This window comes from Parasteatoda tepidariorum, chromosome 2, assembly GCF_982258835.1.
Source record: "Parasteatoda tepidariorum strain Cologne lab strain chromosome 2, Ptep-v5.0, whole genome shotgun sequence".
Taxonomy (NCBI): Eukaryota; Metazoa; Arthropoda; class Arachnida; order Araneae; family Theridiidae; genus Parasteatoda; species Parasteatoda tepidariorum.
In genome coordinates, this window is record NC_141756.1 from 108,232,420 (window position 1) to 108,304,508 (window position 72,089).

Below are 72,089 nucleotides of genomic sequence, written 5' to 3' on the forward strand. Positions count from 1 at the left end.
ATCTATCTAAAGAATCTTAACTAGGTAACAATTAACTATTTAAACTAGAATAAATGTCACTTGACTTTAAAAAAATCAAAAACACCTTATAGGTGCAACGCGACTACCCATGTCGGAAACAAGTCCGCGTCTAACAGAAGGTTAATTTGATTGTCCATGTTTCTTTGTATCTGAGTCTTCCTTATCAAATGTGTTTGTGAAATTCTTTTTGTTGCGTGTGGCCAGTTCTAAATTTATCTTAATGACTAAACATCTACCCGATGTTTTCATAAACAAAATTGTTTCACAATAAATTAACTACCTGCTAGAATTACATTTTTAAAAATTCAAAAACACAAAATTGGTATCAAATAATACAAAAGAAATGGACAAAAAGTAACAAACTTGTTCATGCTGCATCCCAAATAATGGAAAACCCTGAAAAAAGAAAATATTTTTCGTTATAATAAAAGAAGTTCGAGATATAAATTTTAAAGTAATTAATTGATTATAAACGATCTTTTTAAATAATAGTATGTGACTTTTCATTATGTTTATTTAAACATTTCTTGAGAAGAGGAGAGATCAAAACAAAAATTTTTTCCTCAATGCATAACTGTTTATTATTCAAGCTAGACTAAATCCACAGGACCGTAAAATGACAACAAAAAAATTTGAAACAAGCGGACACTTCCTAACAATTCTCAACCGGTGACCACTTTTAAACTTTTTAATTATTTGTATAGTTGTATTTTAATTATTTACATTTTAATGTTTTACTATAAAAACTTATTACTATTTTAATTTACCTATATATTACTATTTTTAGCTTTTAAAAACTACCATTCCAGTTTACAGGAAACCTTTATAAAAACTAATACATTTTCGCCCTGTGGCAGAAACACGGCGACACAGCGACATTGTCGCAGAAAGCGACTGAGTTCTTGCAGAAAGATTTTTTTTATTTGGGAAATAAAAATTTTTGGTTTGCCACAAACAAAAGTCCCCAAAAAAGATTCTGCAGAAACAAAAACTGTTTTACCAAAAAAAAAAAAAAAAAAAAAAAAAACATTTTCTACAGAAACAAAAACTTTCTGCAGAAGCAATAATGGTTCTGCAAAATTTTTTTCTTACAGAATTGTTTTAAATATTTTTGTAAATTTGTAAATTTTTTGGAAAAACAGAACATATATTAACTTTGTAAATGAGTGGTTGTTTATTAACACAAAAAAAAATCTCAAAGTAAAACATCAAAAGCTGAAATAAAAATTTAGCATGACATGTGACATTCATAATAGGAGCAGTTATAGCTTCATAATGTTAAAATATTTAACATTTTATCATGTTTATGTTCATCATAAATATACCTAATAATATAAAATTTTGATACTTTATAATAAAAAATTACTCAAATATGGAGAAAAAAATTCCTTGTGTTTTTGCTATGCAGATTATGCACAATATATTAAGAGGAAACATAACAACTACTGTTCTCTTGCGTCAGTCATATTGAGCTAACTATACTAATTTTAATAGAGGGAAAAGTTTGAAAGAAAAAAGGAGCCGCTGAACATATTTAAATGATGCTATAGTAAATGAAATAGTTTAGTATAACTGAAATATCATCCTTAAATATCCCATAGATTACGCTTTGAGTGGTCACCATTTTTTAAAAGACCAAAATAAGAAACAATATTTCCTGTATTTAAGTATTCCAGTAAATCCAGTATTCCAGTAAATGTAATACTTAGAATAATAAAATATTAGAAAATATAATTGCTTTTTTAAAATATTTTGTTTTTATAAAAATGTAATAAAGAAGCGACCAAGTAAAGAAAATATTAACTGGTTTCAAATAAAATTGTAAACTAATTTTAAAACATAAAGAAATTCAGTATCAATGAAATTAAAAACTTACCTCATTCATGAAACCAAGCAGTACATCTTTTTGTTGAGACGAATGAACAATAAAAAAGACTTTACGCTTTGGTGTTAAGCGCTTCCTGATAGACACAAGAGCTCTTACAACTCTAAGAATGAATCTTGGCTCTTTTGAGTTTACAGACTTTTCTATGAAAACCAGGTGTTCCTTTATATCTAAAACAAAAGGAGATATTTATTTAAAAATTAATTATCAAACTTTTGACCTGCTCTAAATTTCTGAAATCGTATAGGTATATAAGAATAATGTATTCATATGTATGTCTATTAAACTTCTATATCAATTTATTATTGTTTATTGTGAAAAAAATATTAAATTTTTAAAATACTTGTTTTAACTTACATTACATTAATCACATGTAGACATTATATAGAAATACATTTAACTTTATAAACAAATATTGCATAGAAAGACATCATAAATAAATGTTGCAGCTGAATTAATCACTTATTAAGAATAGATTCTAATCTTATCCATTGAACATTCAATTGATTTTGATATTTAATGAACTAACAATAAATATTTTTATTGTGTATTTTGTAAATTTGAATAACAAAATTTGTTAAATTAAGTAAACAATGAAAACTGAGAAGTTAAAAATGTTGAAAGAAAAAATATTAAGTGGTAATTATATGAAGGATTATTACGTATCAAAATATAGTGCAATAAAAATATTAACTGACAAAGGAAAAATTCAGTTTATTTTAAAAATAGAAATTTTAACTGTTTTAAAACATGCTAAATATTTTAACCCAAAGTTAACCTTACAAAGTTAACCCTGCATTATTAATATAAAATAATTTTCATACATCTTAATCACACACAAAAAAAGATAGAAATAATATACCCCTTTAACTAAAAGATTTTTGTGGTTAAGAGAAATAGTGTAGCTTAAAGAATATTGAGTTAAAAATAGAATATGATACTCATTGCAGTTGTGACATTGAATTAATGAATTGAATTGAATGTAGGGTTTAGTAGCGCAAGGTCCAGATGAGGACATGCTGCGCCAAACAATACGGTAAATTCATTTAAAAACCTAGGTGCATACAAAATTTAATTGTATCACAATTATAATTGATAAAATAGTACTAGTGGGTGATTAAGACAAGATAATCTAATTAAAATCAGATAAAAGGTATGAATAAAACCAGATAAAAAGTATGAATACAGTATAAAAAGCATGAAGTGAGTAAAATGTACAAAGGTGGTAAGATATTTACAAGAGTGTATAAAACAGTAGATGTGTTAAGACTTTTATATGCTGTTAAAAATGCCAACGACACGTAAAAATGCAAAAATGTTAGGATGGTGAATGTCATCCAACAAATCTTGAATGCATAAAATGGAACTACCAAATAACTTTAAACGATGTTGATTAAAACATGGACACGTTATTAAAATATGATGAATTGTGAGAGGAACGTTACAGGTACTGGAGGAGGTTCTCCGAACAGCATATGAAGATGTGTTAACCGGGTGTGAGCGATTCGCAGTCGAGTGAGTTTAATGTCTGAACTGCGCAGGTGCAGAACAGGCAAATGGTCCAAATTGGTTTTGTAGCTTATTGAGAGTTTGGAGATCCCACCTTTGCTGCCATAACGATGTTATAAATTTTCAAACATGCAGTTTAACATCCATAAAAGGCACAGATAATGGAACAGTGGCAGAACCTGCACATTGAATTAATAAGTTTTACAGTTGTATTTGAATTAAAAAGTTAGCCACTACATTGATTGTTAAGAAAATAAAATATTTATAACTATTTTTGATAAAATGTGTTGAAATTTAAATAAGTGGTTCAATTGAAATTTTAAAATTTAAGAAATATATAATGCCTCTGATGGCATCACCATATAGTATATATAAGGCCGTGATAGCCTGGTTGGAAGGGCGTTGGGCCCATGCCCTAAAGGTCAAGAGTTCCACTCCACCCCCCCCCCCCTGTACGAAAGGGTGACAGGCTCTGGTTTAGGTCAAAATTACAACCTGCGGATGAATGGTGTATGAATGTGTCCTCCCTGTAAAACGGGTTAGGACATATCTGCATGGCAGAATTCTTAGCCCCAGATGGCACAACTGGAAAACAAGAAGCATGTACCTTTCGCCTTAAAAGTGGCTTGTCAGTATTGGAAATTGGCATATGACAACAACAGTATATATAATAGACAAGTAATTCATTATTGATAGTTTAGATTTTTACAATTATGCACTTATAAATTAAATAACTCCTGCCTAATATTAAAAGTTGTCTGTTTAAACTCATACCTACTCAGAAGTTAATAAAATAAATTTAAAAAAACCTCATAAAATAGTCATGTTAGAGTCAAAACACTATTAGTAATAATGAAATTATGCAAACAGAAATACAAAAAAATATTGTTTCATATAGACAAAAGGTCATAAGTTTTTAAATATTTGACAATAAACTACTCCAAGTGTTTTCAAATTGATATATTAAAATTAACAGTTTAAAAAAACTAAAGAAAAAAATTATTTTACCAGCCAGTGATAAAGCTTCGAGATCAACTTTGGGAGCCTTTTCTTTCTCAGCTGCATTATCTGCATCCTCTGAAGTCATTTCAAAGTCAACGTCTTGAATTGCCATTGAAAAATAAAAAGTAACCATATAGTCATTACATTATAGTAATACAACATTTGATGTCTTGTACCTGAAACATAAATGGATAAGAATTTTTATTTCTTAAAATTGAAAAACTAAAAAAAAAAAAAACGACAAAATACTTAAAATTTATTTAAACTTTTTCATACATGGTTAACATAATAAATTTAAAAGATTCAACTTATATCAAACCTGCAACCTCACAAATAAAATATTAATTGCAGCAATAGAAACCTATCATAAAGTACTATGCTTATAAAAATCAGTGAGATCTCTATAGATGTTATGTTTACCTGTACTTAGGTATTTTTAAACGCTGATAGGACTTTAAATTAAAAAAAAAACAGAAAGTGGTTGAAAAGAACCACGATATTATTGAAAATTAGGAATGCACCAGATGATGAATTTAACCAAGCATTTATAATTTAATATTACCATCTAGTTTTTATATTGATAAACAATTAGGATCCTTAAATATTTAATTCTTATAAATTTTAAACTAACCAACAACTTGAATGATGAAATACTGGGAATATTTCCATATCAGGATCTGGAGCGCCAACTGCAATGGCCAAGGTGCCAAATAGATTTTAAACTTGCAAATTAAAAAAAAAAACAACGTTGTTTGCTTGGGGGTGGCTTAGAGTTATACCTTTCGAGTTGGTCCCTTTCTATCATGTTCTCATTTAGTATCTCGCGGGTAGCTCACCGGAAACTGCCAAGACTTAGCGATTGATTATTCTCCGATAGATTACAATACGGAAATCTAATCACTAATCACTGAAATTTAAACCAGTATGCAAGTTTTCTTATGCAATAAGTCAACTTTGAAGAAAGCTATGGAATCCCTCAAAGTTAAGAACTCCAATTCCAGGGTTGCCACAGAAAAAAAATGAACAAAATAGTTGCTTTTAGAAGCCTAGAGCATGAAAATCGTTGCCAAAAACTATGAGAATAGTTGCCTAAATAAGAACCAAAATAAGACTAAAATTTTATTAAATGACATAATTGTCATACACCATGATCCATTTTGTCAAGTTGGTGGTAAATAAGATCAGTTTTTTTATAAACGTTAGTGTTCTAGCACTAAATTTTTACATAAAAAAAACACTTATTCTAAGAAGTTTTCCCTTTTACCATAATTGATTTAGCATATATATATTGTGAAAAGTGATTACTCAAATTAAAAACTCATGCATTGTAATATCGTATTAAAAATTGGGTTTTTTAAAATCGTGCAGAATTTTGTAGCAAAAACAGTTGAAAAGGCGATCGAGAAACGAAATAGACTTACGATTAGAATCTGTGCAAATTGAACGCATTAAAAAGTGATGACTCAAATTTGCAATTGAAAATTTCTCATTTTTTAATTATTTAATTTTTTTAAATTTTATTACTTTTACTTTACATTTTTTATTTTTTAAGAAAAGAAATTCAGTATGTTCAGAAGATTTCGCAGGGTTGCAGGTTTTCAACCCAATTTATGCTAAAAAAAACATTGCTAGGAGTACAGAAAAATCTCCTAATAGTCTCCTTTTTCCTGAAAATAGTTGCTTTTTTAGCCTTTTCAGGCACAAAAAGTTGCCATAGTCACCTCATGCTGAAAATAGTTGCATTTTAGTCGCCTGTGGCAACACTGAAGAATTCAAAAATTTTAAGAATTTTCAACAAAAATCTGTTTATTGTAAACCAACCACATGCCTTGAAAAAGTTAGTTTTAAAAGCTTTCATCCACAAAATAACTCAAAATTCTCATAATAATTGTTGCATCTTAATAATAATTGCATCTTAAAAAATTATTAAAATATTACAATTAATAAATTTTTATAAAACTTCAATATAGGGAAGAAATATGAACAATTTTGTACGAAAAAAATTAATAAAAAAGAATACGACATTCAAAAAGTCCTAAAAATTTCAATATTTTTAGGCTATTAACTTCTTCTTACAGATTTTTAGCAAACATTTTCATTTTCCATGTGCAATCCCTGATTTTTGTGAGTTAATATGAAATTCAAATAAATTTTAGTATCCATTAATAATTTTAAAATATTAACTGCAACTATATATATTTTTAAAATCTTTAAATAAATTTTTTCAGTAATAAAATTGATCGATTACTTTATCCACAGTGCTAAATATATTAGATGCAAACTCATGATAATAAGCCAACATATATTATCACCCTATACATATCCTCAAGTTTGGGTATTTATTTTATAACAAAAGAAGTTCACAACTTGTGCTTGCTTACTAGACATAATAATGATAAATAATTAAAGGCGAGAGCTAAATGCTATTTACACTTCTAAATCTAAAAAAGATTAAATATGTTTATGTTGTAAGCAGAATACTATACCATAAGTTTTCTATTTTCATAAACTAACTACATATAAAAAATGAATGCTATGCAATCTTTTATAATTTTACATCATATATATCAGGGGTTTCCAACTTGCATGAGGCCGGGGGCCACAATTAAAAACACAAATCAAATGGCGGGCCGCAACTTTATCAAAATTTTTTGTAGGACGCTTTTATGTTTGAAGGAACATTAAATATTACTGTCAGAGTTTTACCAAGTTGTACAAAACAAAAGTATTGAATTACAAATTAAAATAAGAAGTAGATTTTTAAAAATATTTCATTGTTATTAATAATATTTTAAAAAAACATTAAATAAATAATAAAAATTCGGACTACAATAACCTAATGTGCACCGATGTATTAAACAATTAATGTGCAACAGATATCTAAATGTTAAGGTATTAAACTTACATAGTAGCACACAAAATATTCAATGAGAAAATTGAGGTTTGTCTGCTGCAACCACCAGAGAATAGATATTTACATTTTAAATTTAAAATTTACAAATGTGTGTGAAAATATTTTCGTCCAAAATGAGTGGTTTCAAAAAGTTAAATTGGAGAATTTCTTCGAGAAAATTTCTGATACGCACATACTAAGTTATGTTCACAAAATACAAAAAAAATACAAAAAAATGAAATAAAAAAGAGCAACATAAACGATTATTTTTGTACTTGAATGAATATTTTCCTGGGTGCAAAACCTGAAAAAAAAATTTCTTTGAACCCTTGGTATGTTAAATTTCACAGAAACGAAAAAATTAGGTTTTTATTAGCGAGAAAAGTATTTTCAACCCATATAGATTTTTTACAAAAATTGTCCGCAAAAAAATGACAACTGATATATTTTAGTTCGCGGGCCACAAAAAAAAAAAGCCTTGCAGGCCGGATGCGGCCCCCCAGTTAGAAACCCCTGATATATATAATCAACTTAAAGGAAAAATGTTGTATCTACTATATTGTCTTACTATAGATAAGAATCTAATGGTTTTCAATTGACCGCGTAATTTTATTTGCAGAAAAATCACGAGGTAGGATCCACACACAGTTTTTCCTCATCATTTCCATATTGTTTTGGTAGTCATCAGCATAAAATTAATTAAAGTTATAAAGGTTTGTTTTTCTATAAATAATTTTTTAACCCTTATCTAAAGTTATTTTCCAAGTAGTATTATTATTACGCTTTTAACTCAAGAGTTTAAAACTAAAAGAATTTTTATTATTATTATTATTATTCTAATGTAAGTCTGCATTAAAATTTTAAGATAAAATTATCTAGAAAAGTGGTCTAATCTTATTAACTGTTTTGCAATTATTATTTTTGTACAAATGACATTATTATACTGTCTTAAATTACATTAAAGAGATCTGTTAAATAATTTATCAGCTTCGTGTACAATGAGATACAAGCAAAAATAGTATTAAATATATCTGCCCGTTCAGTAAGAGAAAATATTTAATTGCGGTGAATTGTGAACTCACATAATAATTGTGAACTTACATAATATTGTAAATGTTATTTTAAATAATGATTACTTAGAAAAAATTACTTCTGTTTACCAATAGATCTAAATATTTATTATACTAATATTTGGATGTGGGAAGTGGTGGTACAAGCGTAAGCAATCAGAATTCCTTTTAGTACATAAGATGTTGTTCTGGCCGACAACATATCTATCATAATCTCGAAACCTGCGATTTCCATCTTGGGTGTCTCTCTTTCTGATCTTAATTGGCTTTAGCCATCAACCTTTCTACCTTGCACATTTTAAACATTTTAGCTACTGCTTTTACAATTACCATACTTTTTGCTTCCCTTTTGAGATTTAACTTTTAACTTTATCTTTTCATGGTTTTTATCTGAGATATTTAAGGTTTTTGATCATGTGTTCTTATCTTAATTATCCTAGCAAGTTTACATACTTGCATTTTTTTACGATTGGTTTTAATGTGCACCATTTTATAAATTTTTGGGTTTTAAATTAATAAGGGTCTTCGGACTTTTTAGTAGTTTCAATAATTTCATGAGGGCCAGTTGGCCTTGGCGATCCCTTTTGATCGGAGTTATTTTATTAACTAGTTTTAAATTGTATAACTAAGTCTTGGATTTTTATATCTCGAGTGGTTTTATTCATTTTAAATTCATGAGGGTTCTCTGACCTTATGATTTATGCAATGACATTGACTTCAGTTGTTCTGTGATCTTATTTCCATTATTATTATATTGATAAATTTTTTTATTTTTAAATGTTTATATACTCAGAGAATTGTCATGGCTTGAAATATCCACAGCTATATAGACACTGAACATAACTAATTTTTGATGTAACTTTTTTGTATAACCTTTCGAAGCTTGATATTACTCCTTCATGCCCCTTAATAGGCAAATCTTTACCTTAGTACAAAGATGTTCGGTTCTTAAAAACCTACATATGCAGGACTACCAACTACTACAGTTTTTGTAAAAACTTTTATAGGGTAGTCATCATCATCATCAATGGTTCTACAGCCCAGGGTAGGCCTTGGCCTTCAAGAAGTATTTTCCAGGCTAAACTTTTTCCTGCTAGTGTTTTCCAGTTTTTAGTTTTCATGATCATCTATCCGTCTTAAATTCAGCCTGCCTCTTTTTTGTCTGCCAACTGGTCTGGCATTGAAAATTCTTTTTGTGGCACGGTCTTCGTCCATTCTGATAGAGTGACCTTTCAACTTTATTCTATCTCGTTTAATAAAGTTAATAATGTCAGGTTCCTTATATGAGTGATAAAGCTCTAAATTTGATCTTCTAAGCCATACTTATAGGGTAGTACACAATTAAAAACTAAAGCTTTTGGTAATTTTGCCAACATTTTAAAAAAGCCTCACCACGAGGAAGCCACAACAAAGCAAGGATTTTTGTAAACTTTTGAATCATTTACATGCAGTCGGTGAGGAAAAAAGAAACTTTAAATTCAATTTTGCAAAACTAAGAATGATAAATCAAAAGATTGACTTAGCTACCACTAGAAGAAATTTTCTCAAAAAGCGTAAAAAGTTAGCAACCCTTATTTTGACCCCAACCCAGCATTACGATTTTGGGAAAGTATGTTTCGAAATTATCCATATTTAGAGATAATTCATAAATATTTAGAAACTACACGTATTTAGAAAAACCATATCTTGTACGGATGAGGTTATGTTGGGTACCTTCGAGAGACAGATCTGGAGTATTTTTAGAAGAATTTTTAAAAAATGGTGTGCGGTTTAGAAGAACAAATTTAGAGCTTTATCACTCATATAATGAACCTGACATTATTAACTTTATTAAACGACAAAGAATTAAATGGGCAGGCCAGGTTATCAGAATGAATGAAGATCATACCACAAAATGAGTTTTCAATGCAAGACCAGTTGACACACGAAAAAGAGACAGGCCGAATTTGATTTGGATAGTTGGCCTAGAAAAAGACACTTTGGTCTTAAAAACTAAAACTTGAAAACACCAGCAAGAAAAAGGTTAGCCTGCAAAAAACTTCTTGAGAAGGCTAAGGCCCACCCAGGGCTGTCCAGACATTGATGATGATGTTTAGAAATTTTTGCTTAACAAAATTTTTTAATTGGGAAAAACTGGTTTTTTGAAAGGAAAAAATAAGAATGTAAAACTAGTCCTTGCAAATACTGAGTTGATCAATGACTGCAATGTTTCCATCACCTAAGTTTACAGTGAAGATTTGTAACTTAGCAATGCTGAATATTTAAGAAATATTTTACCTCTAAAATTTCAATCAAGTTTTTAACCCTTTCGACCCAAAAGGAATATAAACGTCTCAAAGATCAAAATTTATTCTCTAATGGATAAACAGATCCCAATTTTGCATGGGTTTTTATGTTTTCAGGTTTCTTTAGACATTAGCGAATAAAAATATGACTAAAGGAATTTGGTAACACTCTAATTTTCATAATGGCTAACTTCTGTTTGTGAGCATGTCAGTCAATTTTGTTTTAATATGTGTATTTTCTGAATTTTGAGGTAACAACTTTTTTGAATACAACTATATTTTGGAGAAAAAAATTGTTTCTTCGTATTAAGTATAGATTTTGTCTAAAGTAAGAAATCCCCTAGCCATTTATCTGAACCCATGAGGGTGACTATGGTAACGAGGTATAACTATTTCATGTAGGGGTATGGGGTCATTGTTTACAGGGGTCTGTCTGGGTTTTTCTGAGAGGTACTTATTTTGTGAAAATTTAGACATAATTCGTAAAAAATGAAAAATTATATTAAAAAATCAACACAAAAGTATAGATTTATCGTTTCTTACGGGATACAAAAATAAAATTTTAAGAAAAAGTATTTTGTGAAATTTTTCCTAAAGTTGAATTTGTGAAGGTACCGCTAAAAGGGTACTAAATTTGGCCTGGACAGACCCCTGGTTTAGGACAGATTTTGAAAGGGATATAGAAAGAGGGAGGGGGGGGAGAAAGGTAATCTTTTTTTTTTTGGTCAACTGTGTTAGCCCTTGAGTGAAGAGAAGCTACCCATCCTGAAATGTGCTATTCTTACTTCCATAGCAGCAGACAGCCTCAGACTTTGTGGCGGGGGAAGTTCTAATCGTAGACAAACTGCAATAATTGTACCTATTTAGTATCAGATGGAGAAATTCTGACACATTTTGTTTTGTGGGAAATATTGTGCCAATCATAATTACCATTGGGACAATACATCCCATTAGTGATACAAACATTATAAGACAAAATCTTAGGTTTTGTTTTGATTATTTCAAAACAGCAACTTCTCATTTCTACAACATCTGGTAAGACTATTCTAACTTCTGGTAAGAATAAATAATTTTATGCAGTTATATTATTTTCATTTTTCATTCCCATACAATATAGGTATTTTTACAATATTCAAGACAATTGAGATATATTGTCGCAGGAGATTTCCGGGAAAACTCTAGACCAGGGATGGCGAACCAATGGCACGCGTGCCATTTATGGCACGCGACAGAATATTTTGGGCACTCCACCGATCACAATTGTTGTTGCACTATGAATTGTTATTACACAAATGTTATGACACTATGAAGCATATGCAACAATTAAATTAAAATTCACAAAAAACAAACAAAATAATAGACAATTATTAATGAAAAAATTAAAAATTAATGCTAAAAAAACAATTAATAACCGTAGAAAACAAACTAACAGTAAATAACTAGCAAAAAAAGTCAACAGTCCTGCTTAAACTAACATCTTACAACCTAATATAAGTTATTGGTCATCTAATCTGCAACAACAGAAGTCACACTGATGTTACTTTAAGTTGAATTACGTGCATAACTGAGACATTGCAAAATGTTTTTTTTTCTTTTTTCTATGTAAAAAAAGAGTTTTGAGTTGATACTATTTAGTATTATTATTTTCCCAATAATCACGAAGTCAGAATTATTTGACGGCACGTCTATGACCTTTAAGCAATTTTTTAGAAAAAATGGCACGTTGGTGTATAAAGGTTCGCCACCCCTGCTCTAGACTCACAGTACACTTATTTTAATATGTCAACATTAACATAAACTGATTCTAATACTTAAATTTCAATGCAGCAAAAATCGGGTGGAAAGGGTTAAGCACATAAAATTTGCTCATTGCTTACATCTCCTTAAAAAATATTTGAAAAAAAAATACACCGGTTTACTCAGCAGTTACCACCCTCAACGTAAAGAAAGGTAATTTCTGGAGAAAGAAAGACATATATTAATACACATAGAAAATAACATACTTTTGTAACATCATGCGATCCCCAAGCTACTGTAGTAACTTCAGAATAATGTCCCGGCATTTTGGATAACCAGGTAGATTAACCTATTAAATAACAATAAATACTTCTATTATTGATGATATATGATTAAGAAAATATGATTAAGAGGAAATGATACATGATTATGAAAATAAATTAAAAAGTAAGAATTCTGCTAAAACACAAATTGCAATTTTTCTTAAATATAACTTTTCTTACTTTATAGACTTTTTTTAAAACAATTATATTAGGAGAAGATTTTATTCGATTCCCACTATGAGTTCACACTCTCCCTATTATTATCTTCTTCAAAATTTCAATCGTTAACAAAATACTTTTTATTTATCCACTCAAGTTCAAATACATTAATTTTAAACTTGTAGTGAATGACAATTAATGTTAATACAGTTTTTTTTTTCAAATATTAATTAATTAATTAAATAGGGATGAGCAAAAAACGAAATGGATATTTCTGATGGGTTAAGCGTTAATCATTGATTTAAATTTTACAATAAGCAATTCAGTTTTTCGCATATTTTAATAATAACATCAGTAATAATTTGTAACTTATAGCTCTACTATTGATAAACACAAATAGAGAAAAATTGAAATCAATACCTTGGTTCAACTACAGTTACAAACATTAGGCCTTAAACCAGGGGGGGGGGACAAGTTTCTTCCAGTGGAAAAAAACTGTGCCATAAGAAACAGGTATCTTCTAACTCAAATAGAATAAATGGAAGAAGAAGAAAAAAATGTTTTTAAAAATTCCTCATCAGTTTTTAATTGCAATTTAGCTTAAATAATACTAGTAATTTCCATTCTATTTAATAGATCTTTTTTCAAAATAAGTGAAAATTTAAACTGAATTAAACTTATTAAAATTAAACTTAACCAATTTCTTAAAAAATTAAAACTACAAATAACATGCTAATTTTTAATAATCAAATACTGTTAAGTATGAATACTTAAAAACTACTCTTTAATAAATGTTGATTTTAAATCTCTATATAAAACAGAAATAAATAAATTGTTTCTTATTTAAGTATTTATGAAAAAATTGTTTGTTTTTTGATACTATATTATATTTAAATTCTATTGTATTAGATAAATTATATTACTATTTAATTAATTCTGTTCTACTACAGTTAATTCCTGGAATATTAATTTTAAGATTGAAATATATCTATGATACTTATTACAGAACAATTCTATTAGTTTTTTTTCATTTCATCCAGTTACTTACAGTCCTGGAAGAAGCAACCGATAAGATTTGTGTCGAGCTCTAAGTTTGACTTTTCTGAACTTATAACTCCAGTTAAATCTCCCCATAGTATTAAAATAATTACATATTCTATTTTACAACATAACATTTAAAGTATATTTAAACAAATATCAAGTGTTAATAGAGTGCAAAACAATTATTAAGAAAGAGCTAAGTCATGTATACACATGTTTGCACATAAGCATCTCAAGACAATAAAATAAGGGTAATAATGTTTTACGTCAAGTATTTAAGAACATATTATTCACATACATACACTAACATAATGCGGCTAATCAGTAATACGTAATAGAAATAAAAATAAATGAAAACTTGACTTTCCAAATTACTTAACATAACATTCTGAACGTTTAGATGAAATTTCAATTTTTAAGCACATGATTGAAATCCAACTGCATGTATTAAAAACAAATTATCTCTAATAATAAAATCTAACACCTCTGAAAGCGAAGCATTTTTAGTCTTTGAATAAAAATTAATTTTATCAAATTATTGTTTATATATTTTGCGGAGTTAATTTTATTGGAGTTAACTTTTAAATGTATAAAAAATTAAAAATAAATGCAGCATATTTTTAAAAGTAAACATTTTAATATATTCTACATAAATTTATTCAATATTATGTAACTAAAGAGTTTCATTATATAAAAATAAAATAAATAAATAAAGACTTTATTTTTTGTTGATTAAATACATTAACATTAAGTAAAAAAAAAAACTAATTTTAAAAAGTATTTAAATAATTTACATAGCTGCCAACATGGATAGGAAAAACTCCAGTAGATTTCACGAAATAATATAAATTTCATGATAATTGTCGCAAAGTGTACTAAATATTTTACGCATAGGAAATTTTAGGAATTTTATAGTCATCAAAATAGAAAAACTGCCATATTTTCCAGTTATGATTAAAATTAAATGAACTTGAAATTATATGTATAATGTTAACTCATAATTTTGAACAGTAAAGAGGCATTTAATTCATCAAAGATAGTTAAAAGATTATTTAATTAATTTAAAAAGCAAATTCGGAATGAAAATAAACTTAACATTTTGGAAAAATTTTAAACTAATATTTATAAATGAGGCTCGCTTCATTATGTATTAGTAACACTTATTTAAATATTCAAGCAGGCAATAATCTGCATAAAATTTTTATTTCAGGTGAGATTTTTTAAGGAAATTTACCCAATTTTAGGGAATTTTCTAAAATATACAAAAATCAGGATTTTTATGAAACCAGTTGACCAGGAGAAACTGACAAAATCCAGTAGTCAACCGGAAAAACCAGTAGAGTTCGTAGTTATCAATCTAATGTTTTAAGAAGCATATCTTAAATTTAAATAAATAAATGAATAAGAAAAAGTGGAAATAATGCTTATTAATAAGAACTATTTCATATAATTACATTGCTGATAAGGAAAAAAAATAATCGCATCAATGAATTAAGTTTTCGTAATGCCATATAATGGATTGAAAAAGATTTGCTTTAAAATGAGTGATCATTATTAATTGCAAAAGCTCCATGGACATTCATGGCTGATTGTGAATTTCCCTGAAAACTCTCTGTACAATAGTTTTCCCTTTGAACACCCAGAACTAAGTTATTTTTTTCCACCTGTCTTGACGTTTTGCTTAAACTTAAAGAAATGTGGGAGATAAGTTAAAATGAAATAAAACTTACTTTCCAAACATAAGCTTTATTGCTGCTGGAACCACAAGCTAAGTATTGATCCTCAGCACTTAATGCTAACTTTATGTAATAGGTATTACATTTGAATCCATCATAAACAGTTTCTGTTAAAATACAAATGAAATTAGCTATATTTACTAACTAAAAAAATTTTTAAGAAAGGAGTTGTTAAAACTCCAGCGAAAAATTACAATTACGGAAATAATAAGTTTACATTTGGTTATTGTACAGTGAGCAGTAGTTTTACCTATTTGCAATCAGATACAATTAAATTTTATAGAACATAGTACTTCGGGAGAAATCCTTCATAAGTAACTCTTTTTCACTTACTGAAATTATTTAAAATTTTGTATAGAAAAATAGTGTTCATGTGAACTTAGAATAAAGCATGAAATTTCAAAAGCTGGAGAAAAAAATTTCAAAGCATCAAAATGTAAACAAATTGCAACATGATTATTTAGGATTTATTATTTGCAGGTCCGGAAGTCCAAAATATAAAAATTATGGGAAATTTATGAATGCTGATTCTCTAATGGAAGTAATTTCTAATACCAACAAGGATTCATAGATATTCAATCGGTTACACAGAGTGCATAGCCAAATCTTTCAACAAAAAATAAGCCCCTTTTAAGCACCCAAAAAATATTTTTAAGCACTATATACATTAACAAAATACAAAATAATTTTTAAAGACTTTAGATGATTATGAGAAAATAACTAGTTTCTGACAAAGAACTCTTTTTCTTGATTATTATTAGCATTATAATATGGACAAGAGATTTTTCGGTTCGGAGGGTGAAAATCTGAAATTGAGAATGTCTTGCAAAATGCAGTAGAGTTGCAAATGAGAAGGCAATAATCTTACCGAACCCACATGCGGATTCGAAATGATTATTAAAATCTAAGTTTGCTTTTTATTCTAATCGACATTAATTTCAAAAAGTTTGGGATCTTTTAATTGAATAGATTTGAATTTCTATGTAACAATCTGCCTATCCTTAAGAAATAAAAACATTAACGTAACAATCTACAACTTTGAAAAATATTTACATTGCAGCACAAGTTATAAATAGTTACCAAATATTTAAGTATCTCGTTAGGATCAAATCATGCATTCTTATTTAGTACTCAGGAATAAAAATGTAAAATATTTGTGAAAAAACTTGAGGTTTTCACCAAAACCCCAATAAATCTCAGGTTTTTGATGCAAAATCTAGATGGGATGGGATTTTTCAAACCTTGTTTATTACAGATCTGTTTAATTTTTAGTACAATCATGAGTTTAAAAAAATTTTACTGCTTCTTATTAATTTACAGTTACTAATTACACATTGAAATATTATGCAAATTTATTTAATTCTTCCAAGAATTTTGGAAATAGTTTTCGTTATGGATACTAGTTCAAAATTTTTTCTGATACTTCGATTCTTAGGGTTTTACTTTGTTCCTATGAGCAAATACATTACCAGTAGAACTGAATTTTTTGAATTCAGTCAATTTTGAAGGTCAGTTTGAGTTTTCCACTTCAGTACCTTAGAACTCCTCCCCCCCCCCCCAAAGAAAAAGCACTATCTCTTCCATGTGCAGTATTCACCTTGTCCACACTCTATTCTTTTCTTTTAGAATGTCACTCTTCTCATAGAGTATCATTCTAGGCAAAAGGCAGTATATATTAATGAAAGAACCAATGCATTAATAAAAGGACATACTTTCTTCTCCTTGCCCGTAGCCCTCTCACACACATCCCTTCTTGTCTCTCTAAAATGCTTTACTCTCGGTGCATGGTCTAATTCTAGGTGATAAAAGAATGACTATTTGTTTTAAAACAATGAACTGAAAAAATGTTCTTATCAACTATAGTGATGCTGAAAAATTAAGCACCTTTAAAAACCTTCTACCAAAATTAAGTACTATTAAGGGCCCTTATTTTCCAAAATAAAAGTTAAGCAGTTTTTAAGGACTTTTAAGGAACCCTGATCATTATTTTATATTTCTTCCAAAGAACCCACAATTTTTAAACATTTAAAAAAACTACCAATATGACAGGATTTTTATCACTTGGAAGAAAAATCAATAACATCAATAAATAATCCTTAACACGTTTCTATCAGCCTTAATTAGGTAGTGATGAAGAGGCTTTTCATATGTTAATAATAGATTTCACATGCCTTTCTTTTTTAAAATATGTAGATTTTTTTTTATTTGGAAATCTTGCAGCATTTTAATTAACAGTAGGTGCTGATTAAAGATGGATGGAAATTAACTGAACCGCTAATAGCATGCTTGTTACTATTAGCTGTTGAACTTTTTGACAATATATATATTTGTAAGAACAAATATAAATATATACAGGGTGTTTCACAACTTCTGGGCAAAAATTTAGGGAATAAAAAACATCTAAACAAGTAATTTTTACCACGCAATGAATAGGTGGAAAGAAAGCAGTGAAACACTAAGAGGTATCCATTACTGTTACAGAAGAAGCAAATGAATAGAGGAGATAATTAATTGGACGAAAATTAAATGATGTGCGCCACCAACAACGTCACAGGTGTAACATCCACATTATGCTTGCTTTTTGTCAATGTATTGGATGGTGAAAAATGCTTATTTAGATGTTTTCTATCACATTTGCCAGTGAGTTTGCCTTTAAAATATTTGAAAGTGAGTTTCAAAATATTCTGCATTCTGTCAAAATATATGTATATCAGATAAAACTTTTGAAAAGAACACAGAAACTAAAAGGGAAAAATGCATAATTATGTTTAACAGGGGAAAAGTCTAATATACTTACATCATATAAATAACATATGATTCTGAAGTTTAAAAATAAATATTAATATTTTGTGACAAATTTTAAATTATTTGTCTGTTTTTGTACCAAAGGGCAATTTTCTGATGTCTTCAAACTCACTTTAAAATAAATTTTTAGATGAAACTACTATCAGAAATGTTCAATAATTTTTTGATATCCTATTTTTAAAAATAATCAAAAATTGTAATAGAGTTTAATAAGCTATAAAAAATAATTAATCCAAAAGTAATAAGTATACGAAGTAAATTCTCACTCGATTAAACTAAATTTTTTAAAAAAACTGGCAAATTTTCTGGTTTGCACAAAATACAAATCTTCAGGTTCGGTGCAACAAAAACCTGAACTCATTTGTACAAAGTTTGCAAAGAGAATACAGCAATAAATAATCAAGTCTTACTTCTGCACATGTTGGATGGATTCCTATTGTTGCATCAAAGTCAGCTTTTGTAGCACCTAACTTCATGCCTAGCGCAAATCCCTGAGTGACTTCTCCAGCATTTGGTCCCAAGTAATGAAATCCTATTACTTTTTCCTAAAAATACAATTGCATATATAACAATGTGGAATATACATAGCTGCTAACATAAACAAAAAAAAAGACAATACTTTTTATAATATGGAAATTTTACGACAATTAATGCACAATTTATCAAACATTTCATTAACAAAAATTTCTAGTGACTAATAGAGAAAATAAAATACAAAATTGTATTACACTAACTACTAGAAATTTAATGCTTCAGGGTCTGGAAGTGTTTCAGGTTTACTTCCCACCAGGTATAATTATAATAATAATGCAGTAATTTTAACTGTAAATATGACAACACGCAGTATTATTGCCTTATATGCAACATTGTACCCAGTAAGTAGAAGTTTCACGCCATGTTTACTGCATTCTTGCATTCACAATTTCAAGTTGTAGAATACATTGAACTCAATTTTGATACTTGTTAAACATATTCTTGAATAATAAATAGGTTAAAAACCCACAGAACAAGATGTAAATATTCTTGAATTAATTTTAAAATAAAAATGGTCTAAAATTATAGAAAGGTTTCAAACTAATTATAATAAGTTTAAAAGTATCTTATTAACTATCCGTCTGAATTTTTTGTTATTTAAAAAGCTAGAAGATTTCAGGTTTCATCGCGATTCAAAATAAAAGTCAAAACAACATTTTTAGAAAACTCAGGACAGTTACTGATGCAATACATACTAAAATTTTTTTAAGGGGAAATGGAGAGCGGAAAAAAGTAGTGTAATCCCCCGATTTGAAAGTTTGCTTATGAGGCATATTTCTTTAATTCCCAACAACATAAAAAAGGGGGGGAAATAACAGTCAACACCTTCAAATAAAAAATTAAAATAAGAAAAGGTTTATCAAAAATGACTTTAAAAAATGGTGCGATATCACGAATGCTAACATTTGGTAACAAATCTCAGATCTTTCTTGTAAACTCTATTTTGAATCTTGTAAATCCAATTCAATGTGAAGATAGATCAAAATAAATTAAGAAGAAAACTGATAATTATAGTTATCTTTATGAAACAATAAATTGAAGAAGACTGCCAACTGCTGTGATTTTGGCATTATTGATAATAGTTAATGAATATTCACGAAATAACATGAACATTCACACAAAAAACTTGAAATAAAATGTTTGTGCCAGTGAGAGCTTGATAGTTTGGTGTATAAGCAAACATCCTATTTTTTTATTACGAGATAGAAAATTTCTGGTACATTAGCTTAAGGTAAGCTGAATAAACCAAATATGTATATTTTTAAATTAAGAAAAATATGCATATAAATAATCGATTATTATATTATTAAGCACTTAAAAAATTATTAAAAGGAATTATTCCAGTCAAAAAAATTTCACATTGTTCTGTTACATTTGCCTTCAAATAAAGAGGTATAACGCTATTGAATCTGATACAGTCTAGAGACTTTAAATTAATAGCTGTATAGTATTCTTTAAATGTTTTCATTGTGTAGTATACTTCGGAATAGTCTTGAATAAATTATCTTAACTTTTCTTATTCTTAATTTTTAAACTATTTTATGGAGTAGTAGACATTTAAATCCAAAGCTTTCAGAATTTTTAGTAATTTTGCCAACATTTTAAGTTTAAACATTAAAGTGGCATAGCAGATGAACTTTTAAATTATTTATAAGTAGTGGTGTGTAAAATAAGTTCAAGTGAATAAAAAATAATACATTAGAACTTAAACTTAGCTACCACTATAAGAAATTTGCATTAAAATAAATTGTAAAAGCCTAGAGAGTTGGCAGTTCTGTAGAAGCAATAAAACTAGTAAAAAAAAGTGCATGTTTTTAAAAAGATTTTCTTAGAAACTTTTTAAATTTCAAGAATTTTCTTCTAAAATAAAGACTGTGAGTACTTTTTATAGAAAATTGATATAAAAAGGCAATGTTAGTGGAGTTAGCAACTCTAATAATAATAAAAATTTTAAAAAAATAAATAAAGACTTACATTATCAGTTTTAAGGCATATTAGTTTCGCATAACAAACACTTCCTTCTCTACAGTCCACTCGAGAGGGGTCAGGTTAGAATGGTAGACCTGTGTAAAATAAATAAATATTTGATAATCGTGAAGTTGGAACTATAATAGAAAACTCTATCTTATGGACAGAAAAGGAGCAACCCTGCCAATAAATAATAAATAAATAAAGTTGTAGAGAATAAAACATAGAATAAAAAAGTATCCCTGCAAATGCTGGTTTAAAAAATAGCTAATGGCAAAGCATGTACCTCAATATTTTCTTTTCCATAAGTGTCTATTGCTTTTTCTTCAGAAAATCCAATACATCCACACTCTAAAGGAGTCGCTATATTATTGTAATCACACTAAAATATAAATGCAAAAAGTTAAGAAACTATAATTAGGAAGAAAAACATCTAAACCATACAAAAAAAATTAATGCTTTTTTTTTTTAAAGATGAGATTGAGAGATAATGTTAAAATTTTATCATTGAATTGAGATGATCACATTAATTTTAATACTGTTTTAATAAATTTTATATTAAAATTAAACAAAAATAATAAATTTTTAAATGTTACCTTAACCTTTTGCCAAATAATACATTAGATAGGATCCCGATCAAATATATGTAGAACAGATCATAAAAATTTTGTAATAAATAATACTTATACAAGAAGATCATACTTTAATAAATTTAAAACATTATGGACACGCGGCTGTTACACTTTGATTTTGAATTGAAAGTAAAATCTATCAAAATTCAAAGAAAAATTACAAAAAAATTATGTTTATGTAGTAAAATAACATACATCTGTCTAAATTGAGTTTTATTATCTAGGTAGAAAAAAAGACAGACAAAGAAATTCTTTGCGTGGCTGTTAAGATCTATCATCTATGTTGACCACTATAAATTAAATAAAATTTGGAAGGGAACATTATGAATATCATTGCTATTTTAAACCATTATAATTTGACTGTGTGGTAAATAATGATTAATTTCTCATTCTATTGGTAGTCTACCAATATTGGTCTGAGTAATATTTGGCCTAACTCAGCTATAACTATTTCTATATAATTTCAAGAAACCAAAATAAATTGAAAAACCATCTGTAAAGAAAATATTTTAACATAGTCATAAGTCATGCACGATTGTCATTCAAAAATAATCATAAAGTATTTCTTATAATTATACATTTAATTAATATTACATTTAACCATCTTCTCAACAAATACAACCCATGAAATTTTTCTCAGTTTAAATATATTAGAGTAAATTTATTCTCTTACATCTTTCTACAACTGCTTTATAGATTTACATAAAAATTTAAACATTGAAATTTAAGGATAAAAGGTTTGCAGCTATGTACAAACAACTCTATTTTATAAAATAGTCATTATTAAATTACTACCACCTACACATCTTGTATTCTGAAACTTTAAAGTAAAAATTTTTAAACTGAGAGAGAGCCTTGGTAAGAATCAAAAGTTATCACTAGCAAAAGCACAGACCCCTCATCCATTCTTGATTTAATAATTCATCGTGCCTAAATTTACGTTTTTCTTTTCATAATTTTCCATCAGGAGGATGTGCACTGTTTTGAGTTCATCCCGTTTTCATTATTAAAACAGGGTATATGGCCAATTTTTTCATCAAAAAATATCTTCTAAAAACTAAAAATATTTTTAAGTACTGAAAAAAATATAAAAAATTATATATACGTAACAATAAGAGATAAATAACCAAAAGTTTCAAACAACTCTATTTTTGATTATATTAGCCATCATGAAACATTTTATGCCCAATTTTAAATGAATTCAATATTGTGTTGCTAATTCTAATTTTTAATTAATAATTACTTTAATCACTTTAGCAAAAATTAATTTTAAATTAAAATTGTGAAAATTATCATTATAAATGAAATAAGTGAAAGGTATTAAAAAATATATATACTCAACAAAAATATTTAATTATTATTATTGATCATACCGAATTGATAAAGATGCACCTTTATGCACCTTTTAAAAATGCTAAACAGTCCGAAAAATACTAAATTTTTATATCTCTGTTACTTAGAAACGTAACAGTTTTTTGTTCAAAAAATAAATAGATAAAACTTATATCTTAAGTTCCTAGTCCAAAAATAATCAAATATAATTTTGCATATATGGATTGCGATTACTATAGCAGAAACTGAGTACTCTTTCAATCAGCATAAGTTACGAGTTGTTGTATCTGGTCCATTCTCTTGCCATTTGGCTAGCATGTATTTTCTTGTTGACTGTTAATAATTGTTTGAGACAGCAAAAGGCTTATTCACGCAAGCATTTGCTTGCTAATACAACATGTTAGAAATAAAAATTAACTAGCTATGCTATGTACACAATAATACAACAGACCAGAAATAAAAGTAAAGCTATATCAAGGTTGCCAAATAAGTGATTTTTTTTCTTCTTGTTTTTGAAAATCAGGCAATTGTTTCTCTTTATAATTAAAATTTCATTAGTGTGTTGTAAGGACAGTATAAGAAGCATATTAACTTATTTATAAATAAAAATTTTACTGTAATATTCATTTTCTCCTATATTAATTGGTACTTTTTTAATCATGGATTTAATCATTCTCAACAAAAATCAAATGCTGCAAAATACTTATAAGGCACCCCTGAAATTTTAAAGAAAGATTTGCGTCTTAGTAAGGAGCGGTTAAACAGTATAGAGGTTACAATCTGTAAAGTTACAAAATCAACATGTTTGCCATGATATTTGTTAAAGTTATTAATAATCATATTTATAGAAACAATGTATGAAACCAAATAATTTAATTAAATAGATTTTAGAAATATAATTATAAGAAATAAATTTCTGAATTATAAGAAATAAATATACATTAGATAACTTATAATGCCTGCATTTGTTATATGTTTGTTTTTATGAAAAATGTCAGCACTATAGCAACATATGCAATCAATAAACAGTAGACAAACAAAATGAAAAAAGAATGGAATAAAAATGAGAAAATTTTCTTACGAAACAGGCAAAAATACAAAAATTTTCTCAATCTTTAAATTATCGAAAGAAAAACAGAATCATTATGAAAAATAATGTCTATACTCTTATTAATCCCATCATCTTCCTGGTTTGCGTACATTACTAACTGGGAATAAAAAAAAAAGACCATATTTGCTACATATGATAAGAAAATATATTCTTATAAGAGAGGGTAATGGGAGGGAGCACTCATTTGGTATTGATGGAAATTGCAGGGGACACTTGTTCAGTTTAATACAGGACATGCACTCTATTTACTACCAGTACCAATCTGTTGAATAAGTATACAAATTGGATAGTCACAATTTAATAAAATAATGTTTAGCTAAACATATCGCATAGACATTACCTCACAATTTCTTGATAAAATAATGACAATTGAGAAAAATAATATACCTGGGTAGAACTATTTCCATAGAATCGACGAGCAAGTAGCAACCCTGCCTCTATTGCAACAGCTGTCAATTCTAGCTTTCCCACCAAAATATCACCAATTGCATAGATCTATGGAACATTAGTTTGTTCATTCACAACGGGAATTTTACCATTTCTAAAATAGAAAGTTATAAATGTAAACAATTTCTGAAAAAATTCATACAAATCATTATAATCTTTCAAGGTTGGCTGATTTAAACCAAATAAGTTTTAATTTTTTAAGAAACAAAGTTTGATTTTTTTAAAAACATTTTCAAAAATTTAATTTTTCATTATTTATTTAATTAAAATAATCTTAGTATGAACAGAAGATGTCTAAAACTTCTTTAAAAAAATAGAGTGTCACCAAACTTATGTTCGGATAGTTTTAAAAAATAATCTAAATAATGTAGTTATTGAATGGGTTAAGACAAAGAGTGAAAGAAATTTTTTTTCTTCACTATTTTATCGAGATAAAGATGCATTATGACTGACACAATCAAAAGCATAAATAGGAATGAAGTACTATACCGAATACTTTTATACAAGTACTTTATACTCCTTTTGGGCATTTTCATTATACACTATTTTAGTTAATGCAGCATTATGTTAATAAGCATACTGTAAAATGTTAAGCCCCATTATATTGAAACAAATGAAAAAAGTATTTTATTTTTTATTGATTATTACAGCATTAGAACTAAAATTCATTTTTAGTATTTTATTTAAAGCATTGCTTAATGTAGCATTCTAATTTAATTCATAATTGAAATCATGATTTAAATCAGTTTATTTAAAAAAATAATTGAAAAATCTACATACTGATATAAATAAATGATTTAAATTTTAATCAATTTAAATTTTAAAATTTTCAAAGTTTTAAAATTTCTTGTTATTAAAAAGCTTCAGTTAGAAAAACCATATTAATATTTGGCAGTCTAATGAACTCCATAAATTTTGAGTTTAAATTCTAAAAATTTTATAATGCTTACAAATTTTTCAGATTGCAAAACAATTGCGAAAATAGTATAGTCTTCAATAAACAGCATTATTTTATATGATGTAAGAACTTTAAAAAAAATGTTATGACTTAAAAAAAATGCAGTCTTGAAAAAGAAAATAAATAAATAAAAATTGCATACTTGGGATTAACTTTTACACCAACAGTTTCTAATCCAATGCCAGTAGTACAGGAATCACCACCAATAGCAAATAATACCTGAAAAATTTGTTGGTAAAAAATTTACAAAATAGCATAACAAAGTAAAGCATAATTGTATCAAGACATCAAACACGATTACTTACTATATCATATTCATCAGCAATTTCTTCACCTGATTCCATTATTCCAATTACTCTAAACATGTGTTAAGCAGATTCATTTTTCTCAATCTATAAAATAAAACAATTACAAACATTGTAAGAAACAACATATTTTGTACACATACAAATGGTCCTTATTTTTAAGAGCAAGTACATTGAACTAATAAAAAAAGAATTTAAAAACAATTTATAATACATAACAATATATTTTAACATAACATAAGAATAACAATATATTTCCATACAATGTAGAGTAAATTAAAAAAAAAACTATTTCATAGGAAAACAATACAAAGTGTACAAAAAATATTTATTTATTTCAAAAGTATAATCAAGTTATGAATTCATTCCTCATAAATGTTCAATACGCAATAATTTTGTTATGCACTATACATCAAGGCTGAAATGACCTTCTTACCAAACTTTAGGCACCACGTCTGTATCGATGCTGGAAATTGCAGCTGATACGGGCTTACAAATCAATTATGATTTAACTACTTGGAGATTCTTTACTAACCCTCACAGGAAAAAATTACATAGAGTGAAATCTGGAGAGCATAGCTGCTTATGCATGAGTGAATTGTTTGTGGTAGATACATAACCAATCGACCCCTGTATTAACATGTTATAAATAGTTGTTTTTCAGCCCCTTTTGTTGTCACATAATTGTTTAAAGATGAATGGACTATTTAGTGCCATTTATTGATCACCATTCAAAATTACTTATATTACTTCGCCATGTATGTACATTGTCAATAAAAATATTTATTTCATGTTGCATAGTACACCTACTAAGCAACATTGGAAAATTGGATTGAGAAACATTGACAATTCTAGGTGAGCCTCAATCAAATTAGGATTTAGTTGTTTAATCAATAACATTGAAATCAGGCTTTTATTTTGATTTGCTTAGTATTTCCTAAAGTTATGAATTTGGCAGACCTAGCTTTGAACATGGAATTTTGTTCAGATAATGAAACAGATCCTTATCCTTATAGTTAACAAAATTACAGCTTCAATCAAATTTAGGACAATATTTTAAAAAACATTTTAAATAAAATAAATGGTTGCTTTGTATACCATTTTAATATGATGTTTGCAAAAATATCAAGAAAGATCAATTTTTATTATTATTTCAAACTCGAATATTTTATTCTTCAATTATAATTTAAATCATAATTTCAATAACAAAGAGAGTAAATGTATCAGAACAATTTTATATAATTTTAAATACTGTTGCAGCTTAAAAGCCATTTTAAAATCTAAATGTATATATACCTTTGTAGGAACACAAGGTCTGAGAAATTTTATGCCTTCCCCCTGCATGTAGTTGCCAATTCTTTCAGCCATGCCTTGATCAAAACCTCGAAGCAAGATAGAATGAACAGTGACATCCAACCCAATTCCTGCTGTAAATTCAGTACATTCCAAATTAACATATGAAGATCCAATAAATAACGTTTTTCCAGAACTTTTTTCCAAAGAGAAGAGAACATCACTAACAAAGAAAAAAAAATAATAGCAATTAACATATCATATAAAATATGTTGAGATCATAATTTTCATCCCTAGTAGTTAACAAAAAGGAAAAACTAATCTACGAATAACCTTTTGTAGGTTGATATTACTCCTCCCTTTAATAGGGCGAGTTGAAGCTTAAAAGCCATTTTAAAATCTAAATGTATAGATACCTTTGTAGGAACACAAGGTCTGAGAAATTTTATGCCTTTCCCCTGCATGTAGTTGCCAATTCTTTCAGCCATGCCTTGATCGAAACCTCGAAGCAAGATAGAATGAACAGTGACATCCAACCCAATTCCTGCTGTAAATTCAGTACATTCCAAATTAACATATGAAGATCCAATAAATAACGTTTTTCCAGAACTTTTTTCCAAAGAGAAGAGAACATCACTAACAAAGAAAAAAAATAATAGCAATTAACATATCATATAAAATATGTTGAGATCATAATTTTCATCCCTAGTAGTTAACAAAAAGGAAAAACTAATCTACGAATAACCTTTTGTAGGTTGATATTACTCCTCCCTTTAATAGGGCGAGTTGAAGCTTAAAAGCCATTTTAAAATCTAAATGTATAGATACCTTTGTAGGAACACAAGGTCTGAGAAATTTTATGCCTTTCCCCTGCATGTAGTTGCCAATTCTTTCAGCCATGCCTTGATCGAAACCTCGAAGCAAGATAGAATGAACCGTGACATCCAACCCAATTCCTGCTGTAAATTCAGTACATTCCAAAACAACATATGAAGATACAATGAATAACGTTTTTCCAGGACTTTTTTCCAAAGAGAAGAGAACATCACTAAAAAAGAAAAAAAAATGATAGCAATTAACATTTCATATAAAATATGTTGAGATCATAATTTTCATCCCTAGTAGTTAACAAAAAGGAAAAACTAATCTACGAATAACCTTTTGTAGGTTGATGTTACTCCTCCCTTTAATAGGGCGAGTTGAAGCTTAAAAGCCATTTTAAAATCTAAATGTATAGATACCTTTGTAGGTACACAAGGTCTGAGAAATTTTATGCCTTTCCCCTGCATGTAGTTGCCAATTCTTTCAGCCATGCCTTGATCGAAACCTCGAAGCAAGATAGAATGAACAGTGACATCCAACCCAATTCCTGCTGTAAATTCAGTACATTCCAAAACAACACATGAAGATCCAATGAATAACGTTTTTCCAGGACTTTTCTCCAAATAGAAGAGAACATGACTAACAAAGAAAAAAAATAATAGCAATTAACATTTCATATAAAATATGTTGAGATCACAATTTTCAACCCTAGTAGTTAACAAAAAGGAAAAACTAATCTACGAATAACCTTTTGTAGGTTGATATTACTCCTCCCTTTAATAGGGCGAGTTGAAGCTTAAAAGCCATTTTAAAATCTAAATGTATAGATACCTTTGTAGGAACACAAGGTCTGAGAAATTTTATGCCTTTCCCCTGCATGTAGTTGCCAATTCTTTCAGCCATGCCTTGATCGAAACCTCGAAGCAAGATAGAATGAACAGTGACATCCAACCCAATTCCTGCTGTAAATTCAGTACATTCCAAAACAACATATGAAGATCCAATGAATAACGTTTTTCCAGGACTTTTCTCCAAATAGAAGAGAACATGACTAACAAAGAAAAAAAATAATAGCAATTAACATTTCATATAAAATATGTTGAGATCACAATTTTCAACCCTAGTAGTTAACAAAAAGGAAAAACTAATCTACGAATAACCTTTTGTAGGTTGATATTACTCCTCCCTTTAATAGGGCGAGTTGAAGCTTAAAAGCCATTTTAAAATCTAAATGTATAGATACCTTTGTAGGAACACAAGGTCTGAGAAATTTTATGCCTTTCCCCTGCATGTAGTTGCCAATTCTTTCAGCCATGCCTTGATCGAAACCTCGAAGCAAGATAGAATGAACCGTGACATCCAACCCAATTCCTGCTGTAAATTCAGCACATTCCAAAACAACATATGAAGATCCAATGAATAACGTTTTTCCAGGACTTTTCTCCAAATAGAAGAGAGCATGACTAACAAAGAAAAAAATAATAGCAATTAACATTTCATATAAAGTATGTTGAAATCATAATAGTTAACAAAAATGAAAAACTAATCTACGAATAACCTTTTATAGGTTGATATTACTCCTCCCTTAAATAGGGCGGGTCGAGGCAAATCTTTACCTTAGTACAAAGATGTTAAGTGAATAATTTTAACTTTAGAAAAAAAATTTCTGCAAAGGAGCAATTATTACAAAGCAATCATCGGAGTTGCAGAGCGGCAGCGAACAGGGAGCTAAGCCCCCTAGTTATGACTTAATATTATATCAAAATTGATGAAGAAAAATTATTTTTATTTATTTTGAAACACTTTTCAATGCGAACTAAACATGGCATTTTTCATTTCATCAGTTAATTCAAATGAACCTAGAAAATTCATTGGAACAATAAATAAACAGTTTTATTTTCTTTCTGTTAATACAAGTAGGTAAAACAACGTTTTATTTCTTGGACAAAATGAATGTCAACAGATTTCCTGCTCTAACTCATAAACAAATTTTCTAAGCTGTGCAAAGCTAAAAAATAAATTACAAAATATTTCTCTTAAAAAATCTGATACTTTATTGGTCTCATATCTAAGCATTTTTCCTTTTGCTTAGCATTCATTCCTTAGCATTCATTCACATTTTTCCTTAGCATTCATTCACGAATAGGACTTGAACTTTCAATTTTTGAAAGTTATTTATTTATATAGATATTAGTTATTAGGCAATATTATTTTTTTTGGGGGGGGGGGAGAAATCAATTTTATTTTCACATGAGCATATTAAATGCAAGAAATATTTTTTAAATATTCAAACTTTTCGAACTTTTTCTACATTTTATGTAAGATTTTATATATTTAAGTATATAAAAATTAACTATTAGAGTTATTGCACCAAAAATAAGGAAAAAATATTGACTTACAACATAACATAAGACTGGAAAAAAAATATTTTGTTTTCTCTTCTAAGTAGAAATAACCTTTCACGCTTCGCAATTTTAAGTAATGTGCTAAATAAATTTTATTTTATAAATCAGTCTCAATCAGATAAATTTAATAGAAAACATGTACCTATAGATGCAAGTATTCTAATATGTTAAGAAAAAACTATGAACGAATAAGTTTTGCAGAATTCAGAAAAATAAATATTATTATCATAATATTTTATTCAGTTCTTTTCAAATATTTAAGTCTACGTAACTATACTTCGTTGGATTTCCAGTTAAAGGGAAAGTGTAATAAGTTTTAACGGCAAATAATTGAACGCTGACATTTAAGGATGAATAATGTTCTAGATTCCAAAATAATAACTTACTTATAATGAAAATCTTGGTCTCTTTGGGTTTGCAGAAGGATCTTGAAAAAAGGTTTAAAATTTAAGCAGGGTACTTTTGTGCGTACCGCGGTCTTTTTGAGAGACTGAAGGGAGGATCAATCTTCAAAAACGCTTTGCTTGATTCGATCAAGAGTGCAAGCCTCGTGCTTCGCCTCCCCGGGTTTCCTCTTCTCCTCTGAGCTTGAGGCTGCTGAGGAACAGGTGGTATTTGCACTGGGGGAGCTTGCACTGGAGGAACTTGCACTGGTGGTGATGCTGGTCGGGGTGTAGATGCAGGTGGAGGTGTAGATGCAGCTGGAGGTGTAGATGCAGGTGGAGGTGTAGATGCAGGTGGGGGTGTAGATGCAGGTGGGGGTGTAGCTGCTGGCGGGGGTGGGGGAGGACTTACAGATGCCAACGGAGGAGAAATATGTGTTGGGGGTCCAACGGGAGATGGTGAGGGTGGGGAAGGCTGGAGAACAGTCGGTGGTGAAGGCATTTTGACAGGCGTTAGATCCACGGTTCCAGAAGTAGATGGTGTTACTTCCTCAGCTTCAATTGGAAAGGTGTTATTTAAGCTGTCACGGATGGATCTTCTGAGCCCGGAGCTGCTCTCTTCTATATCTGCATCTAATCCTCTCCGGGCTTCTTCGAATGATAGACCTTGCGACACCCTGTCGATGAATCTAGATGCCAGCATCACCATTGTCTCATTGGCCAGGGATGCCGCAAGTAAGCTTGCTTCCTCTATCATTCGATTTCTCTGCTCGTTTCTCCTTCGCCTGTCTTCTTCCTCCTTTTGCTTTTGGAATTGGTGGGCACGCCTTCTTTCCTCTTTTGCAAATTCCACCGTAGTCCTCCTTCTCCTTTCAGCTATCTCCTTCTCCTGCCGTTGCTTTCGGACCTAAAATGTATTCCAATATTATGATTACACATAAAAATCAATCATATTTAGATTCAACAGCATTAAAAAATAAGCAAAGTCATTCAAGCCCTTCGTCATATTATCCAAGTGGATTTAGAGCAAAGGAAAGAAATAATTTGAAAATTGAGCTTTATTTGTGAAATGACTTACCGAGGTAACAACAAATTGATTCTTTTTTTTCAAATTTACAGTTTTAATTTTAAACTACTTTAAAGTTTTCTTTTTTTTATTATTATTATTTTTTGAGTTTTGCTTTAAAGTAAAAAATGATAGCCATTGGCTAACTTAAATTTTTTGTTCTAAATAAGCATTAAACTTATCTGATTTTCTTCACTTTCAGCGGAATCTCTTATTATCATTATATTTTTTCCCTCGAAATTTCTTTTTAATACCACTAATCACTCTTTTTTAAAGTTTTATTTACAATTTTTGGAATGCGACTAAACTTTATTAGGTATTTTTTTCTAATACGTGGGCACATGTTTTAATTTTATTCTGGAAATCAAAAGAAATTTAAAAAGATTAAATATGCTGATGAAATATAAGAAAATAAGAAAAAAAAAAGAAGAATCAGAAAATGTAGCTAATCGTAGGCACTATTTAAAAAAATTACGAAAGAGCAATATATAAGCTCATTCACAGGGTAAACCATACTATTTGTGGAGCTGTTGAACCTTATTTTATTACTATCTGCATCTATTTTAGCAGTACAATTTTAATAAGATTCTTTTAATTTTTGTTTTAAATTAATTATTATTTTTTTTAACTGGTATGTTCATAATATTTTGATAAATATTACTTTCGGATTTGTTGAACATACTTGGTTATTGCGAGCTCTGCTTAAACAAAATCCTAGGTTTGATAGAACAATTAAATAAAGACTTTTCGTTTAATTTTAAAAAAGTTTTCTTACATCTTAATTAATTTCTGGATGTTCATTTTTACTTATTTAATTTAACGTGCACCTATTTAAAAGTACTGTTTAATGAAAATTATATACTCACGTCCTCTGGTGTTTCCACCCCTTGCGTCCTCCTAGAAGAAAATTCTTAGAGTCAAACAATGCACATTATAATTTCTATCATATTATATTTAATAACAAGGATTTCGTATAATTTTATTGCAGTGTGTCTATCACTACAAAAATTGAGCAGAAAAAAGAGTCGTTGAATAGAACTAATGATCCTTCTACGACAGCTGATTCTTCTACAATTAACGTCGCAGGTTACGAAGTTTAACTTCTTCCGCGCGGAGGGACTCAACGCACAATTTTTTTTTTTTTTTTAAGATTTTTGATCTTGTAAGTAAAGAAGTTCAGTGAGTGAATAGCAACATTATTTTTTTTAAAAAAATTAATAAATATTATTCTTTATACATGAAAAAGTTGAGTCATTCTTAAAGACTTCCATATTATTAGCATGGGGTAAAAGTAAAAAGAAGTGTAGGTATCCATTACAAATATTTAAGATTTATAAAGAACTAAAGGCTATTTCTTAAAGAAAATCTGTAAAATATCCATAAAACGTTAAAAGTGACATAGTCTATCAGAAATTCTTTTTAAAAATGCCGCGCAATCATAAAAACTCCACAGAAAAGGAAAAAAAAATTATATACAAAATCAAAACAGAAAAAATAAAAATCAATCTTAATTTTGAAAGTAAATCTTAAAGCTGGAAATCTCAGTTTTCCACTTACTGTAGTTCTTTTAAGAAAAATGGAAAAAAAAGAATAAAGTCTGATAGAAACTCTTTATTACCCCGTCATAATGAAAACTTCCATAAAAGCAAAAGTTTTTTTTAAAAGAAAATGCTAAATAAAAAAAAAAAATAGTGCGAGGAGTCCCCCCGCGCGGAGAAAGTTAAACTTCGCAACCTGCGACGTTAATTGTAGAAGAATCAGCAGTCGTAGAAGGATCACTAGTTCTATTCAACGACTCTTTTTCCTACTCCGCTCGCTTCCGTGCTCTGTAAACACTGTAATATTGTGCATTTTTCCCTCGTGGACCTCTTGAACCAGTGGAAGTGCTTGTGGTTGCCTCATCGTCTCGCCATGGAAAATGTATTTGTATTAATAATGTATGTGAATGCGTCATAATGTAATTTCAAAAAAGAAAACCAAACAATCAATTGATATTCACAAGAGACGTACCTTGACATAACCTATAACCTTAAATCCGTCGCATTGTCCGTGGGATTGTTTTCACTCATTTTTTACAATTGTTATCCACTAAATTTGAAAATAAAATATACTACCCTATTAAATTATATGTGTATCAAAACAAACTAAAAAAATATTTATAGAAGAACAATACTTTTATAACTTTTATTATTTTTATGCTAGTGAGAACCAAAACAATATGGAAATGAATGAGGGAAAACTGGATCCTACCACGTGATTTCCCGGCCAATAAAAATGTAGCGTTAAACGTTTAACGCAACCTTGTTGGAAGGCGCATAAGAAGTATAACTTCAAAACAAATATCGTTCATTAGAAACTCTCTTTAAAAAATATTTCGTTATAATAAATACGCTGATAAGAAGAAAATTAAATAATAAAAAAATACAAAAGGGAAACAGAAAATGATTATCCTTAGTTCTTAAAACATAGATTAAATTTTGAAAATTATCGTTATATGTCTAACCGATCAGAAAAAAAAGTGATAATAAAGGAATAAAGTCTATTAGAAATGCTCAGTTAAAATTCTATTCTACAATAAAAGCAGCAAAAACGAAGCTAACATTTTCAATTCAACAAAAGTGTTGAAAAGATGTTGACATTGAATGCTTAAAAATAATCTTTAAGGAAAAAAAAAGCACTACCAAACTCGGGGTTTAGTATAAAGTAATGCAGTTTCTATTTCTTTAATTTGTCCTTCAGAGCATTTATTTATAAGTTTTAGAGTTTAATAAATATGTGTAGAGACTAATTCGAATAATGTGTAACAAAAAACACAACATCAGATAACTTTTATTAAATTTTTTCATAATAAAATATTTGGCCAAGCATATATAGGGGAGAGTGGGGTCAATTGTAACAGAGCAAAAATTTCGAGTGTCGGGTTCTAGATTTGGCTTCAAGGTGGCGCACAAGGTGTATTTAATAAATCTACATGTACACCCCTGCTGGCAAGCATTTTTATGTACTTTTGAAAGAGTTACATCACTGTACCATAGTTAGTACTGGTATGTACCTACGATAAAACATAGGCTTTGGTGGGGAAATTAGATGGTGAGTACGTAAAAAAAAATTTTAATGTCACTAATTTAATTTAATCTTTCATCACAGATAGTATATTTGTACTTTTCCAATTTTATTCCTCTTTTCAATTTTACCCCGTATTCTTTGAAGAGAAACGGGGTAAAATTGAAAAGAGGAATAAAATTGGAAAAGTACAAATATACTATCTGTGATGAAAGATTAAATTAAATTAAATTAGTGGCATTAAAAAAATCGTCACCCAACACTGTGACAATCACAAAAGATATTTTCACGCTACGTAAGTGCTTTTTTTGGTATTAGAATATTATATTGTAACAAAGTAATTTTGTCTAAACAAATAAAAATTATTAACCGAATATGTAAGTGGACACTTTAATTAACATTTCTATAAAAAAATTAGTTTTGTTAATTAACTAGCATTGTTTTTAACAAATGAAGCTGAAATGGCGTCTTGGGGGCATTTGTAACAATAAGTAAAGGGACGGCTGTTCAACGACGGTTATTAAATTAAAAATGAAAAGCTTATACTGTACTTACATTTTTTTTCGAGGACCCTCCTGGGAAGAACCAGAAGGGCCGGCACTCCCTGCTGCAGATCCAGAAGCTCCTGCGGCCGCAGAAGCTCCTGCAGAACCGGACGGTCCTGTTGCATCACTAGGTGAGGGGGATGCTCGCTTCATTTTCAATTCTAAAATTATCAAAAATAATATTAGTATACACGAAAGTAATAAAAACTTATCATTTAATAGATAATAAAATAGATTTTTCGCGTTATAGAATGATGAATAAAGATAATATCTGGTCAACATTTCCAGTTGATCAATTATTATTAACAATTCTGAAGTGAAGTTCTTATTAATGCCGATTTCTATTCTTGAGATTTGAACTATCACTATCGGTGAGTAATTGAAAAAAAAATGAAGACAGCTGCAGAAAAATTATACAAATTTACCATTTTTTGAAAATATCTTGTGTATTATTTGTGTGACCATGAAAAACTAATTGATACAAGACTGTTTTAAATTATAAATAAACTAAATACAAAACTTACCAGTGAATGAGAGTTGCCAAACTCATATATAAATACGTATTGAAAATAAAATGTGTGAATATGAATTTCGATGAAAAAAATTAATAAATAGCGGAAATAGCTTTTAAATTGCGGGAAACACGATGTTTGATTTTTAAAATTGCATGAATGCGAATGATTTTTTATGGCTTACAAACTTCGGTGAAGGTGATTCACGATGTTTAGCATTTAAAGTGCATGAATATAAATTGTGAAGTGCAATTTAAAAATCATGCAAATACTCAATCCAATTTTCGGCATTGAAGAAAAAAAATTTTCTTTCAATGCTGAAATTTTAATTGTTAATTTTAATTTTTTTTTTTCGGTGTTTACATTTCTGAAAAATTGTATCGCTTGAAAAAAATACCACTTACTGAAAGAATTTGACTATTAAAAAAATAAAAATAAAAATAATATTTTTAAAAACCACGCTTTTGTAGTGGAAAATAATAATTAAAAAACAAAAATTTGGAAAACGAAAAACGTAGGTAGCATGAAATACATAACAGTAACAGTATGTGCGCTCATGAGAATATGTGTATGTATATCTGTAATTGTATCTGAATGTGGATGTGCATGTGGTTGTGCAGGTGTATGAGTAGGAAAATGTGTATATGCATGTGTATATGTACTGTTATGTATTTCATGCTCTCCAAGTTTTTCGTTTTTCAAATTTTTGTTTTTTAATTATTTTCCACTACAAAAACGTGGTTTTTAAAAATATTATTTTTATTTTGATTTTTTTTTTGTACTCACTTCCAAAATCTCAATTTTTTTCACTCACTGTATACAGAACTTCTCTACTAACATGTGACACTAATTTGAAATAATCGAATCGACAACAAAAAACAATCGCGAAAATATTAATTTTTCTTTAATTTAAATTTACTTTGTATGTCTTTTTTCTCTTTATTTTCATGCATTGTCATCCAATTCTGAACTATGTGCCAAATTTGAAGTCTGTAGCTAGTCGGGAAGTTAGTTTAAAATCGTTTACAAAATTCCACCCGGACAGACATACACCAAGGCAAGTTGATATAAACGTGGTAAAATAAAATAAGAGAAACGAAGATTGACTCGAAATTTTATGTAGCACTCATAATATCGAAATTGAACTGACTTCCCTGTGATTCCATATGCTGCAAAATGTTTTCAACTTGTTTATAGAAGGTCCTCATAAATTTTAAGATCTGATGAGTTAGCCTCTAATTTGGCTTTGTCAGTTGTTAGCTAATTTTGATGTATTAAATGAAGCTAAATCTTGTTGGAAAATAAAATCTTTCTTTTCAATTGATTGCATAATATGTTCGAGAGCCGTGATGACGTGACAGAGCATTCGCCTTCCAATCTCGGGGAACCGGGTTTGCGTTCTAGCAATAACTGGTCGATACGAATTTCACAGCCGGTTTGAACCGCCCACAGTGCTTAAGTAGGATATCCTCAGCGGGAGAGGGATCATGCGTTAGAATCCTCTTGCCGTCAGGCAAACCGTCGGAGGTTTTCATGGTTTTCCTCTCCTTGTATCACAAATGCTCGTAGGTTCCATAAAAAAAATACTCATTATACGGTTTTAGGAGTAATACGGATATGGCGTATAAAACTAAGCGTGCTCCCAACAAATTAACAATAAAAACAAATTTTTAAATTCTGATTCAAATAAACAAAAATGGGATCTTGTAAATAGTATTATTGGTAATCAGAGCAAATCACCTACTTTACCTGATATTTTAAACGACTATGAATCTTCTGATCAATTCAATAAATCAATTGCAAATGCCAACAGTACCTCAAACCCAAATTCAAACAGTTTTAAAATATTGACACTGAACATTTATAAACATCAACCGTTAAGTTTTCATAGTCAGAAAAACTGTAAATATTACGTATATTAAACATAAATGGAACCACTAAATACAATAATTTCAATAATTAAGAAAAAATCAAAAATCTTATTTATTGAATAGATTTCTCTTTGAAGAGTATAACTAACGATTCTGCAGTTATTTTTGAAGAAATTAATTTGAAAATATTTCTTTTATTATTTTGTATGCGAAACTTGAAGAATTATGAAAAATATAGAACCGAAACATGGCACCAAAAACAATAAAATTATGTAAACAAACTCCTTACTCTTTAGTCTATTTATTTTAAAAAAAGATTTTCATCTTCCAAATGTTAAAGACAATGAATGAATTGAGAGCTCCTTTTAATACATTATTTATAGTTTTAAATTTGTCAAAATTACACATTGTTGTTCTCGCAAGTAATTTGGAGATTCCTTGTTTATAAGTCTTATTTGCTGCTTTATTAGCAAAATAATTACTAACTGTACAGTAATCAATTAACATGCTTCATAAGTAGAATATAAATATGAAGCATCCTGTGAAACTTTTGATTCATATAATTTTCGGTGGACTTTAAATAAAAACCTGTTTGCTTTAGAACTCCCACATAAGTGTAATATTTCTCCTTTACCGCAATTAGTTGATATTTACTTATTAGTTATAACTGATACGTATTAGTTATAATTACCTAGCGTCAATAATAGCTTAACAAGCACCGACTACAGTGTAGACGTAAAATATGCTCAGCGGTAGAAGGATCATCATTAGAATTCCCTTACAATCGGGCAAACCGTGGGAGGATTTCGTGTTTTTCCTCTCCATGTTATGCAAATGCGGATTATTTTCATCGAAAAGTTCTCCACGAAGACTGGATTGTCCCTGAGTTTGATCAAGGAGCTCCCTTGTCTTCTGGGTTGGGTTCAAACTTGCATGGCTATATGAAATCGAACAATGATAGTAATAAAAAAAAAAAATATTGCCTATTTTACTACCAATTTCATTGTAAATTCTCAAAAAGCAAGAAAGTATTCATAAAGAAAACGGTTGTGGAGCAAGAAGTTACTGAACATTACCAAGATACGGCCTCCTACCAGACGTTTAAAAAAAATAATAAATAAACGAAATAAAAAAATTTATAAAATTAAAAAAAATTCAATGACTCGACATTCTTTAATGACTTAAAAACAAATCAAACTGAAAGTGAAAAAATAAATCAAATTAAAAGTAAATAAATCAAAACGAGTACAATCTTTATTTTCAAAAGTAAACAAGGATTTTTAAAATGTGGATTTTTAATCAGCATTTTTCTATTTGAATTGATAATAAAAATTCAATTAGCTCCATTGACAATTATAGACTATCAAGTTTTTATAGTGATGAATTCAGGGTTTGTTTACTTATTAATTATTTTCAGCCAATCGAGCAATTAATCCTGCAGGGTGAAATTGCGTAACTTTCGCAATTATCGTCTCCTTCATCTGATTTTAAAAATTTCTTGTAGTTTTCACTAATTAAAATACACGGTACAAAAAAAATATTAATAAAAATTTTGGTTAAAAAAATCAGTTATGGCGTAAAATAAGTCAGAAACTAATTTTCTCTTGTTTAAAGTATAATAAATGTAACGTTCCTTACTCGCTGTCACTAATCAACTGCTTGCGCAATTTCTGTGAAGTAATTTAAAGTAAAATTATTAGATGCAAGAAACTAAAAATTGAAATTCACCTAAAAAGAGCATTATTTCTATTTCATTAATTTTCTCTCTTACTTTCTCTTAGGCACTAATAAAGTGAAAATTTCTAAAAGCTACGTGAAAGAAAAGAAAATTAAAAGTTCAGAATGAAAAGTAAAATCGGAAAGCATGGAAACTAAATTCGAAAATTCTTCTTAATCTTTTATCTGGTAAGAAAAGGTTAAAATTATCGAATTCAACCTTAAATAAAATTTAATTTTAAGTAACGTATGTATGTTTACAAATTCGATCTCTACATTAAAAATTAAATCTCTACATTTAATAAATGAATAATAACATCGGAAGAGAGAGAATGATAGTTTGAAATGAGCGAGACAGGAAAAGAATGTGCGATAGTGGAAGACAAAGGATAAAATGAAGAAATCTCTTGGTTCTTATATGTAGAGATTAACATCCAACAACTATTTAAAATACTTTTCTTTAATGAGCAGAGAATATTTGGTTATAATATATTAAACTTTTGCGAATTTTCTTTATAACATTTCGAGTTTATTTAAATCTTTTTACAATTGAGTAACCTCCCGAAAGATCAAAAAATCAAAAGAGAAAAAGCTTTTTTTTAAATATATATACCGGAGGCCGAGTGGTTAGCGTGCCTGACTGCGGAGCCGCTGGTCGCGGGTTCGAATCCTGCTCAGGGCATGGATATTTTTTTCTCTCTGTGTTCTATGTTCTTTCTCCTTTGTGTGTGATTGTGTGAATGTGACCCGCCCTATAAACGTTTTGTGGGACGTGGGCGCACTGCTCCACCGCCGTGGCTTCGCCACAGGTGCCCACTGGGTGGCGAGAAGAGAGTAGCAGTTCTGGCATTCCTGTATCCAATGGGACAACCCCAAAGTGCCCGCCATTAAAATATAAATATATATATATATATATATATATATATATATATATATATATATATATATATATATATATATATATTCAGACTACGTGACAGCAAAAGATTATCAGTTTACAAAGATTAGTTTTTATTTTACATTGAAAAATCTAAGAAACCGTTAATATAAACTATTTTATTATTCCAAAAGTGTTTCGAAATTTAAAGTGAAACATTTGTAGACAAAAGAGTACTTGACCTCAAGAAAATAATAACCACAATTCTCCTGTTGAGGCCGGGATAGCCTGGTTGGCGGGTAGCTGGGCTCATGTTCGCCTCTCAATCACTCGCCGTATAGTAAATGGTGACTTTTGCACGTTAAATCTGTTAGGTCAGAATGTCCTCCATGTTCCCATAAAAAATTATATCTCTGGGGGTACTGAGACTGATCGTTCCCTGGTTCATGTCAAAATTGCGATCTGTGGTTGAATGAATGGGTCCACCCTGTACAAGGATGTGACGTCAAATTCTTGTACATAGATAGCAAACCAAAACAGTCGCACCCTTTAGTAGTTTTCCCGAAACTGAATTACACGTCGGAAAGAACTGATCTTTGACGTAAAATGACCGCAGCAATCAAATTTTGATATCAGAATGTTTTCCAAACGTTACTGTAAAAACATGCAAAAATTTTTAATGTTCATGAAATAGTTTTTGAGTTATGAAAATCCGAAGCCATGTCGATGACATTTTCTGAATGTCTGTGGCAGAAATTTTTTCTTTTGTAATGTAAATAAAAAATTTATTTGAGAATTATTTTGATAAAAATAATGTATTAAGTTACTTTTCCAAAAAGTCTTTGATATGAGAAAATTTTGTTCAAGACATGGTTTGCACTGCTATGAATATTATGAATAAAATAAAATAATTTGATATCTTTTCTGTTGTAATTAAGAATCTAAATTACTTAAAAGCGTAATGCATATTGTATATAAATAAAATTTACACTTGATCCTTCAGCAGTTTTATATTAAATGAAATTTTGTGGAAAAAGTAAAGGACTTGAAGCATTCATACATTTTATTAGTAAAGTTATTTTTACAAAGGAAATTTTATTTTACCAAAATAGATTACAATCTTGACTGAGAAACATAAATTTAAAAAATTTTCCAAAATCTGACTATCCATTGTTATGAAAACAATGAGGTTGTTTTCACAAATTTGGAATTTTGCTCCAGAATAGAGGCGTACTTTGTCGTCACTTAAAAATGAATGGATCAATCAGAACAAAAGCAGCTGTGTGCTTCTTATTACGATAACGTTCCCGTTCCTGAGATATTTCGAGATAAAACGCTTCACAATTTTATTATAAGTACTTCAACATTTTTGAAATCATAGTTACTTCAAGATTTCGAAATCTTTTTTTTTTTTCACCCTTAATCATGATGACCATATCACATAATTTGATAATTCAATATGAAAAGGTAAAAGGTCCCTTAAAGGCTGGAACTATCTCAGACTGACAACTATAGTTTTATTGTGAGAGGACTTCTACAATGATTCTACAATAATTTTTGAATTCTTTTTCTTACATTTTTTGTAAAACTACTTAAACTTTGAATTCTATAGAAAATAAAAATTTTTCCATTGTCTGAAAAATTATAAATTTTTATAAACTTTTTAAGATTTGTTTGCTAATCTGCAGAAAATAATCTGATTTTCTTTAAAAAAAAAATAATAGAGATATTTCTTCCTTATTAATTAAAACGATATTTTCTTTTAATTATAGATATCACTTTTATTTTTTTAGTAAGCAAAATAACCATTTTATGCAAATGACTACTTCGAAATTAAGTTTGACATGAAAAATGAAAAATTCCATTTGTATAAGATTCAAATAAAGATTTTTTTTTTTTGGTACAGTTTCTCTCAAATCTTCATTTACTAAAGCTTTAAAAAAAGCTATATAAAACAGTGCTAAACAGAAAGTACTATAAAGATATATGAAAATTATATGAAACAGTGTATTTTTCACAAACTGAATATACTATTTTTTTACATAATTATTTTTAAAAATTGTATTTTATTATTTAAATTTTTTATGATTTCATACAACATTATTTTTAAAAAATTGCGATAGATTTGGAACTTACTTAAATTGTAGAATTTGTTTCGAAAAAATTAAAAATGTTTTTATAGGTTATTTCAAGTTGTAAAAGTTATGTTATTTCATAAAATGTATTAAAAGGCAAATACAGAGTAACCCTAAAATTTAAAAGATGAATAAATTTTTATTAAGCAAGAGAGAGTTTTTTCTTTCTTCCGAATAAGCACATATTAATAAAAAAAAAATTATTTTCTAAATTTATACACCGTTTATTGCGTGCAAAAGAGGTAATTGTTTTGTAAAATTAAAATGTCAACAATATAAAATGTGCACTGTAGTCTACAAAAATGATCTGAGTTCAACGCTTTATTTTACTTACGTTGATGTGCAGTAAGTATTCTCAGTAAGTATACTTTATTTTATATTTGTCTAGAAGATATTAAGAGTGTTGAAAGCTTATCGATTCGTTAAGTTTCATTCCTTTTAAAATAATTTTCTTACAAAAGGATAAAGTGCATTAAATATTTATTTAATGTTATTTTCTTTTAGCTTCATTTTATCTAATATCATAGGCTTTAGTTAAATAAACCATTAAAACGACCAGTTTTAAAAACAAAACTTACTTTTAGATCATTGTTAGTGAAACAAAAATATTTTTATTTTCAATGGCAAGGCAAAAAGGACAAATATTTAAAAAGATAAAAATACAGAAATTTAAAAAAAAATACAAACGTGATGTATACAGATATATTCCCATTAAAGTTGTATCTCAGCTAATATTATAAAATAGGGCAAACAATTCTCACTTAGTTTCTATATTTTTGTATTTTATAATCGGAGACTAAGATAAGTCAGAGAAGCATAAAAATGTGATTGCCTGCACAATTCGAATTTCGAAACGAAAATCAAATACAGACCAACAGAGCGGTAAAATTAACATTTTATAAACATATAGTTGGCTTTTGAAAGAGCTCTTAAATTAATTTTAAAAAAAATTTCAAAGGATTGAAATAAAATGGAGAAAATTAGCATCAATGCAAAGATTTGTTTATAAACATTGCTGTAAGCGACTATAAGGAGACAATGTGTGATTGGTTATGTGAAAAAATCATTCGAGGATTCGATTGGATGAGAGCACGAAAGCCTCCTGAAAGAGTGCGGAGTAAAATCCATTGTTATTAAATAATGACGAAGCAGGACCGCCCCAAAAGAAGGAGGAGTTATAGTAACTCCTCCTTCTTTCGAGGCGGCCCTGCGTGATGTCACGAGAAGAGAAATCATAGCTCTAAGAGAGGAATGAACGAAACTAAACCCAAATCTATCTTCTATTATAAATTCTAACTTGAAATAATAGTAAATGAATCATTCTTATCTTACAATTACTTCTAATGATATTCTTTCTTGTCTGCATATTAAACATGTTTACAGATACATGAGTATTATAAGCACTGGCGCAACTGTAAGTGTGAAGTTTAGAACTAATAATATTTTTTTATAGATTTTATGTATAAAACTTTGGAACTTAAGGAGAGGTTATGAAAACTCTAAAAAATTTCCAGTAACTCCAACTTTCCTAGAAGGATAAAACTATATATGTATTTTTATTATATAAACGTAAATTTAATCAATTTCATGGCAAGAAAATATACATGTAGTTTAGAATAAAATGAGTTAGAAAAAAACATTCAATTTAAATTTTATTCACATAACATCTTTTTACAGTTTAAGTAATCAGGAAGCTCATAAATGATTTCGTTTTAAAAATGGCTTCACAGTTTTAAATTTTATAGAGTGATTGTTTGCGTTATAATAAATAAAAAGAAATTAGGTCCATTTTTAATAACTCGTTTTACAGTCTTTGATGATAAAATCGAAAACGAAACTCCGCTTTCTGACTAGCTAGAGTAGAAAATTTTTTAATCCTAATATCCATAGGCGTGGCTAGATATTTTACTGAGGTAGAGCCATAATAGTAATGAACACTTTCACAGTTATATGAGATTTCAGTAGTAGTTAAGAGTTTTTAGAAATCTAATTTAACTTTATTTAAAATATCATACTATACCTCATATAGGTTTGCGTCAGGATTCATATTATGAGGATAATTATAAGTATGTAATAATATTATATGGATCATATCTATTATAATATTATATATAGATATTAAATATTATGTATGTAATAATATAATTAGATATAATTTATATAATATATATGTAATTAAATCTATGCATGGTTTTTATCAACAATTTTTAAATTATCGTCATTATTTTATGTCTATATTTCAAAAAGTAATTTTCACTCTTATCTAAATGAGGGAAAAATGTGTTGTTCATAAATATTAATTAAAATCATGATGAGACAATTTCAGTGCATACATTTATTTAGAAAGTAAACTAAAAAAATTATTTTTTGATATAACAGGGATGAGAGTAGTTGGAAAGTAAAAAGGAGGAAACTTAAGAAATATATATATATATATATATATATATATATATATATATATATATATATATATATATATATATATATATATATATATATATATATATATACAAAAATTTGACAAAAAAGTGCAATTTTTAAACTTGTAAACCATGTGATTATAAATCCCGATGATTAATTTTAAAATTGCATGAATATATAAATATGAATCACATGCATGATTTTAAATTAAGAGAATATGAATCCCGAAATGAGGCTTTTTAAATCACGTGAATATGAAACTCTATATGGAATTTAAAAAATGCGAAAATACAAATCATGATGCGTAATTTTTAGATTACGTCAATACGAATCACGATGCGTAATTTTTAAATAGCGCAAATACGAATCCCACTGTCTATTTTTAAAGCACGCATAAATAGGAAAATCGACGTTTGATATTACCACCGCAAAAACGAATCACGAAATTGGATTTTAAGCTCGCGTGAATCGCTACATAGGGTTTTAAAAGCGCGTAATTACAAATCGCGATATTGGATTTTTAAATCTCGTAAATAAGAATCGCAATGAACGACATTTAAATCGCCTGATTAAGAATCGCAGCGTTCAACTTTTAAATCAGGTAAATACGAAAATCAATGTTTGAGGGAGGAATGAGGACTTCAATACTTTCGCTTCGTGGAAAATTTAATTCCTCATTAAATATTTTAACTTGTGCAAAAAAAAAAAATTTCAGCGGAAATTAGCGGAAAAATCTGAAAAAAAAGCGGAAATCCGTGAATCTGCGGAAGAATCACATCCCTGGATATAAATAGCTTAAAAGAAATTTTTCTACATTTCATTATGAAAATTATTGGAAAATGAACATTTGAAGGTGATTTTTTAAAAAAAAAATTAAGCAGGTAATTATTTTAACAAATGTTAAAATCACTTAAAAAAATTTATTAATGTACTGCTATGAGAAAAAAGAAGAATGCTATAACAATTTAACAATTTGAGAATAATCCTAACATTCTAAATATTTGTAATAGCAATCAGAATTGAACCTTTAAACACAAATAATTTTTCTGTGTAATTTTTATTCTTACGGTTAATTAATCTTTCTTAAAAATGGAATGTGAATAAAAAGAAAAGTGTTTTTATGGGATGACACTGAAGCGACGTCACGTCACTCATCATATTCTGCATAAATTGTTTTTGTTATTATTTATGAACTCTAAATTTGTTTTTACTTCAAATTTAAGCCTTACATTTTGGAATTACCTTATAATGTTGTTCTTTTATTTTATCTTTGCGTATTTGCTTCTTAAATATTTGATGCTGCATTTTACCTAAATGTAAATAAACGTAAATGTGTTAAATAAATGTAAATAGTAATTATTTAATGTGTTTATTCTTCAAACTATTAATTTCGCTTAAACACCCTATTTTTTTCAAAAAGGACCATGAGGGATCATTTATAGGGGGCAAGTGCTTAGGGGAACACTGGTTAAAGTGCTTAGGGGAGCACTGGTTAAGGTATGAATCTTTAGTGATAACTTATAATAAAATAAGATGGATTAAAAATTATTTCGTAACTGTGAAGGAGGGTAAACGAGGAAGAAAATAAGGCAATATTAGACTGGCTGCGCAGCTAAATTTTCCAGCAAAAAATATTTCAAAAATATTTTTAAGCAATTTGAAATGAAAAAATAAAGTCATAATTATATATGCACAGTAAGAAAAAACTTACAAACTTTAAAATAATGATAAAAACATATACCCCTCCCCTCCCCCTCCCCCCCAAAAAAAGAAATTACGTGCAATTTTAAATATGATTTATATAGAGTTGCTCATTCTGTTTTTTAAATTAATAATTATATTATGGAATTATAAAAAAATTTATATCTAAATTTTTACAAAAATATACAACATTAAGTATGAGTGTTTACTTAAAAAATCATATACAAGATTCTATGTATTGATCATACTGAATCGATAATAATGAGCGAAATAGAAAAAGAAATAAGAATGTGGCAAATTAAGAAAAATCAGAATCAATTCATACTGCAAAATGTAAATAAGTAAACTGCCTATTCTGTATCCGTAAATGTGCACTTTAACATTTAAAAGTTGACACTGAAAAAAAGAAAACATTCCAGCACAATAAAACTAATGATTTTATGAATTGGCAAAAATTAAAATGCATTTTTGTTATTTTAAATTAGTAACATACATGTTATTATTAAATGTACCTTGCAGAAAGATATTAGAGAGTTTTATCACAGATAACACCAAAAAATTCCGCCACAGAGCAGTAAATGATGTTCGAGTTTGTATCTTGAAATGGCAATTTCTTCTTTTTTTTTGTTATTTATTTCAATGCTCAAAAATTAAATAGGTAAAAATTGTGCTTATTTTATCACTAAATATCAATGTAGTTATTATGTATTTAAACTATAATTACATTAGACAAAAAAAAATTCTATGTTACCAAATATAAACTTCTTGTGGTAATATGTTTCAACTTGAGAATCACGCAATGTTCAAATGTGGAAGAAAAAAATGTAAACAAACAATGCAAATATTTCTTTTAAATAAAAAAAGAGACACCAGAAATAAAACTTTTGAATGAATTTGCGTAAAATATTGTTAATTATTTCACTTTTGAAAAATGATCCTGTAACTTTCAAATCTTTTCCCAGATGATCATTTCTCAATAATTTTTAAATTTCAAAGCAATAATTTCCAAACCTAATTGAAAACATGAATGTTTTAACGTCGCTAGAAATTGAAAACATGAATAAAATTTGAGATATGTACATTAGTTTTCTTATTTTAAAATTTTTATAAGAATTTTGTAAATCAACTTTGCATATAGTTTAATGATTATTTCATGAAGTAAATACAAAAAAAAATCTGCAATTTAATTTTAGAAATACTCAATATGTTTAAAAAGACGTAGTAACTAAAAAGTAGAATATTACATTCAAAATGGACCTTTTCATAATAAACAAAAAATTTCATCTTTGCATATAGTTTAATGATTATTTTAAGAAGTAAATGCAAGAAAAAATCTGCAATTTAATTTTAGAAATACTCAATATGTTTAAAAAGACGTAGTAACTAAAAAGTAGAATATAACTTTTAAAATGGACCTTTTCATAATAAACAAAAAAATTCAGTTTTGTAAAATTAACAGCAAAATTTTAAAATTATAACTTTTTTTTTAAAAAAAAAAGTAATTTTTTTTTTGCAAAAATGTTTATGAGTGCTTAATGCGTATTTTCTTTGTATGTTAACAACTGTACAACAAAACAAAATTAAGAAAATTTAAAACATTAAGTCAGTACGTTTTTAAAAAATAGATTCAAAAATATTTCTAGTTCTAATAACTACTGCTTATATTTTACTATTTGCGTGTTGCGTCTATATTTTATTAATTCTAACTTCAAAACCTTTTACGATATAATATTAAAAATACAAAATTTAAGGAAAACAAAAATAAAATTCACGCAATAAACTAAGGTTGGAGAAAAAACTGGTTTTATTAGAAAAAATGAAGGCTTTTTGGTTTACACTGTTTCGTTATTTATTTAAAACTCAAGATTTAAAAAAAAAATAGTCACGAATTTGAAATAAATATACCATTCAGATATTTTCATAAATCTATTTTAATTATTAATTAATATTTTTACTAAAGAGGTCAAAATATTAACTTTCCTTGAATAAAATTTTTATCATGATACGAAAAAAGAAGAATTAAATTATGAGTACTTACAGTTAATGATACCCTTTTATTTCTTCCTTGAGTATCAATTATTGTATTATAATGAGTTTCTCTCATCGAAGGTTTAACTTTTAAGAGTTTAATATAAATAAATTATTATCGTATGGGGATATTTATTACATTAAAAGGGAAGGTTTTATGTTTCTTCCCTAACATCTGCAGGGTTACTCCTTTTGCAATTATTCTTTTGATTCAACTTCCGAATACGAAACATCTAATAAGTTTTGTCAGATAAAAATAAGAAGTACACCGGTAAAATTGAATTGTTAAAAAAAAGTAACTATAAATTTGTAAAATAAAATCATGTTTTATTACTAGAAATGAATGCGATTGATACAATTTAAATAAAAGAAATTTTGTGTAATCTTAAAATATTTCACTTGCATAAAGAAAAATGCTATTTTTCTTTCAAAAATGAAAAAAGAAGAAGTTTTTAAGATGATTTTATTCTTTTGTGTGTGATAGAATTCAATGAAACGAAGGATCTTTTTTTGAAGGACGAAACTTGAGGACTCAATCAACGACCAACGTATACCGGCACCCACGAGTTCGAATATGGAACAAAAATTCCTTCAGGCTAGTAGAATTGAAAACATCACTTAGTCTTTAGAATTGATGAATTAACTGTTAATTTTGCCAAACTTATCTAAATTTAGATTGTTGACACAATAATTAGAAGCAACTAGTATTTCTATCGTGAAAAAGTATATTTTTTAAAATTCAATGTTTTTATATTGAACACATTTATTGTAATTCTTTATTAGCGTGTTTTTCACGAGCTTCAACTTAGAGATAAAAAAGACGTAATTCGGAAAATACTAATTTCAAAATTTTTGCCTGGTTTCAGTTTTATAAGCTTATTTTTGTCCTACGTTTTTGCAAAACTTTAAAAATATTAAGAAGAAGACTCCCCGTGTAGTAAATGGGACTGATGCACGTTAAATCAGTCGAGTCACAAAGTCCCCCATGTTCCCATAACAAATCATACCTCTGGGGGTAGTAATCTAGGAGTTTTCTGGATTAGTTCAAAATTACAAGGCTACGGAGTTTAACATTAGTAGCCGTAAACCCAAAATTGGGTCTGCGGTTCAACGACTGTTATGAAATAAAATATTCAATAAAATATTCAATAAAAAAATTAATTTTGGAGCAATTTTTAATAATTTTTTGAAAAGTATTAAAATTTAAAAGTTGCGCAAGCATTTCAAATAGTTTTGCACTGCTGAACAAAATTACGCGGAAAATCGATGTTTCTTAATAGTGTAGTGAATCTTAATAACAAATGAAAAGTCAGATCTGAATACCTTGCATTTTAAGTTCAAACAAATTTCTAAGTTTTTTGTTTTAATTGTAAATATTGATTTCTGTATAGATGAACAAAACAGATGAATAATAAGTACCGTTAAAGTTATACCTAATAATTCATAAGTATCAGATTTTGAGAATATCAGAAACTTGAGAATGCAGAACGAATTTGTTATAAAACAGTTTGAGGGCACTGATAAAACATAAAATTCATATACTTTCACGTTAAACCTGATTTTTTTGTTATGAAAAAGAAATGGACATTTTAATGATCTTTTAAATAATAAATCTGGTAATAAATTTTTTTTTCTCTTCTTTTTTTTTTTTTTTTGTAAAACTCTAAACACAATTTTTGCTTTCAAACTTAATTACAAAATGAAACATTTTAACTACTCTACATACTAGTCTGAAAATGAGTTGATAGAAAGGTTTCTGAAATAAGTACTTCTAAACAATTTTTGCATGTGATTTTGTTTTTATAGTAAATGCAGATGAAAGTAAAATTTAATAACAGAAATTGCCAACGAAATGCGAACTTGTCTCAAGAATTTTCAGCTTATTTTAAAACTAATATAAACATTTTATTCTCGCAAGTAGCTATTTTCGAGGAGGTAATCAGCTATTTGAATTGAATTGAATTGAATTTGGGGTTTAGTGGCACAAGGTCCAAAAAAGGACATACTGCGCCAAACACACGGTTTTAAAAACAGATTAAAAGGTTAAGTAAAGCACACGTATAAAATCAGAGAAGAGAGTGAAAATTCTAAAACAATGTTGTAAAGTTACATACATTAAAATCAATAAAACTGCATGGTAAATTTACTAAAACACTAAATAGTATAAAACAATTATATACAACTTAAAATTCCAATAGCGCGTAAAAATGCAAAGATGTTAGGATGGTGATTTTTAGTAATGAGCTATTTAGTCAAATTACTTGTAGTAATTTGGAGATTCCATATCTAGCACAGGTTTATGAGTTTTAATGATACAGATTTGCTGCTTGGAGTAGCAAAATAATTACTAACTGTACAGTAATCACTTAACATACCTTAACATTAACTATAACATTAACTATATCGCTGCTTCAGAATTAGAATAAGTAAAGAGTTAACTCCAAACGATAATTGAGATTGGACTGTATAGAAAATGCGTTGAAAAATTCGTAACTTATGATAAAATTCAGGTTTTTGAATAACTAAATTTTTAAGTGAATTTTGTTTCAAACATTATAGATATAGATACATATATATAAATATATAAAGCACTCAAAAAATATTTTTAATCACTTTCCAAAAGAAAAAAAATCTTAATTACGATCTGTGCAGTAATAAAAATTATTTTTTCTATCCCTTAAAGTTCTCAATTTATAAACATAAAATCAATAAAATTCGAAAACTTTACATAATTATGATACAGTAGTTTCTGAAAAATATTGCAGAGAAAATTGCGAAAATCATACATTTTTTGTAATACGACAATCGACGCGACAATGAAAAAATCATTTTTCACAAATCTTAAATTAAAAAATTTCCTAATAAAATTAAAATTAGTATAACTGTAGTGATTTACTTACCTTAATCAAGAAAATTTCTTTTTAAACTAGTCAAAATTAACTCCGAGAAGTCAAAAATAGTAAATATTATTCCTTTGGATCAAACGTTAAGATAACTCACAATCCAACTGATTTCTAAAATAATGAAAACAAATCGAAATAATATTGGCGACCATTTGGCGACAAAAATTGCAATTACTCATTAATTTTTTATAACCATACAAAACGTAAAAGGATTTGAAGGCGTGAAATTAAACAAATGGGAGTTTCAGCTGTCTTTAATGCTACCTGATTGGTTGATTACTGAAACAGTAAAACACAAAGTATAGTTTCATCTGCCGTGACAAAGAAATAGAAGCTAAAAGTAAAGTTTATCATTATTTTTCAAAGTTAATAATTGAAAGTTTAGTTCGATGATTTTAAAGCAGACATTACAAAAATAGTTGCAGTCATGGCCTATGATAAAAAGAAAAGTGCCATTTAATAAAAAAGTTTAAAATAATTTTTGCACAAAAAAATTCTTATTTTTTAAATTTTTTTTTTATTTTTTATAATGCTCACAAACTAAATTAGTATTGATTAAAAATCATTTTTTATTATAGCGTATAGATTGAAAGAAACTAAATATTTTACCAAATTTTGAAAACCTTATTTGTTTTTAAGTTTAATTACTTGATTTTAAAATTAACAAACTCAACTTGAGCAAATTTAGCTGTTTAACTGATCTGAAATAATGAGGGGGGGGGGGGCACAGATCTAGCAACACACAATATGTATTTCTGTTTTATACTAATGTGACTTTGATTTTACATTTCTAAAGAAGAAAATGTAACGATATAAAAAGTCATTTCATATTTGAAAGTTTTAAGGAAGTTGACTGACGATTTGATTTCGGTACGTGAGGCAAGATTAAAAATTTTGAATATGTATTAGAATGCAGCTAAAAATTTCTTTAAAAATTTAAATAATATAAGCATAGCTACCAACCAATATAATAATACAATTAAATAATCTAAACATATCTTCTGGATTTTGCCAGTTCTCCTGGTCTACTGGTTTAATAAAAAAACTCTCCTGGTTTTCGTATATTTTAGAAAATTCCTAACATTGAGTAAGTTTCCTTGAAAAAAATCCCTATTGAGATTATTGCTTGCTTGAATATTTAAATAAGTGTCACTAATATATATAGTAAAGTGAGCCTCATTAACGAAATTCAGTTAACTATCTTTGAATTAAATTACTATTCAAAAAGATGAATAAACCTAAACCATTTCAAGATCATTTAATGTGAAATCACAACTGGAAAATATGGCAGTTTTTCTATTTAGATGTCTATAAAAATCCCTAAATTCGCTATGTACAAAATATTTAGTATATTTTTCAACAATTATCATGAAATTTATATCATTTCAATTTATATCATCAGGATTTCGTTCTTTCTGTGTTGGCATATATGTATAAAGATTTTTTTTAAATTATTTTTATTTTTTGTAATTACATAAAGTCAAAACTTCAATTCTTACAACTATTTTTGAATTTGATGATTGCCCTTAATGGATGTTTTATATCCGATTACAAATTTCATTTTAGTTTATGTCCATCGTTGAACAGCCGACCTAATTTTTTGAGTTTACGACTACTAATGTTCAACTCCGTAGTCTTGTCATTTTGAACCCAATCCAGAAGACAAGGTAACTCCTGGATCAAGTATTGGGCGAAATTTAACTTCGTGGAGGACTTTTCGATGAAACTAACCCGCATTTGCGTTACATGAAGAGGAAGACCACGAGAATCTCCCACTGTTAGCCTGACTGCAAAGAGACTCAAACCCGTGATCCGTCTACCACTGAGGATATTTCACATCAGCACTGTGGTCGGTGCAAGCCGGATGCGAGCTTCTCAGGTGCACAGTAGCCACATAGCCTCAGAGAAATAGGAAAAATACATGATAATAAATGCGCAAAAATATATACAGGTATTTACAACTATTTACAAAATTTACGGGACAAAACTCCTTCGGATAGGAAAAAGGCGGTTGCCGAGCTATATTTTATGTTGTCTTTGATGGGCACAAAATCAAAGTTTTTAAAGTAGTTGCAAGTATGACAAGAGGGTGCATCTCCAGTGGCGTATCTAGGGTATGGCAAGTATGGCGAATGCCATGGGCGCATTATTTCGAAAAGGCGCAAAATCAATCAACATCGACGATTATTTTTTTATTAAAAATGTCACGAATTTTTTTTTTTTTTCAAGTTACGGCAGAATTAAAAAAAAAGGCATACAACATTTAACCTTTCCTCGTGGGCTCGAAAAGAAGACATCGAGGTCTTTTGAGGAACTCTTTTTTGTAACTGGGGGAGAGAAGTATGAAAGGGAACCGCTAATAATAAAAACAAAGTAGGTGACGAGCGTTAAACAATTGTAGTCTCCCACTGTTTTAATTTTTTTCATAACTTCGTTTGAAAACTCATAGATCACCTCAGTTAGGGATAATAGGAGGGCCAAGGTTTCCGAGCTCTTTTGCATAACTCGAAAAGCGCGAGAAATCTCCTTTGGTTGTTATATTATATTCACTATTAAAAAAAATGGGGGAAATAAGAAAAAAAAACATTCCACATACCAACTCTTTTTGAACGACTTGACGTCTGTGTGATTACAATTCATACACGTTTCTGCATTCATTCACAAGACACTTTTTCTTTCATTATACTTTCAAGTTAAGCAACAGAGGATTCGCAATAAATAAAAAATTTTAATGTTCATGAATACATTCACGATAAATACTAAAATAAATCAGTAATAAAAAGTAGCTTTTTCTTTTCTACTATTATATTTACGACGATTTCGGCAAAAGCCAAATTTTAATTATAATATCGTAATTTAAAAAATAATGCAGAGTTTTTAATAATTATAACTCTTACTCTCTTTACTAACTTTTTGATGCACTCCGATAAAAATATTTTTAATATCAGAGAATTTCCTAAGCAATTAACATTTAATGTCCATCAAAATCCTTTGACAAAAAGACTTTTAACCCAGGGGTCTGTCCAGACATTTTGTGAAAGATCCGTTTTTCGCGAAATTGTGAAAAAATTACTCACATTCTTTCAACCAGGATCCACTTTTACGAATTTGTGCAAATAGAGTCCGTTATTGCAAAAAAAAACTTTTTCAAGGAGTTTTTAAATTGTAAAGACATACAAGATTATGCTCAACACTGTAAAATTATAATTAAAAAAATTAAATTTTAAAAAATAAACAACAATTGCTGCTTCTTAATTAGAGATGCAACATACAAATATTTGGTATTTAGCATATACTGCTGAAAGCAGAATATTAATTTCGGACGAATAATGGAAGAATCGTCTGCCGAAGACAAAACTTAATTCGTTTACATCCATCTTTCTTGTTTTCTGCCCTGGAAAGGGTTTATTCTATTAATTAAATAATAATGAAGATAAACAAATTTGTGAAGGGTCCGATTAAAAGAAAAATCATTTTGTGAAGGGTCCGTTTTTAAGTTAAAATATTTTGTGAAGGGTCCGTTTTTATGAAAAAATATTTTGTGAAAGGTCCGTTAACGGACCCAAATTTCTTCTAAACAGACCCCTGTAACCCCATAGTTAATTTTATAACCGTCGTTGAACAACCGACCCAATTCCGCAGCCTTGTAATTTTGAACCCAATCCAGAAGACAAGGGAACTCCTGTATCAAGTAATGGGAGAAATTTGCCTTCGTGGAGGGCTTTTTTGGTTGAGCTAACGCACATTTGCGTTACATGGAGAGGAAGACCACGAGAACCTCCCGCGGTTAGCCTAACGGCAAGGGAACTCTAACCCATGATCCGTCTACAATTGATGATATTTCACATCAGCACTGTGGTTGGCTCAAGCCGGATGCGGAATTTGTATCAACTGAGATTCGAACCCGGTTTCCCTCATTGGAAGGCGAATGCTCTATCCCCTGAGTCATCGTGGCTCCCATATTTAAATTAAAAGGAATTTAATTTTTTTCCTCTGAAATGTAGCTTCTCATTGCTTTACGATATGTCAAAGCTGTACTATAAAAAAGTTAAGCTATCGCTGGTAAAATGAAAAGACAAAATGTAAGCTCATTATTCATTATAGTAAAATTACAGGTAATTTAATTTTTTTCTTTTTTTAGCGTATTATGAGTTTCATTTTTTCTACTAAAAACGAAGAATGAAGCACAAACTTAATGTAAAATTAATAGAGTAAAACGAAAAGAAAATATTTTTTCCATGTATAAACGATGATAAAATAAACAGTTTAATAATGTTCATTTAAAAGGGTTATTCACATGTAAGAGTTATAAATATTTAAGTTCCGAATCTTATAAACAAACAAGACATTATTTATAAGACTTTATTGAAATTGTAACTATGAGTCAAACTATAATATTGCACAAATGAAAAAAAAAAAAAAAACACTAAAATAGCCACAAAAAATCATGGTTATATATAAAAATAAAATAATTAACTAAATAACATAATTTAGATTACAAAAGTATAGATTATGTACTAGCATTAAGAATGTATATTGTAGAATTGTGTTGAATGTGTATTGTAGTACTATGTATGATGTTATAGCTCTTGAGTAGCAAATATATTGCTGTTGTTGTTAATTTACGTCACACTAGAGCTGCACAATGGGTTATTGGCGACGGTCTGGGAAACATCCCGGAGGATGATCCGAAGACATGCCATCACAATTTTGATCCTCTGCGGAGGGGATGGCACCCCCGCTTCGGTAGCCCGACGACCTGCGCGCGAAATCGAGCACTTTACGGTAGCACAGTTTAACGAGGACCAATATCGCACACCCTCGGTCCCTACGCAGACTGATCCAAGTGGTCACCCACCCGCACACTGACCGTAGCCAGTGATGCTTGACTTCGGTGATCTGCTGGGAACCGTGTCTTAACGATCAGTCCACTGCGGGACGCAAATATATTGATATAAGTCACTGCCTTTTCCCACGGCAATACGTAACGTATTTATTTAAAATCGTGTCCTTTTTTATAATAAGAACAGAAAACAAATCCTAAAAATAATATTTATTGATTTCGTTTATTTAAACTAGTTTACTTAGACATTCATTTAAATTTAAAATAATTTACTTGGAAAAATGCTTTTCTACTTAGGTTATCTGATATTATTTATGTATTTGAAAATGCTATCTGTAAAATTAAATTATAGTAATATAAGCTGAATCTTTAAATTTAAAATATTTATCTATATGAAAAAAATTAGTAGTACAACAGACTAAAAAAATGTAAGGAGAACGAAAGAAACTTTGGAAGTTCTAAAGTTGGTGAGAAATGTAAAGAAATTTTTCTCCCCTTATCTTAAGGAAAGTGAGACCTCCAGTTAAAAGAACAATTTTCCGGGGAGGAAATGGATAGAACCCCTTCAGGCAGAAAAACCAGATGGCCAGATGGTGATGACCAGAGGGATGACTTGAGAAATGTGAAAACCATGGGGTGTCTCAGTCTAGCTTAGACTAATTATTCTGTAGTGAAATGCTTGTAAATCTTCAAATTTATCAGGGGTTAAAATCTCTTTGAAAAACGTTTTCGGAATCTGCTGAATAGATTTCAAATAAAACCCTTTCGATAAATTAGCGTAAATCCTTCCACAACAGGAGATTTTTGCCACCCATGGTGGGAATCACCTCCACTAAAGTGTGAAATACTGAAAATAGGAGGTTCCTCTGCCTCGCTCAACAAATAATTTAAACCAATTAATCGATTTAATATTGAATACACCCCACTATTTTGAAAAATAAAGGACAGGCGTTATAAGTAGTTAGGCGCTCATACAAAACATTCTGCTCGTTTTAGTTAATGTTTCAAAATTTAAGACAAGAAAATCAAATATTTGAAGTCTTTAGATTTTTATAATCTATTTTGATGCAGCTTCTGGGCTTTTATAGTTGATTCATTGATTTAAGTGAACAACGTGTACAAGGATTTTCTTTGATTGTAAGTAATCATTTCCTAAATATTTAAACTAATGCATTATACTTTCCCCTATATCTTTTATTTTATTTTAGATTATAATTTTCTTCCTTTAAAAAAAAAAGAGATTAAATAATTACTTTTTTTAAAATTTTATAAGTCTTTTACAATACATATCACTTACATTACATTTATATCACTGCATATTATATTACTTGAAAAAAATTGTTATACTGTTTTTAAAACAATACAGTATTTTTCCTTGTAAAATTACCTTTTCTACAATATAGTATTTTTCCTTGTTAAATTACCTTTTTTTAAAAAGATGTAAAAAATGTATACCTTTCAATTTAATTTTTTTACGATTATAAATAAAATAATAAATATTTACGAAAAGTTATTTTTTAACAAACGACCTTTATAATTCTGGGAAATTTGTTTAAATTCTATTGGAAAGCTCTCGAGTTACTTCTCATATTGCGGCTACCCCTAATACTAAGTGGTACAGATATCCAAATCAGTAGAAAAAATGGCATGTTTATTCAGAAAAAGTACGTTTTAGTGTCTGATTTCGTAACTTGAAATATTGTCCCTGCATTTATTAATTAGCATATTTTATGTCACCTCCTTGAACCATTGACATGAGAAGATCTGATTATTATAACAAAAATTATCAGGGTAGTCCGTTTATTTATTTTATTTTTTTGCGCACTGAACGTCTAAAAACTTATAATTCAAATCTGTTTAATTTTTTTCTGCTTTTTCTCTAATTTGTTTCATTCTGATGCGAAGAGAATTTTTCATAATTTGATTTTTTTTGGTCTATTTCTTAACTTTTTGCCTTTTTTTTTTTCAATTATTTCTAGATATTCTTAAACTAAGACGACAACTTCCTCTAATTTATTTCTCATTAAAGAATGTATTATTGTCGCTATTTTGTCTAGAGTTCCGTATTTAATTATATTTATATTTTTTCTTATTATCGGTTATTATATAATGTTTGTACAACTTAATTATATTAAGAGCATCGGTTTTTTGTAAATAAAAAACTAACCAAATTATAAAACTTGATTGTAGCTATTTTATTTGTAATTGTCATAACAAATCGCAATTATTTACACTGTGATCTTTAATGAATTTATTATATCGCGATGATTTTATTGTTTTGTTATTAGCAAAGCATGATTATGTTTAAAAACAATCAATTTCATTCAGTTTAAATTTTGGAAATAATGGGTAATAATCCAGTTATGTTACAGTTCTTCTTTAACAAAGAGACATTTGTTGCGTGTGAGTATTTTTGTTACCTAATTATATTTGTTGCTTAATTAAACAAATTGTTAGAATTTTTATTGACAGTTGAAGAAACGCAAGAGAATCTTCTTTAAATATGATAGAGGAGACTTTTTTTATTCCTAACTATTGCTAATTTCGAACACACGTGAATGCATTACAATTAAAAAGAGATAATTTTATTGTTATAGTTAATTTTTATTTATTTATTAATCTATTAAAAAAATGCAATGCAATCTTTTTGGAAAATTTTATAACCGTTGTTGAACAGCCGATCGAATTGTTTGAATTTGCGACACCTAATGTTCAACTTCGCAGCCTTGTAATTTTGAACCCAATTCAGAAGACAAGGGATCTCCTGTATCGAGCATTTTGGAGAAATTTGCCTTCGATGAGGATTTTTTTGATTGAACTAATCCGTATTTGCGTTACATGGAGAGGAGGATCACGAAAGCTTCCCGCGCTTAGTCTGACGGTAAGGGTAACCAATGATCCGTCAAGGAGGATATTTTACTTCAGCACTGTAGTAGGTGCAAGCCGGATACGGAAATCGTGTCGAGCAATCATCGTAGGGAATCGAACCCGGCTCACCTCGTTGGAAGGCGAATGCTCTATCCCCTGAGCCACCACGGCTCTTTTTGCAATATTGCCAAATGGCTTAAATACTTCAAACAATGCTTTTATTTAAGAGATTATAAATATTTTAGGAAGGGCGCAAGTGCGAGATTTGCCATAGGCGCTTCTTTCCATAGATACGCCTCTGTGCATCTCTGAAGAAACTTGGACATAGTTCAGCTATGTGTTCATCTATTTTGTTGATTTCTAAATCTCTTCTTAGATCTTTCATTTTCATGGATCTGGGGGGCTCCAGTGATGTGTCTGAGAAACTTATTTTGAGTACTCTTCAGTTTCTTCTTTTGAGTAGCAGTGGTTGTGCTCCATGCGTAGCTGATGATCGGTCGAATGCATTGGATGTTGTTGTTGTTGTTAATTTACGTCGCACTAGAGCTGCACAATGGGCTATTGGCGAAGGTCTGGGAAACATCCCAGGAGATGATCCGAAGACATGCCATCACAATTTTGATCCTCTGCGGAGGGGATGGCACCCCCGCTTCGGTAGCCCGACGACCTGCGCGCGAAGTCGAGCACTTTACGGTAGCATAGTTTAACGAGGACCAATACCGCACACCTTCGGTCCCTACGCAGACTGATCCAAGTGGTCACCCACCCGCACACTGACCGCAGCCAGTGATGCTTGACTTCGGTGATCTGCTGGGAACCGTGTCTTAACGATCAGTCCACTGCGGTACTCGAATGCATTGGAGGTATAGCGTTCGTTTTGTTTTGAGTGTAAGTTTTGAGTTATAGTTTAATATCAGTTTCGGAGCTCTATAGGCTCCTTGCGCTTTGCTAAGAATATTATCAATATGGGAATTCCAGTTTAAAGTACTAGTAAGAGTGACGCCTATAGGTAGCTCTCAAATAGGCGGAAGGACAGTGTAGTATCAGCGGTTCGTGAGTATGAACTTATTGAATAAATACCAAGATTAAAGTTAATAACATTTATTGAAAAATTAGGAAAACAAAACATAAACAAGTGAGCTTAAGCCGGACAACCTTGCTCGTTGCCGGTTAGAATATTAATTACTCCTTTCAGGAAGGAGAAAACTACCAAAAGCAATACGATGGCAGCGCCATCTCTGAATTAAAACAAATAATAGTCAAAATGATAAATTCTGGTATCACAGACAGCTTATATAGATTTTCATCCTATAGTCGCAGTTGTATTACCTTTTTTGGTTATTATAAACAAAATATAATTTTGATGTAGTATAGAAATTCAAGATTCGAACCTAAAGCGGGGTAAGCATCACCTCTGCAGAGGATCAAAATTGTGATGGTATATCTTCAAATCATCCTCACGGATGTCTCTCAGACCGTCACCAATAGCCTATTGTGCAACTCTAGTGCGACGTCATTTAAGTATGTACCTACCTACCAGGATTCGAACCATAACATAAAAAATTGTAGAATAAATATGTCTTGAGAATCTCGACATTTGTATTCAAGCTGTCATCAGAGTATTGTTCTATCAGTAATTGTTCTGTTGATATAGGTTGAAGGTTCGATTCTCATCTTTTTCTTGTGATCTACTTCTTTACATTGTGCAGCCAACATACAAATTTATAGTAGCAGCAACGCTCGTCACTACGATCAAATCTAATTTCTCAAGAAACAATGAACTACATAATGTGTACAGGTTCTTGATATTTTAACTCATGTATTAACTGAATAAGTCGAACCACCCAAATGTCGAAGTGTTGAACAAAGGCAAGAAAATTCTGGGAAGGTCCAGAAGCTGAAGCTCTGAATTGCAATAAAGAGGAGTCTCGTAATGGACTGATCGCTAAGATGCGATTCCCAGCAAATCACCGAAGTCAAGCATCACTGGCTGCGGTCAGCGTGTGGGTAGGTTATCACTTGGATCAGTCTAAGTAGGGACCAAGGGTGTGCGGTATGGGTCCTCGTTAAACTGTTCTACCGTGAAGTGCTCGACTTCGCATGCAGGCCGTCGGGTTATCGAAGCTGGGGTGCCATCCCCTCTGCAGAGGATCAAAATTGTGGTGGCATGTCTTCGGAGATCCTCGGGAATGTTTCCCAGACCGTCGCCAATAGCCCATTGTGCAGCTCTAGTGCGACGTAAATGAACAGCAATAAAGAGGATCACAGATTCGTAATCCAAATGAAACTGTTTAGCTATAACGACCATATATAAATACTATTTGATTATGAGATTTTGAAATTGCAATATAAATAAACAACATAAAACCGGTATCTGCGCTCCACGTCTGAGATCAGAAAGGATATCAGCATTATCCTAATGACGGTTTTCGACAGTAAAAAAAAAAAGTGAAAGTAAACTTTAGTCAAAGTAAATTTTGTTGATTAAAGTAAATTTTAGTCAAAAAGCTGACAAATATACGGTAGCAAGTTACCCTACCAATATTACTAACCTTATTAATGAAACATTTTGAGAAAAAAAACTTTAAGTTATAAAATATATCAAATGCTTTTCCTCCCGATCAGTGACACTTTATATAACTAGCACTTTTCTAAAACTTTCATGCTACAAACAGTACTTTTATTTACGTCGTACTAGATCTGTACAACTGGTTATTAGCGATGGTATGGCAAACATCCCTTAGAATGATCAGGAAACGACATACATACGTCTCATCCTGTTTTACAAGAAGGGCGCAATTCCTTCATCCACAGATCGTAATTTTGACCTCGACAGATTTAGCGTGCACCATTATGTATACCGGTGGAGATCGAACTCACAACCTCTAGCACATGGAACTAATGTTCTACCAGTTAGGCTATCCCTATGCTTCATCCTTTTTTGAGGTAAATAGAGTTGTTTTCAGAGGAAAAAATTTGAGCTTTTTTCTAGACAGGCAAATGAACCATTGTTCCCGATGTATTTTTCTACACTGAAAGGTAGGTAGGTATTTTATTTTTGCCGCACTAGAGCCTGCATATTGGGCTATTGGAGACCATCATGAAAACATTCCTGAGGGTAATCAGAAGACATGACACCACAATTTTATGAGGCCACTTCCTTAATTTAGACATAGATCTGAAGAGGAAGGAACTTTTCTCAAGATCCCCGAATCCATGTTACTGCTCAGTGACCCACCAGAGGACTTTCAATTTCACAGATTTAACTAGCAAGTATTTTGCATGTTCTTGGTGGATTTTAGTGGAGTCAAGGATCGAACCCCTGTCCCTCTGGAGACGAGTCCGATTCTGTAACCATGGGTTACCACGGCGCTCAATGCTGGAAGACATACACATTTGTACACTGCACTGTTTTTGTACTAAGCACACAGTTGTCCAAGTAGACAAGGGGCTCAGTTCCTGCTGCACCACGGTGTGGAAGTCCGTAGAATTGTACCTCGTAGTTTCCTTAGACCTTAAGCGCTGACAAATATGCAACTAAGTAAGTGATAAGCATAAAAGTTTTTGTTTGAAATGTAAAAAAAAGATTACACAGCTGCGTTTTAATGTCTCACTATAATTAAACAGTAGTATACTATTTATATATAACCTTTGATGTTATATGGCTTAATTTCGATTACGAATGTGGGATTCTCTTTATTGTAGGTAGAAGCTGATTGATATAATTTGCTCATTTTATGTGAAAACATAAATATTAGGAATTAGTACTCATTACGTAGTTTATTGTATCTTATAAAATTAATTTTACTCATAGGATAAAAATGACGAGCCTAACTCCTCCTACTATTTCTATAAATTGAAGTAAGGTAAAACAATTCAACGAAGTAGAATTAAAAAGAAGAGTATCGAACCTTTAGGCTTCAAAATGTTTGGTGAAAGAACAATACTCTTATGGCAACTTGAATGCAGGTGCTGAGAATCTCGAGCAATGTTTGTTATATAATTTTTTATACTAGGGTTCAAATCCTGAATCTCTAAATTATTTCCGGTCTCTGGTTAGCGAATCGAACACCGTTCCAGAGGATCTGAGGTTTGATTCTATACTCCAGTATGTCCCACCGAGTAAATGTAAAATACATGGAGTCGAAACTCTTGGTGTCGGTGGCTAAGCAGTACCATGGATACAAGGATTTGTTGAGATAAGTGGCCTCACAAGGATAAGTGGCCTCACAAATGAGATCCCCTCTGCAAAGGATCAACATTGTGATGGCATGTCTTCGGATCATCCTCAGGGATGTTTCCCAGAAAGACGCCAATAGTCGAATGTGCAGCTCGAGTGCGACGTAATCGAAGTACCCACCTACATTACTTCTAAGTTATCTTTTGCTAATAATGACCAGTCCCGCAGTGGACTGATAGTAAAAACACGGTTCTCAGTAGAACACCGAAGTCAAGCATTACTGGCTACGGACAGTAAGCTCGCAGGTGACCACTTTGATCAGCCTGCGTAGGGACCAAGGGTGAACGGTCCTCGTTAAACTGTTCTACATTACAGTACTTGACTTCCCACACAGGCTACCAAAGCAGAGGAGAACCCTCTACAGAGAATCAAAATTGTTCTCGAATCATCCGCAAGCATGTTTCTCAGACCATCGCTAAAAACCAATCGAACAGCTCTGAGACATAAATAAAATACCTACCTAATAGTGACAAACAAAATAGATTATTAAAATTATTAAAATGCAATTAGTAATGGTGCTAAAAACTTCAATATATCAAACTTCAATCAGCATTTGCATTAAATAAATGAAGTAACAAATAATTGCATAATAGAGGTGGAAAACGCTCGCTAATTAGTTAATCTTATTAAACATACGATTGCATATAAACATACGATGAAATCAAAAATGACTTGTACATGTTAGATGCATGAAATTTTTTTATTACTTAAAGTTTATTAGCTATGTTTCGTCGAGTCAGATTAATAATAGATATTAGAACAATTGTAAAAGCTTCTAATCAATTCACGTTTTTTAAAACAGTATGATGGCACTATAAATGGTACCCACCAATGGTAAAATAATTGTACTAGCGCCATCTGCCAATCTGTAAAGTAACTACATATGTTGATTGTCTTTCCTGCGATGCTAGGTAACAATATATTATTAGACTCATCACTATCAAAGAGAGTTTGCTTCAGAGCCGTTTTAAAGGATGGGCCCTGGCCCAGGGTCCCGAGTTCTGATGGGGCCCCGAAAAGTCTGAAATCTCATTTATATTCAAACTCATTTATTGTTTATAACTTAAGAGGGCCCCCAGATACCACTTTTTTTCTTCTTTTTTTTAAAGTTTTGTTCATAGCTCTGGGGCCCTCTGAAGCCCATAATAAATTTTTTCATAATATTATTAGCCATATTTAATTATTTTTTTTACATTGTCCGACGCTTTCTAAACTCTAATCGAAGTGTTTACAAACATAAAATAATTGTTACTCTTCTCTTTTCTAACCGAAAGAGCAATTAAACGCTCTTTTCACAGATGAAAGCATCCCTACTTTCGTAGCTACCACCCGCAGAATTGTCAAATAGCCGTCTCACCTTACACTGTGGGAAAATGTTTTTAGTTTCTTTATATTGCCCTGGGCTCTTTTTTTCTAACTTAGGAAATCCACAGAAACACCCTTTTGTCTGATTTCTGGTCATAAATTGCTTGGAATAAATGCTCTGGTCATAAATGCTCTAAGACAGTGGTTCCCAATTATTATTTAGGTTTCCCTCGACGGAACCATAAAGAATCAGTCCTCTATCGGCGGAACCCCGACATTATGATAAAAGTTTATTAAGGTAATTGCGAACGTTATAGCCCAAAAAACTGACTATTTTTTAAATATTTAATTAGAGGAATGAAGATTTTTCATCGTTTTATCATTAACAATCTTAAATAAGGTTTTATATCAGACAGTTAAATTTGCAGTCCTTGTGCTATATCTAGTCTAGTTTTGAATTTATTTTTGCTATATATACATAAGCGGAATATGGCTAAGATGAACCGAATTATGGTTTACTTCTAAATGAACTGAAGATACCTGTTATAAACGTTTAAAATGGTAATTTAAAAAGCATTTTCTTTAAAAAAGAATTTATTTTAATTTGAAAAGTGCTGTATGAAATACTAATATAATATGTTGCAAATGCTTTTTTCTTTTCCTAATTCGTTCAACATATTGTTTTTAGAAATATATTTTTATTTAAAAAATGCCATTTCTATTTAATTGGTATTTTACTTCAAATAAGTTAATAAAGGAAACCGAAAGATCATACAAGATTCGATTTATAGGTTGGATCTAAATATAATCAGAGATTATAAAAAGTACTAACTAGAAGTTATAAAAGTATTCATCCCCAGTTATAAAAAGTATTAATTTGCGAAATCCCTTTAACTCTCCCCGGAATCCCAAAGTTCCATAGAACACAGTTTGGAACTGTTTCTCCAAGGTATCATGATAAAATTACCAAAATGCTTACCGAACAGGATGGTAAAAAACTATATTTTTATTATGTTAACTTCGTGAGAAGTCATAACCAAATCGCTACCGAAAAAAACTACCCTGTTTTTTGGTGCTCCCGTAAATACCGTAAAGTGCGGTCAGTACCACATTTCATGAAAGGTTACTGGTTCACAAAAGGTACTGTATTGCCGCATACAAACAGATGTGTTTTTCTTAAAATTTCAGAGGGCCTTCTATTTTAGCACTTCAAATTAAAAAAGAAAAAATTCTCACAAAATTGAAGGGAAAAAAACACGTGTGTTTAAAACTTTTATATTATCTGGAAATTTTCAACAAAATCAAGAATGTCAAGTATCCAAATGACTTAATTTATTAAATTTGAAAGCAAAAACTAAAAAAAAAAAAAATTATCTGCAAGGCAGGAGTGTATATTTGGTGCCGATGATTATGAAATCTGACACAAAATTGTCAGCTGATGACAGTTTTTAATTATTATTTCTTAATACTGAAAAATGTTTTTATTATTCTTTTTAAAGTATGCATGTTAAAAACTAATAATTTAACAATTATTTAAAAAACTAGAAAGCTCCCCCCTTGTTCAGTTTGCTCACTAACCCTCGTGGCTGCTTCTCATTAATCACTGCAGATTAAGAGGAAAAACGGTTTATTTTTCCTTTTTTTTTACTGCAAAAATTAAGACTGAATTACCATTTATATTTTGAAGATGACTAAATTCAGGCAAGTCAATAAAATTGGTACTAATAAATGAAAATGGAAAATTGATACCTCCCGCAGAGATACCAAGTTTGTATCCCAGTGATGGCTGGTCGATATGAATTCCACACCCGTCTTGCACCGACCACTGTGCTGACGTAAAATATTCTCAATGGTAGACGGTTCCAGTCCCCTTACTGTCACACTAACCTTGGGAGGCTTTCGTGGTTTTCCTCTTCATGTAACACAAATGCGGGTAAGTTCCATCGAAACGTCCTCCACGAAGGAAAACATTTCTCAACATCAAAATTACAAGGCTATACGGAGTTGAACATTAGTAGTCAAAAGCTCGAAATTGGGTGGGTTGTTCAATGACTTTTGTTTTATTTTATTTTATGACCGCCGTTGAACAGCCGACCCAATTTTTGGGTTTACGACTACTAATATTCAACATCGTAGCCTTGTAATTTTGAACCAATCCAGTAGCCAAGGAAACTCCTGGATCGGTACCCCCAGAGGTATTGATTTGTTATGGGAACATGGAGGACTTTGAAACTCGACAGATTTAACGTGCATCAGTCACCATTTACTACACGGGGAGTCTTCGACCGGCGGGGACCGAACCCACGTATTCTTGGACATGAGCCCGGCACCCCACTGACCAGGCTATCCCGGCCTAGCAGCAACAATTTAAATTTACATTGATTAACTATCAGCGTTACATTACAGACTCAATGGATGGACATCGACAATAACAGTACAATATAAAATAGCTAGTCACGTCACAGGTATTTATTTTTTTTTCTTTTTAATTTTTATTTTTTATTTATTTATGTATTTTTTTAAAATTTTTTTTTATTTTTACATTTAACATAAATGGCCAGCACGGGTAGCTGAAAAGCTCCGGTCTCATTGTCTGCCCCCAGGGACTGGGAGCAGGGTCAGTGGTGAGGCGTGTGCGACTGTTATTAAATAAACTAATAATTTGGCCGCGTTTGCTTGGTTGGTAGGGCTATGGACTCTTGTTCGTGAGAATTGGAGTTCGAATTCAGCCGGCCGAATAATACCCATGTATAAAAGGGTGACTGGTGCATGTTAAATCTGTCGGGGTCACAAACTCCTCCAAGTTTTTATAACAATTCAATACCTATGGGTACTGATCCAGGAGTTCCCTTGTCTTCTGGATTGGTTTTAAAATTACAAGGATGCGTAGTTAAGCACTGGTAGTCGGAAACTCAAAATTGAGTCGGTTTTTTAACGGCGATTATAAAAAATAAAAAAAACTATTAATCAAATTTCATTTTCTTGTATTCTTCATAACTCCTTGCATATTTTATACACACCTTCATAATTTCATGCTTCTAAGTCTTATAGATTTTGAGCAGCAAAGCAAAATGTAACGTACAGAAAAAAAAAATTGAGAAAAAGTTCGAAATATTTTAAAATTGCAAATAACATATACATATATTCAAAATTTATATATAAAAAAAATAATTTGTAAATTCAAGTATTAATTGGCTCAGAAGAATAAGTTAGGACAATTAGGCATAAATGGCATGTATGAAATAGTGAAAAACACTAATCACAAAGACAAATTTCCAAACATTGACATATCATTTCATTTGTCACTCATGATAACTAATCGCAGTAGCGAACGTTCATTCTCCATACTAAAATTAATAAAAAATGAGTTAAAAAATAGTATGACTCAAGAAAGATTGAGTCATTTATCAATTATGAGCATTGAATATGATGTCTTGCAGGAAATTATTTTTGATGATGTGATGAAAGATACCTTAAATTTTTGATAAAAATAATATAAGCTTTCATAATTAATTAATTTTTTTACACTAAAAATAAAATAATTTTTAAAAATTATTCAAAATTAATTTTATAATGCAAATATTATAAAAGACGGGTTAAAAATATTCTTTGTAGCCTACATTTAAAGTATATTAATGTTTACTTTAGTTATAGGCATTTCTCTCGTTTACTTTGTAATTATTATTAATAACCGCATTTGAGTGGGTCATTAAGCGGACACTTTAATAATTTTTTTTAATTTTTCCAATCAAGTGAGAACTTTGATATTCATGCCAAGTCAAAGGATAAGTGTCAAAATTTCTAAAAACATATAGTTATGCTAAGAAATATCTATAAAACATTTAATTATTTTTTTTATTTTGTCCATGTCACTCTACATTATTAGTGCCGATATCGCTACGTTATAATGCAAATATTATAAAAGACGGGTTAGAAAGTTTCTTTGTAACCTACATTCAAAGTATATTAATGTCCACTCTTATTATAGGCATTTTTCTCGCTTACTTTGTAATTATTATTAATAACTGCATTTGAGTGGGTCATTAAGCGGACACTTTAATAATTTTTTTTAATTTTTGTAATCAAGTGAGAACTTTGATTTTCATGCCAAGTCAAAGGATAAGTGTCAAAATTTCTAAAAACATATAGTTATGCTAAGAAATATCTATAAAACATTTAATTATTTTTTTTATTTTGTCCATGTCACTCTACATTATTAGTGCCGATATCGCTACGTTATAATGCAAATATTATAAAAGACGGGTTAGAAAGTTTCTTTGTAACCTACATTCAAAGTATATTAATGTCCACTCTTATTATAGGCATTTTTCTCGCTTACTTTGTAATTATTATTAATAACTGCATTTGAGTGGGTCATTAAGCGGACACTTTAATAATTTTTTTTAATTTTTGTAATCAAGTGAGAACTTTGATTTTCATGCCAAGTCAAAGGATAAGTGTCAAAATTTCTAAAAACATATAGTTATGCTAAGAAATATCTATAAAACATTTAATTATTTTTTTTATTTTGTCCATGTCACTCTACATTATTAGTGCCGATATCGCTACGTTATAATGCAAATATTATAAAAGACGGGTTAGAAAGTTTCTTTGTAACCTACATTCAAAGTATATTAATGTCCACTCTTATTATAGGCATTTTTCTCGCTTACTTTGTAATTATTATTAATAACTGCATTTGAGTGGGTCATTAAGCGGACACTTTAATAATTTTTTTTAATTTTTGTAATCAAGTGAGAACTTTGATTTTCATGCCAAGTCAAAGGATAAGTGTCAAAATTTCTAAAAACATATAGTTATGCTAAGAAATATCTATAAAACATTTAATTATTTTTTTTATTTTGTCCATGTCACTCTACATTATCAGTGCCGATATCGCTACGTTATAATGCAAATATTATAAAAGACGGGTTAGAAAGTTTCTTTGTAACCTACATTCAAAGTATATTAATGTCCACTCTTATTATAGGCATTTTTCTTGCTTACTTTGTAATTATTATTAATAACTGCATTTGAGTGGGTCATTAAGCGGACACTTTAATAATTTTTTTTAATTTTTGTAATCAAGTGAGAACTTTGATTTTCATGCCAAGTCAAAGGATAAGTGTCAAAATTTCTAAAAACATATAGTTATGCTAAGAAATATCTATAAAACATTGAATTATTTTTTTTATTTTGTCCATATCACTCTACATTATTAGTGCCGATATCGCTACGTTATAATGCAAATATTGTAAAAGACGGGTTAGAAAGTTTCTTTGTAACCCACATTTAAAGTATATTAATGTCCACTCTTATTATAGGCATTTTTCTCGTTTACTTTGTAATTATTATTAATAACTGCATTTGAGTGGGTCATTAAGCGGACACTTTAATAATTTTTTTTAATTTTTGTAATCAAGTGAGAACTTTGATTTTCATGCCAAGTCAAAGGATAAGTGTCAAAATTTCTAAAAACATATAGTTATGCTAAGAAATATCTATAAAACATTGAATTATTTTTTTTATTTTGTCCATATCACTCTACATTATTAGTGCCGATATCGCTACGTTATAATGCAAATATTGTAAAAGACGGGTTAGAAAGTTTCTTTGTAACCCACATTTAAAGTATATTAATGTCCACTCTTATTATAGGCATTTCTCTCGTTTACTTTGTAATTATTATTAATAACTGCATTTGAGTGGGTCATTAAGCGGACACTTTAATAATTTTTTTTAATTTTTGTAATCAAGTGAGAACTTTGATTTTCATGCCAAGTCAAAGGATAAGTGTCAAAATTTCTAAAAACATATAGTTATGCTAAGAAATATCTATAAAACATTGAATTATTTTTTTTATTTTGTCCATATCACTCTACATTATTAGTGCCGATATCGCTACGTTATAATGCAAATATTGTAAAAGACGGGTTAGAAAGTTTCTTTGTAACCCACATTTAAAGTATATTAATGTCCACTCTTATTATAGGCATTTCTCTCGTTTACTTTGTAATTATTATTAATAACTGCATTTGAGTGGGTCATTAAGCGGACACTTTAATAATTTTTTTTAATTTTTGTAATCAAGTGAGAACTTTGATTTTCATGCCAAGTCAAAGGATAAGTGTCAAAATTTCTAAAAACATATAGTTATGCTAAGAAATATCTATAAAACATTTAATTATTTTTTTTATTTTGTCCATGTCACTCTACATTATCAGTGCCGATATCGCTACGTTATAATGCAAATATTATAAAAGACGGGTTAGAAAGTTTCTTTGTAACCTACATTCAAAGTATATTAATGTCCACTCTTATTATAGGCATTTTTCTTGCTTACTTTGTAATTATTATTAATAACTGCATTTGAGTGGGTCATTAAGCGGACACTTTAATAATTTTTCTTAATTTTTGTAATCAAGTGAGAACTTTGATTTTCATGCCAAGTCAAAGGATAAGTGTCAAAATTTCTAAAAACATATAGTTATGCTAAGAAATATCTATAAAACATTGAATTATTTTTTTTATTTTGTCCATATCACTCTACATTATTAGTGCCGATATCGCTACGTTATAATGCAAATATTGTAAAAGACGGGTTAGAAAGTTTCTTTGTAACCCACATTTAAAGTATATTAATGTCCACTCTTATTATAGGCATTTTTCTCGTTTACTTTGTAATTATTATTAATAACTGCATTTGAGTGGGTCATTAAGCGGACACTTTAATAATTTTTTTTAATTTTTGTAATCAAGTGAGAACTTTGATTTTCATGCCAAGTCAAAGGATAAGTGTCAAAATTTCTAAAAACATATAGTTATGCTAAGAAATATCTATAAAACATTGAATTATTTTTTTTATTTTGTCCATATCACTCTACATTATTAGTGCCGATATCGCTACGTTATAATGCAAATATTGTAAAAGACGGGTTAGAAAGTTTCTTTGTAACCCACATTTAAAGTATTATTAATGTCCACTCTTATTATAGGCATTTCTCTCGTTTACTTTGTAATTATTATTAATAACTGCATTTGAGTGGGTCATTAAGCGGACACTTTAATAAATTTTTTTAATTTTTGTAATCAAGTGAGAACTTTGATTTTCATGCCAAGTCAAAGGATAAGTGTCAAAATTTCTAAAACATATAGTTATGCTAAGAAATATCTATAAAACATTTAATTATTTTTTTTATTTTGTCCATGTCACTCTACATTATCAGTGCCGATATCGCTACGTTATAATGCAAATATTATAAAAGACGGGTTAGAAAGTTTCTTTGTAACCTACATTCAAAGTATATTAATGTCCACTCTTATTATAGGCATTTTTCTT

At 29.4% G+C, this 72,089-nt stretch overlaps 1 protein-coding gene and 1 pseudogene across 3 annotated transcripts; both read right to left on the minus strand.

Annotated features, from left to right (window-relative positions):
• Positions 1-15,659: 15,659 nt before the first annotated feature.
• Positions 15,660-27,257, minus strand: LOC147816009 (thioredoxin reductase 1, cytoplasmic-like; annotated as a pseudogene). The gene is made up of 8 exons (XR_015431546.1): positions 27,050-27,257; positions 25,754-25,840; positions 25,591-25,667; positions 24,431-24,584; positions 21,255-21,350; positions 20,975-21,063; positions 18,877-19,011; positions 15,660-15,768 (listed from the first exon to the last, which is right to left on the minus strand). The product of XR_015431546.1 is annotated as a thioredoxin reductase 1, cytoplasmic-like (transcript).
• A 1,356-nt stretch (positions 27,258-28,613) lies between these two features.
• LOC147816010 (uncharacterized) lies at positions 28,614-51,600 on the minus strand. Of its 2 annotated transcripts, XR_015431545.1 has the most exons (6): positions 51,492-51,600; positions 35,341-35,491; positions 32,589-32,619; positions 30,660-31,563; positions 29,112-29,331; positions 28,614-28,919 (listed from the first exon to the last, which is right to left on the minus strand). XR_015431545.1 is itself a non-coding variant. In XM_087157988.1 (4 exons), exons 2-4 carry the CDS (start codon positions 35,481-35,483, stop codon positions 30,721-30,723), a joined length of 1,017 nt encoding a protein of 338 aa, XP_087014114.1. In that variant the 5' UTR covers positions 35,484-35,491; positions 51,492-51,600; the 3' UTR covers positions 30,556-30,720. The 2 variants fall into 2 exon arrangements, 1 of the variants encoding a protein (XP_087014114.1); XM_087157988.1 differs by lacking the exons at positions 28,614-28,919; positions 29,112-29,331 and having other exon boundaries at positions 30,556-31,563.
• Positions 51,601-72,089: the final 20,489 nt, after the last annotated feature.

Bases quoted from the DNA above. Each gene is read 5' to 3' on its own strand.
- LOC147816010 (XM_087157988.1), bottom strand. From the start codon at position 35,483: ATGAAGCGAGCATCCCCCTCACCTAGTGATGCAACAGGACCGTCCGGT. The intron at 32,620-35,340 runs GTAAGTACAGTA...ATTTTCTTCTAG, and splicing joins GAGGGTCCTCGAAAAAAAAT to GAGGACGCAAGGGGTGGAAA. The intron at 31,564-32,588 runs GTGAGTATATAA...AATACATTTTAG, and splicing joins GGGTGGAAACACCAGAGGAC to GTCCGAAAGCAACGGCAGGA.